This window comes from Juglans regia, chromosome 6 (genome assembly GCF_001411555.2).
Source record: "Juglans regia cultivar Chandler chromosome 6, Walnut 2.0, whole genome shotgun sequence".
In the NCBI taxonomy this organism is placed as follows: domain Eukaryota; kingdom Viridiplantae; phylum Streptophyta; class Magnoliopsida; order Fagales; family Juglandaceae; genus Juglans; species Juglans regia.
In genome coordinates this window covers 4,424,627-4,476,673 of record NC_049906.1, presented here as the reverse complement: position 1 = coordinate 4,476,673, position 52,047 = coordinate 4,424,627, and the positions used below count along the sequence as shown (strand labels likewise).

Genomic DNA, 52,047 nt, shown 5'->3' with positions numbered 1-52,047 from the left:
GGAGTTGGAAGATCTAAGGGGAGAAGAGGTAGTATAAGGGAATGTGATGGGGACAGAAACGAGAGTTAATGAATACATAGTTGGATCCGAATCCATGACCTAGTCCTAGTATATGCCAAATCGCTTGGGAGTAAATAAAAAACATTGAGCCAACACCAAAGGTGGTGTCAGATGGCATTTGTTATTCTCTCATTAAAAATGCACAGGAACTGAGTGCCCGCACTACCTGCATCGTCAAGTTATACCATTCACCTACATAAATTCTCTTTTGTTTGACAAATTGTAATCCATTCACCAGCAGATTTGAACAAGTACATGATATCATGATGATTCCAACTCTTCAAAATTACCCCTATAATTCGCAACCTTCCTCACTTGTGTTGAAGCACAAAGAAATAGCTAGACCACTGAGTTCCCTTTATTTGCCAAATCAGGATTTGTATTTTCACTTTTGACAATGAAAGACAGGTTTTGACCTCTCATCAAATAAACATTCACCATTCAGTCTAATGTCGAAAATTATAGGTGTACCACATGTCCATTTTACGTGTCAAATCAATAACATGGTGTCCAAGAAAATAAAAACAGAAAAAATGTATATATATATATATATATATATATATATATGAAAAATTCTCAACAACTATTCATCATCTCACACCCCATATCGGGACATTATATGAAAAACACTCTCACACCTTATGAAAAAGTTATAAGTGTGGAGTGTAAGAGTGAATAGTGGCTGATGCATAATATTCCTCTCTATATATAAATATATTTTGGTGGAGACGTTGGCAATATGTTTTTGTTTGGATAGTTGGAAAAGAACACAGCACACTGATGCAAATAGAAGGAAGAAAATGAAACGCAAAGCCATAATTAGAAATACCAAGTTTAGAAGATACATTATTAACAAGACTAATGGTTGTGTTCATGGCATCTGGACCACTTTATTTCTTTTTCACAATGAAGACCGAGCATAGGTGTTTCCTAGTACTTACTCCCTTTGTGCCAACTCCTTCAGGGTCTGAACAAGATGCTCCTCATTCTGAATACTCTGAACCCAATTTGCATTAATGTGAACTCGCTCAATGCTCTGCTTCAAGGTTCTAGCAATGGATGGCTTAGTACGGGTTGCAAAAAACTCCTCTATTTCCTTGGCCTTCTCAAATGATGCAAACTGGAAAATAGGGCGAACCAAACGAAGAAAAGGAAAAACAATGAGAATTAACAAATGACTAATTAACTGTATTTGAATTCAACTTCTGCACAACTTGTAATTCAGATAAAAATGACAACAATTTGATACTTGTGGAACTAACAACAGAGGAGGGAGGGAGAGACCAACCGGTGAGACAATTGTACTGACAAAACGAGTCAGTAGATATCCGGAACCCCAGACTTCTGAAATATGCTCCCAGTTAACCTGTAAATTCCAAATCATATATATAAAGGGGAAAATCAAGGCATTAACAAAGATCAAAGTGCTATGAGCCCATCCCCAGGTGGTTTCTCCAAATCAAGAATAGACTAAAGGCTGGTTTGGATTCAGAGATGAGATGAGATGATTTTAGATGAAAGTTGAAAGTTGAAAAAAATATTATTAGAATATTGTTATTGTTTTGAGATTTGAAAATGTTAAATTGTTTATTATATTTTGTGTGAGAACTTAAGAAAGTTGTAATAATGAGATAAGATGAAACACTTTCCAAATTAAAACCGGGCCTAAAAGGGGCTCATTGACCCAGTAAATCAAAATATGTCTCCCCTACCTTCATGTTATACCATAAATACATCACCAACATGAAGCTAAAAAAAGAATGGTTATAGACTAGCATCATGGAATAACTAAACAGTTGGGCACCTTGGTCGGTTTCCCTATTAGCTCAATCTGGCCCCAAAAAGAGTTTGACAGATAAAGATCAATCAAAAGCGTACTTATGTTTAGCTAGCAATTCCAATATCTATGTGCCTTCACTTGACTTTTCCGACACAAAATGTGAGATATATTCAAAAATATAAACGTTCTCCAAGATATTCTACTCATTTCACCTCAAGCATGCAAGCCCCATGATTCACTAACTTGTTACTTTCACAGACAACTTCAACTTCCAACTTCAACTTCTCCAGACCAAAGTTATCAGATTTCAATCAACCATACCTGGAGAACACCACAGGCATTCGTAGCAACTCCTCCAACAAACTTGTCTTCTTTGGATTTGGGGATGATTTCTAACATCTACATGTTACCTTTTTACCTATCTGAGGGGGGGGGGGGGTTGGGAGTTTTAAACCATGCAAAACATAGAAGCCCAGTTCCCCACATTTCCATTTCTATACCAAAAATATATAGTTCTTGTGTCTCTCTACTTTTGATTTGATCAGCAACAAATGCATGAGGTGCACCATGAAAGGTGAGTGTTTACTTAAACAGTTGTCTTCCTTAAATCAACATGCAAGATCTTAGACCAGCCTGTTTATTTTTTAATGATAATTTTGCTCAATGTAACACATGCATATAATGCATGTGTTGCATTAGTGAATCGAGTATTACCTTCAGCCAATTCCAAGCTGTTTCGCGTCCTTCTCTACTAACAACAAGTCCAAAGACAACATCTTGGGTACGAACCTAGATTAATGGGAAATAAGATCCAAGCTCCATAAGACCATAATTTATCAAGTTGTTACAAAAAAACCTTGACCTCTAAAATTACATAAATCTCAGATACCTCAGAAGACAGCAAAAAGTTCAGAACTTCAAGAATTATGTTGGGATCTGGACAAGATGCTAATGAACCTACAAGTACAAAAAGAAACACGATTTCAATACACTACAGAGACTCATATGTTCTATGTCATTTTAAATAATAAAATTTGATTACTTAGAATGCGTGTTTTCTCCTGGCTCAGATCTGTCTCTCTGTAAACTCTCAGAAGAGATTCATAACCCAATCTATTTGAGGTGCTGACCTTCTGCATTACAGCCACATAAGCTGCCTGCAATCACAGTCAACAATAAACTCCAATAGTTAAATGGCTAAATACTAGCAATTGACCAATGCTTCTTTCACTAACCTTTCTTATATCAGGAGGGAGGAGTGGTGTATTTCTGTCACCCAAGAATGCAAGAAAACGCCGATTTGCTTCGTTTAGCGTCAGGTCATGTCCAAACACAGCAAGTGCATTCAAAATCTCTCCTCTCAGCATTGCATCTAGATGGCCCTCCCCTTTCTTAGGCTCCCAACCAAGCATCCTGCAAAGGAGATCAGACAGGAAAGAAAATAATAGATAGAAGAGTGAAATCAGAACGACTATTCTTACTCAAAGGAAATTTCTGAGTGCTCATTATTGGGAGTATATTCAAATAAAAGATAGAAACATACACATACAAGTTGCCTGTCCCATACATACAAGAAATATATACTCCTAGATCTTGGGTTAAAATTCTGTAAGCTTATACCCATACAACTTCCACGGGGAATCAAAACAATCCTTTAGTGAATGTAATTTTTTTTATTGGTCTTTTCATTCTTCCTTAGACCTGTCCTTCTTCCACATTAGTAAACAAATAAATAAATTTCGCATTATTGATACCAATATACGCAAGATGCAAAGAAAATGTAACACTATCTGCTATTTATTTGCTATTAGAAGCTCTGAAGAAAGAAAAAAAATGACTTAATTCTGAAAATTTCATATTATTTGTTTATCGATATTAGCATCTTAATCACCTTTTAATATTATAATTATCCATTGTACAAGAGAAATGAAAATCTCATGCTATAAATCAGCATAATTTTATTTTCACACGTTCACACGTTAACATCCAATGGGGCTTTCCCGCTCAACTGGAATATAATTGACTTCAAAGAGACCACCCAATGGGTTAAAACCAAGGAGAACACAGGAAAGTCAATCATTTGTATATAAGATTACTTACTTGGCAGATGACTGGAAAAGGCTAATAAAAAATTGTTTAACATAGTCCAGTAACTCAGGGGCCGCATCAGCAACAATTGTTGCAACTTTATAACTTATCTGTCAATACAGGGACAAGAATTAGGACTAAGAAAATAACCAAACCAAACTTAAATAAGGTTAGGAAGTGAGCCTTACATTAATCAAATTTGACAGCACAGTATATTCAGGTTCCCCCCTGTATGCACCCATCAAGGTAAGCAATGAGCTCAAAGACTGCTGGCGAGCCATACAAAGGGCAAATGAATCATCCAGAATGCCTGTTAAATGAAGAAGTTGTTTGGTGCTCTTTTTAACTGTCAATGTGACAAGCAAGTATGAGTGCAAATATCCAAAGTACCGAATCTGTCTGTTGGAGATAAGTATTTGTTCTCTATAGCATATCTGAGTTTGGCTACAAGGTCCTCATCATATTTCACCCTATAGAAACCAGTCTGATCCACATTTATTTTTATCCAAGCAGATGCTGCATCCCTTTTATCACTCAGGAATTCCTTGATATCGAGAGTTTCACTCTTCTTCTGCAATAGAAAATTCTTTCGCACATCATATGAGCCACAGCAGAATGTTATTGGGACAATCCATTGCCCGTACCCATGGGAACCACTTGACAAAAATTGAGACTGCCATTATTAAATTTATCTGTTAGAACTCAAATTCCACCATAATAATATCGAGTGAAACATTACAAAATGAAAGAGCTGCCTATGCATCTGAGTTAAGATGTATTATTTTGAGACCAAATGCGTGAAAGAGATTAGAAACAAGAAACCTGCTCGAAGACCAGGTTTTGATCTTTGAATTTCACAGAGACAACTGGGTATCCTTTTTGCTTTGTCCATGAATTCATTAACTTGTTCACAGGCTCACCAGATCCCTCCTCAAGGGCAGCCCATAAATCTTGTGTCTTTGCATTCGAGCCAGCATATTTCTTTATATATGCAGCAAGTGACCTCTGATTGCATAAAGAAGAAAAAACAGCCAATTAAAATCAGGAAAAATATACAAACAGAAAATAAGAGAATTAACTGACAGACAACAAACTTAATGTGAATTTGGGCAAGAGATTAAGAGAAAAAAAGAAGGGTTTCTTCAATCACAAGAAATATCTTAACTTGTATAAGAAACATATACAAGTAACAAACCTAATTACCAACCTGAAAGCATTCGGCACCAAGATAGCTTTGCAGCATTCGGATGACAGATGCACCTTTCTTGTAACTTATCGCATCAAAAATCTCAGTGATTTCGCCAGCATGATTGACCTCCACCTGAATAAATTTAACATTAAATTGAGAAATACTTGAACAAGCAATAATACTAACTGTCAAGTTCACATTATGTTGGCATTCTCCATGACCCAAAAAACACAAGGTCTAACTCTAAGTGCAGAAAGTTGTGTTTTGTGTTAGTGAAGACCTATTGCATGTACTTTGATGATGCCATCACAAGCTGCAATCTGAATTATTTCAGGGCAAGTGATTTAAAAACCTAAAAGATTTGCCTCTACGCAGTTAGATTGAACTACATGTAGCATGTAGCCTAGGTAAAAAGATGTCACAAGTTTCACGTCAATAGTTCAAGTTTTAGCTTTAAAATGAAAATTTATTGAATGTCCAAAGTGTACCTTTATGTTCAAATGGTGAACTCCATCTATAAAAAGATTGCCTTGTTCAAATAGAAGGTAAATTGATAATTCAGGGTCCCTTTGACATATAGTTCAATTGAGTAGTTTAGAAAGAACTGTGATTTTTCCATGCAGAAGATGCTGGGAAGCAAGTTTGGAAATGGTGCTCAAAGTGTATCGTGGACTCCACAAGTTAAGAAAGCAAGACTATGAAGGTAACAATTGATGAGAAAGTAGAAATGGTATAGCATGTGTCTCACATGCGTTGAGTTGATCCATAAGTCTAAGTTTCATTAGCCTTATACTCATTTTTTTAGAGTAGTGATATCATTTTGCATCGACTAGATACTGTGGTTTTTTTCTGTTTGGTCTTCTCCAATAAATATTTATAAAACCGTCGTCTACCTTTTTGTGTGAGAATTTTTTATCACCTGCTCTATTATGCCTTTTAACGGTGTTTATTGAAGATATATCATGTGCTTTATGTTGTTGGAATAGATTTGCCGTAAATATCTTCAAAATCTAGTAATTTCATTTATGTACTGATTGTGCACATGAGATAAAATTAACAGCTTGCAATAAGTTGTGGAAAATCACTAGTTCAGTCAATAGCACCTATGCATTCCCACTCCCCATAGCTTACCAGATTGTATTTTTTCAATAATTTCTCAAAGAAGATAACACCCAAGAAGGAAAAAAAATACCCATACAAAATTACCTCAATGGGATGGGACTCTGCAAGCCCATCCAGCTTAAGACCCTCTGTAGGTTCATCAAGAAACTGGGTCCATACTTTCCATTCTGGGAACAAGCTGTCAGATGCTAAATAGCTAACCTGCAAAAGTGCAATAATTGACAAAGAAATCAAAAGCATGTGGTGTGATTAAAGATGATAACATGTAGACACCACAAGGCTACATACCCATGTTGCAAACCCCTCGTTCAGCCACAAATGAGTCCACCATTCCATTGTTACAAGATTGCCAAACCATTGGTGTGCCAGTTCATGGGCTACCACAGTCACAACCTTTATAGTGACCAAAAATGATTTCGTGGGAGTAATTAGAACGACTGCACATTACATTTGCCAAACTAAATTCTAACAAAAAGTGCAACTGCACATTACCCTCTGCTTATTGGCAGCCGCAGAATGCTGATCATCATAGAGCAAAGCAGTTTCACGGTATGTAACCAAACCATAATTCTCCATGGCCCCAAAAGCAAAATCAGGGATTGCAACCATATCCAATTTGGGCAGAGAGTATGGCATGGCAAAGTATCTGTAAAAAAAAACAAGGTTAATCCAAATTCCAGATAATGCAGCATAAGCAACAGAAAATAACTACTCAAGGGATCACTAGCAACAACAACCCAGAATCCAATTAAATGTATGTTTCAGTTAAGAATAGTAATAAACTCACCCTTTGTATAATTCAAGTGTCCTGACAGCAACACTCAATGCAAATTTCCCTTGATTTGCCTTGCCAACCTGACAGTATACTCGAACTCTGACCCCTGTACAGAGACGTATAATTACACCATCAAGAACGAGGGTTGTACTTTAACAAGAAACAGTGGACATAGCGAATGATTTTACCATCTGATGTATGATCTTCCACATAATCAAACAAACCAACAACAACTGCCACCAAATATGTAGACATTATTGGTGATTCTTGATATGAAACCGTCTTCAGGTGCCCATCCACTTTTTCTTCAACAACTGGCATGTTGGAAAGAGCCACCAGCTCAGATGGCAAATCCAATGTGATCTTGAATGTAGCCTGCAACACCCAGTGCCAGTAGAGAAGGGCCAACTAAGCTTTTGTTTCCATTCATTTGAAACATAATCGGTCACATGTATCCACAACCCCAAAATTATTTAGCCATGACAATTAAAAAAATTACTAGCTTCATGAGAGGCAGATTGTTTAACGGCATTTCCTCAGACATGCATTCTTAAGTATGTTAAGTTCTTATTTTTTCTATATTTTTGATGCATCATAAGATATGCTTTCAGCAAAAGATGCAAAAGATCGTAATCAGCTAAACATGAGAGAGAGAGAGACCTTGCAAGCTGGCTCATCCCAACAGGGAAAGCATCGCCTAGCATCAACGGGTTCAAACTGCGTTACTGCCATATTCTTCTTCTCACCATTATGTTCGTACGTACTGGAAAGCAAAACGAAGACTTATTAGGCATACATTGGTGCCTAGTAAAACCGTCTCTTATCAGAAAACAGAAGAAATTTAGCTCCATTTCTTAGAAAAGCATGTAAAAGAAGATGCAAATAGAGACTTCAAAAAATTGCATATTACATCAAGCTAGCCAATGATAATAGGACCAATATTAACTTGAAGTTCTAGGCCTGTAATTTGATAATCTCAATCAACATCACAAAACATGGTTCGACCACTTAGTACCTAAAGGTTTTTCTTTTTTCTTAAAAAGAAAATTCCCGTGAGAAATTCTAGGATTTATGGATGATTTATTGAGTAGGCATGTTCAGGAAGAGAGACTACTTTAGACTTGAGAGCCATATTTAGCAATGACATGTTTTTAGTACTCTACTGGCGGGGTAGTACTGCTTCATCTATACACACCATACTTTTTATTTATTTATTTTTTTTCTATATTTATTTTTTTTTTTCTTATTAGATGAGTAGTATATAAATGATGAATAAAATCATTTAATTAATTTAAAAAAAATTAAAAAATTAAAAATAAATAAAAATAAATATAATCGTGATGTGTGAGGATGGTTGATATCAAAGCTTAAAAAAAAAAAAAAAAAGGTTGCGTTTAGGTCTGTCTTTCTTCCACGTTGTCTTTGTGCCCAGAGTTCTCCAGTAATTGTCTCGCCTGTTCAGACTTGAAACGTCGTTTCTTATTAGGATTATCACCTGGGTTAATTACTTGGACATAAATATGGCTAAAAATAAAAAATAAAACCTCATTGTTTGCATTATTAAGCCTACGCGTTCGATGAGCAAGCCCAATATTCTAAATCTTATATAATTACTATATTTAAAAAAAAAATTATTCTTAAATCGGTGTGGATGGTATATTTTTAATATATGGAATTTAAAATTAATATTATTAAATTTGTAGTTACTCCTTCATGTCAACCTCATTTTTTTTTTAAAAAACAAAAATTGCAACTTTAAGGATAAAGTATATTTTCGGTTTCAAACTCCAATTAACACTGCATTATACTTCTCACTTCAAATTATAAAGTTGATTCTAATTATAAAAAAACTAACTGATCATGATGCATATTTTAATGTTCTGATAATTTGAAAATGCAATATATCTTTTTTGATGATTTAGGGTATAAAATGTACGATAAAGGTCGGAGAATAGATTATTCCCTTTAGTTAGTCTACGCACCAACAAAAAAAAAAAATTAAAGTAGGATTTTTTTTTCTGTTCCCAAATTATCACATTTTCCTTCATAATTTTGTGCCTCAAGTATCGTTGGTTTTAATTCTCACACTAAATCATCGTGATTAACTTTTTATAGTTAAAATTATGTCATCCGTGAATTTATATTAATTTAAAAAATTTAAAAGTAAAAATATTTACAGTTATAAGTATACTAATCTCGTAAACTCTATTTAAAAAAAAGTAAAGTCTACCACTATTTTTTTCTTGGACTCTACTTTTTTTTTTTTTTTTTTACTATATAATGTATATAACATTACTTAAATTGGATAGTGAGTTGAGATGCAATAAAATATTATTTTTTAATATTATTATTATTTTGAGATTTAAAAAAATTATATTTTAATAATATTTTATATAAAATTATAAAAAACTTTAATAACGAGGCGAGACGAGATAAAACACTACTTTTGTATACAAACATTGGCCTTAATTTAATAATTAAAATTCATGTAAAACAAGGTGTAAAGTTTTAGGTATTATTACTACCTTCTATAGAAGCCTTTCATTTTGTCGTTCAAGGTTCCGTCAAACCCGATACTTAGAACTCCGTGCCCAATCGGAAGTGTCTCGGCGAACTCCAAAACCAAAATCTCGTCGTCTTGAACCAAATCAATTTGCAAAGGCTCGAACACCTGCCGGAAAGTCCGTTAATTCATTCAGGATTAGCATTAACGACAGTGCATTTGCTTTGAATTGCCTCTGTAGTCTCGAATTACTATAATCAATGGTTTCGAATTGATATATAGCAACTGTATTTTCTTTGTTCTTTCTTTTTTTTTTTTCCCGAGAAATTTCATGTACAGGTGCAGCATCGAAATCAAGCAGTACTAGTACTAGAGTTAACAAGATACCTCAGAAACGTCTCGGTTGGTGAACATTACGGAGTCGGTATCGACAGAGAGTTCAGCGGCATTGAGGACGATATACTTTGTGTCGTCGACGATGTCGAGATCAATAGCGACGGAGCCGGCGAACTTGCAGGCGTCGAGGTCCGGTTTGAGGCGTATGTCATAGCGTCTCGGGACTGCGAATTTCGGGAGCCGAGGTTGGCCTTTGAACTTCTCCATTATTGTCTGATGAGGCAAAACATAGCATTGAGAATTATATTTATAGACAAATTGTAAAATCGCGAGAAAATAAAAAAGAAAAAAAATTGTAGAAAGCTGGATTTAGCATCTTACAACTTTCGGACAATTATTCACTTAAATAAAATAAATGTGTCTAAAGACACAGTAATAGCATCTTTTAAAGTTTGGCATAAATTTTAGTTAGTATAGATAAAATAAACATAAGAGTAATAAACATAAGAGTAATGTTATGTTTCATTTTAAGGTGTGCAAACTCGACTTTTTTTTTTAAAAAAAAAAATAAGGTTTATTATTAAAAATTAATTTTTTTTATATAGATCTTATATTTATTTATTTTTTTTAAAAAAAATATGTAAAATTGGCACAGCTTAAACTGCAATTATCATTTTTTTAAATATAATATAAGTTTTCAATATGAATAATGATTTGTACATGAGTTAATATATAAGTCTGATATAAATTTTTTGTAAAATACAAATTTTGCTAGATAAAAATGTAAAAAAAATTGCTTCTTTTTAAGATGCTTACATTTTTACAAAATTCCTACTTGAAATTTGTACATTTAAAATTTGTATCTACTATTCCTCATTTTTCATGGAATGAAAAAATAAAAATAAAGGGAAGGTCGATCTCTTAAGTCAAGAGATAGATGAGATTATTTGATTGGGAGTTTTGTTCTTTAATATGAAAGGTCCAATTAAATTTTATTTTTTTATGGGATAAGTCCAACTTGTACGGTTGAACCAAGACCCTCAACTTATCTAAAAGAACTGCTACGCATCATCTGCAAATATATATATATATATATATATATATATATATATTTTTGACCCACCACATCATGTGTATGGTGTAGAATTTATAAACCGGACTCATTTATTTAAGGTTAAAGTTCCAAAGGATCGTAATGGATCCGAACTTCTTTGGTACTGCCGTTTTACTTGATTGATTCCAAATCATGCATTCTTTGAATAATGATATGTGTAAAATATTTTGTATAATTTTTTTATATTCAAATTTTAAAATAAAAGTATTTATGTAAATGGATATTATTTTTATAAGTTATTTAATAAAAACATGGCCAATTTTAAATACAGTTATATAAATATTTCAATTCAATATTATTTTTTTTATGATAAACATTATCATTAAATTAAGGAGGAAATTTATTTATTAATTTATTTATTCTCTATTAATTGTTCTTTATTTTAGTAGTGTGAATGAACAGGGGGCTGTGATACAATGAGGAAATGAATAGATATATCATATATTTAAGAGCTAGCATTAAAATTGCCAATTAATTGATTATATATGAAATTATTATAAATTGCTATCTCATCATGCATGTCTTGATTTTAATACTTAATTTAAACCACACTCATATTTATAATCCTCATAATAATAATTTTTTTGGCCTTCCAAATTTTTTGCATACTCATGTTGATGTGACATGATGAATTAATTTGTAATAAAAATTTACAGATTTGAATCCTGTAAATCGTGCTATATTAATGATATGGATTATGCATTCTCCACACTGTCTTATATATATGGCTGATCAATGGATAACAAAAAAATTAATAGGAGTTTGATATGTAGTATTACGTACGTACCTTGGAATTACGAGGCTTGCGTTGGATATAGCCGTAAAGAGCAAAGGCGATGATAAACACTAAGCCGAAGGTGATGGCAATTATCACAGCGATGTACGTAGAAAAGCATCCTAATTCCGTACAGATTTGAGAGAGAGCCAATCGAAAAGGGTTAAAAAAAGAAGGGTTTTGTGTGATCATCATCATCATGAGTTGCAAAGATATCTTATCTTTAGCTCAAACAGGATCGAATTGGTTTTAATGCAGAAATTAAGGATGGGAGAGCGATGAGAGCATGAACATGAGAAGAAGAATGGGGCCGGGGAGGAAGCATATAAAGGACATGATCATGATCATGATCGTGTTGATTAAGCATAGATGAGTTGCATAATCTGGCTCTTTGCATCAATTAGGTTGCTCTTGGAAGAAGGAACGTCTAATATTTCTTTTGCTTCCCTTTATTACTTTGATCTTTTACCATATTTAAATGTGTACATATATATATATATCGTACTTTTAATTACGGATTTATGACATCATTTCATGTGATAATGATAGGTATAAGGTCAAGATTAAAGTTGCGTTTGGATGTTGAAGTGAGTTGAGTTGAGATAATAAAATATTGTTATAATATTATTTATTATTATTATTATTATTTTGAGATTTGAAAAAGTTGAATTGTTTATTATATTTTGTGTTGAAATTTGAAAAAGTTGTAATTATGAGTTGAGATGAATTGAGAAAAGTTGTGATTCCAAACGAAGCAAGGCTAAAGAGAAAGAGATATGTAAAATAGACTCTGCAATATTCATATTATCTGTGTAGATTTATTGGACAGTATTGAATGCTTGCTTAACCATTACGTGCCTTATAATTTAGAGAGGAAAAAAAAAAAAAAATCTAAGAAATCCGGCCAAATTCACAAGCATGATATCAATATTAATTGACGCACTAAGCTTAAGCAAAAAGTCCGATTTTAAACATAATTCTTGCAGCAGACAAATGAGTAAAAGGTGATCAAGATACAAAATTTCTCTCTCTCTCTCTCTCTCTCTCTCTATATATATATATATATAAAATACGAGGTGCTACTTTTCATGATAAACGACGCCTCTATAGCCCTCGCTCCCGGTCAGTGTAAAATTAGCATTTTTTTATTTTATTTTTTTATATATGTATTTTTTTAATATTATAAAATATTTAAAAAAAATAAAAAAGTTATAATATTATTAAAAAATAATTACTTAATCATTAAGTAAAAAAATATTAAAAAAATATAACGAAATCGAAAGTGGTGGGAGTAGCATTATTCTTTCATAAAAATAAATAACAAAATGACATGTCACGAAGGGAGAATATTTATATTCATATAAGGTTTGGAATTGGATGGCACTCATGGATTTAGGCATCAGCTACTCTGCAATCTTTACAGTGCGTACGGACGAATAGATGCTTTGCCGATGAACGACACTTTTCTCAACTTTTATAAAGAAAAAAGAAGAAAAAAAAATCACCTGTATTTTGATATTATATGATCAATCACCAACAGATTCTTAATGTCTAAGGCAGAAGCACCGTTGGTTGTAAGACACCTTGCTCTTATCCTTTTCTATAATATTCTTGTTCAGGACAACTTTATGAGAAGTTCCTCCTCGTACCATGTTTTTTATGCTATTGGAGTAATTTGAGTTCTAAATTGAGAACCTAACTTTATATTCATGAACACTCAAAGTGGATTTGTAAATGGACTCCATCTAACGGTTTAGAAATGGAATCCAAAAAGATGAAAATGGTGTAACTCTTACAAAAGTTACTATGAGAATAATTCTTTTAATAATTTGACTCTCTCTCTCTCTCTCGTCTAGGATATTAAATGAATCAGTCTATTCGATAGTCCGTTTGATACTTACACAGTTAAACTCGAATCGAATTTAACTCGTGAAAAAAAAAAAACCCGCCTATGAAAGTAGATACCCACTCAATTAGTAAATGACATATATCTAACAAAACTCGACTCGACTTGACTAAGACTCGTTAGCTCGACTCGATAAAAACTCATTCATATATTGATAAATATATACATATACCTATGTATATATACATATATGTATTAACTAATAATATAAGCATAATATTTTTGTACTTAAAAATATAATATGTAACCTGATTACTTATATCTATATATTGAATATATATATATATATATATATATATAATTATGTTTTTTTAATGGGTAATCGGATTGTATCATTGAAAGGTTCCTCTGCATTAATGCCGTGTTTACATCATTAAGCGTGTTGGGCCAATAATATGATGTTTAGTTTCTTTAACCAAGGTAGAGAGAATATAAGGCACGTTGTATAAACAAAGACTAATTATTAGGTAGTAAATTGTCTGGTATATATGTTTGGAGCTCAACAATGTGAAGAAAAATTTATCACTATTCACAACCCTTCACACAGTACCAGCATGCAGCTAAGGACCACAATGCAGTCAGACTGCCATTTCTTTGCAACGCCATCCTCTGCGTGAGCTGCATCATAGAAACTTCTCCAACTGTTAGTATATCATTTTTTGAAATACCGGCCATTGCAGAAACTTCTCCACTCTTCTTTCTTTCTTGATTTTTAAGTGTTGGCTGCTTTTTCTCTCATAGAAAGGCTGGAATGTTTTAGGCTGATTACTTAAGCCTATGTTTTCCACTTGCTACAACTTGACTTATTCTGATTAGTCTCAATTTGGAACAGTGTTATTCAGTCAAAAAGGTTTTAATGGTGTTAGGTATGATTGGTCATATTTTAGTTCTCCATGCCCTTAAAGTCAAACCATTTTGCGTTAAAAATCCTTGAAGGTAAAAATAAAGGATCGTATTTTAATAACCCATATTTTAAAAGCTCCAATTCTTAAAAGGAGAAGTTATATTAATTCTTAAAAGGATAAGTTATATTTCTTTTTCATGACCCATATTTTAAAAATTAAAAGGATTGTCATCAACACGACCCATATTTTATCTCTGGAGCCAACAATATAAAAAATGAACTCATCAAAAGAAGAAAACTGTTATAGGTCAAATTGTTACAACAAATCTATTTGAAGGTAATAAGTATTATCTACAAATATTGTTAAAGCATGTAAGAGAACCTTCATCGTTTGGAGATATGAGGATAGTTAATAATGTCGTGACTCCAACATTTCGTGAGGCAATAAATATGCATGGTTTGTTACAGAGAGACAACAATTTAAAAGATTGTTCACATAAAGCATCTCTATATCATATGCCCTCCAGTTTGAGATGGTTTTTTGCAACTATCTTGGTTTATTGTAATCCAACCAATCCAAGAGAGCTATGAAAACATTTTGAGCAAGATACGTCAGTCGATTTTAGATTAAGTCAAGATTCCATGTTAAATGTAAGAATGTAAGTTTTACACTTAATCTCTTTTACGTATACTTGAATCAATGGAGAAATACATTAATTCGTTCTATCTTTTTAATGAAGATATCTGTTTTGATAAGCCATGGCCGAACTTCCCCATTACTTTATGAACAGATTGTAATTACTTTGTATATTTATTTAATTACTTATGCTTGGATGTTAAAATCTTGGTTATACGTTCTTTGAGTGTGGTGGTAGTATTTATTGTGGTGACAATGATGCTATTTTTATTTATCTATGTTATTCTAATGTATCTTGACTTTAACTTTGAACTAATCTTTTTGTTTTTTAACGTATCCAAATATGTAATTATTATACTTACTGACCTATCATTATCCAAAGATAATTGTTAAAGTTTGCTTTTTTTTTTTTTTTTTTTCTATGCATTAAATTATTCATTAATCAAGTTTTTTTTTTTTTTAAAAAAAAAACAAATTTATTTGTGTAAAAAACCTGTTTAACCCAATTAGGCAAATGTGCTTTGCACGTGCTCCTGGCCTAATATATATATATTACGTTGGGACGAGCCAACTCAGCCAAGTGATTTAAATTTGCTCCTCGTCACATCATCCATAAGGCAAATTAAAGATTAATGCTTCCACCTATTCATATAAGATAAACAATGACTTTCCAACATTTTTCTCGAGAAAAAAAAAAAAAAAGTTACTTCTTGATTCCTTGAGAGAACTTAAATCTAAAGTCTTAGGCTGTGTTTGGGTACCAAAAGTTCCTTAACACTTTCCAAGTATTCTCGTACTTTTGAAAATACTTCACATACCAAACAATTTAAAATACTCTCAATGAGACCCACAAACCCACTTCAATCTCTACTCATAACTATTCACAAACATTCTATAATATTTATCAATATTACATATAAATAAAAAATAAAATTACTATAATATTTATCTCTATTAAATATAAATAAAATAAAATCACTATAATATATAAATAAAAAATAAAATCACTATAATATGTAAATAAAAAATATTTATCACTATTATATATAAATAAAAAATAAAATCGCTATAATATATAAGTAAAAAATAAAATCACTATAATATATAAATAAAAAACAAAATCACTATAATATATAAATAAAAAATAAAATCACTATAATATATAAATAAAAAATAAAATCACTATAATATTTATCACTATTAAATATAAATAAAAAATAAAATCACTATAATAAAATAACTATAATATATAAATAAAAAATATTTATCACTATTATATATAAATAAAAAATAAAATCACTATTATATATAAATAAAAAATAAAATCACTAAAATATATAAATAAAAAATAAAATCACTATAATAAATAAAAAATAAAAAATAAAATTACTATAATATTTATTACTATTAAATATAAATAAAAAATAAAATCATTATAATATATAAATAAAAAATAAAATCACTATAATATGTAAATAAAAAATAAAATCACTATAATAAAATAACTATAATATATAAATAAAAAATATTTATCACTATTATATATAAATAAAAAATAAAATCACTATTATATATAAATAAAAAATAAAATCACTAAAATATATAAATAAAAAATAAAATCAATATAATATATAATAAATAAAAAATAAAATTACTATAATATTTATCACTATTAAATATAAATAAAAAATAAAATCATTATAATATATAAATAAAAAATAAAATCACTATAATATATAAATAAAAAATAAAATCATTATAATATTTATCTCTATTATATATAAATAAAAAATAAAATCACTAAAATATATAAATAAAAATAAAATCACTATTATATATAAATAAAAAATAAAATACTATAATATTTATCACCATTATATATAAATTAAAAATAAAATCGATATAATATATAAATAAAAAATAACATTACTATAATATTTATCACTATTATATATATATATATAAATAAAATCATTATAATATTTATCACTATTATATATAAATTAAAAATAAAATCATTATAATATTTATCATTATTATATATAAATTAAAAATAAAATTATTATAATATTTATCATTATTATATATAAAAGTAAAATAAAATCACTACAATATTTATTAATATTAAAAAATCACTATAATAAAATCATTATAATATTTATTATTAAAAATCAAATCACTATAATATTTATGGGACCCACATATTTTTCAACTACATACTCAAAAGTCAATAACTCAACATACTTCACACATCCAAACAACTCAAAATACTCTCAATGGGACCCACAAACTCACTCCAATCTCTACTCATAACTATTCACAAACATTTTCAACACTTCTCAACACTTTTCAACACCCAAACGTACCCTTAATCTAGTCAAGTTAAATTTGACTGTTTTTTTTTTTTGGAAAATTATATTTTGAATCCTCAAACAACTACATTTGTTTTAAAAAGATTTTGCCTCTTGGTCCATATTTACAAGGTATTCCTCCGCTATATATAATTGAGGGTTATTAAAAAAATTAGAGTACCGTCTTCTACTAAAAAAATATATAAAAAGTTTTGATTGATACATAAAACATGAATTAAGATGTTTTACGTTACACATTACAATACAATTTAATTACTTTTAAGATCTTGGCCTATTTAAATCGATGCTGCAAAATAAAACCTATAATTAGTGCATGTTTCAGAGTTTAATTAACAATTTATACTATTAAAAAATTAGTAGTAATCATATGTCTAAAATGCTTTCAGACATGCTATATTTGTTTGAAAACAACATAAAAAAAAATATTTTTTCGGATAGAAATGAGATAGGTAGCATGATTAGTGTCATGCATGGGATATGATCAAGGCAAAATTGTAATTATTTGAAAGTTGTATACGATTTTCATCCATTGACATTTTTTTTGAAATTGGAACTACATTTGCATTATTGGTAAATACACCTTTGAGGATGGTTTGCCTAAAATGTATCTTTTAGATTTTTTGAGATTAAAAAATACTTTAATACGTAAAAACTAAATAACCTAATTTTATCATTAAATTTTATTTGAAACTATTTAAACACTTTTTACGACTCGTAATGCAACCTCAAGCACGTCCTTAATAATATTGGATGCTCAAACATTTTTTTAATTAAGTATGAAAAGGTGACGGTAATTTAATGGTTTGAAGTAAAATTACAGCATTTTCTTTAAAGTATAAACTGATTTCGAGCTCATTATTGATAAAACTTATCTTATTTATTTTTCAAGCAAAACTATTAAGATAAATATCATTACTGAAGTCAAATACTTTTTAATAAAATCATACTAATGATCGAATTGCTTAGTTCGATTAATTAGAAATGATAATATGTGACACGATTCGTAAATTTAATACGAACATAATATAAAATAAACGAATTTAAATTTGATGCAAATAAATTGAGATGAATAATGGATCAATCCGATGTGGTGTTTCGAGATAGGGCTTTCAATGCGGCGTGGCTTCCTTGACGGTGCTTTTAATGCGGCATGGCTTATAGGGTGTGTTTTGGCGGTGGGTGAGCGACGCGGTCATTTCTGGTCCTGTTCATCAGAGAATGGTGGGCTGTCTATGTCCTCCATTCACGTGCCGGTGTAAGTCCTTTAATGCTAGGTGTCACAGAAGATATCAGAGTCGACGTATCTCATCTGTCCCCCTTCATCTAGCTTCCCATGTTGTGCACCCTTCTTCATTTGATATATCTTACAGGATTGGGTCCTTTGGGCGACTCTGAGGCTGTGGGAGGGTAAGGCCTAGGTTGAGACAAGCTTCACTGTCCTGCCCAAGCCCAACCATCATAGATTGGGTGGGGAACAACCCTCCCACCACGGATAAGCCTACACACAACATATCTCAAAGAAGGGGCACAATTTTTCAAGCATCGTCCTTCTCAGCTGCCGATTTCAATCCATCCTCAACAATGTCCTTATTATCAATCCTCTCGTACACTTCCTGAACTTCTTGTAGCTTTCTCACCAATACTTCAGCAGCCACTTCATTTACTTTACCATCCATCTATGCCAAGTCCTTAAAAACACCAATATGAAACTCAACTCGGGCAAGCCACTATTTGATGAAGGTGCCACTAGTGCACGATCTTTACTGTCTGCCAAATCTGCATCTATTTGTTTGAACCTTTTGGGTTCTTCTTCATTCTCAAAAGCTGCAAATCGCTATATTTGTGAACATCACTATATTTGTTATGAGTAGAGTAGATAAAGAGGTTTTTACCACTTTCTTCTTAATAGCTTGGGCTTTGTGGTGTAGGAGAAATAAAATGATAGCAGAGCTGGAGCAGCTCAATTTGGAACCAAAACAGGCAATTGATCAGAGCTTGGGCTTCTTAATAAAAACATGTTTTGGTATATAGTTTTTTCAAAGATATCTGAATATAAAGATAATTTGCCCCCTTAAAATATTTTCAAAAATCTCATTTAGTACTTAGTTGTCTGGGTTTCTTTTAATTTTTTTAATAATTTTTTTATAATTATACCTATTTTTTGTCATTAATAAAATCTCACTTTTTTTTTACATCTCATAAGAGGCAATAAAATATCTTTGTTTTTTTTTTATAAGCTATTTGGTAAATTTACAACCTCATTTTTCCTATTTATTTATACTTTTTATTTTAAGTCTTTCACCATCCTGCTTGTTTGGATTAGTTTTGTTAGCAAGTACATATATACTACCATCAATTTAACAATTAGAAGTGAATGCAACAAATCTCTTACAGATATTTCTATTTATATTATAGAGACTTTACAATATTCAATATTAGATTTAACAAAAAATTTATCTTTGTTTACTTAATTTTTATTATTTGCTTCAAAAAATCTTACACGTCTATTTCTATCTCAATTTTTATCTTTCATTTGAGTTCGATGGAGCTCAAATGAGAGGTTTAGATTAGTGGCTTTAATAATTTAGTTTATCCCTAGATAACAACTTTATATGATTAATGTTAAATATCGGTGACACACTTTGCTATTTTAAATGTCGGTTTCGTTCACCCCTACATACGATACACTTTGCTAATTGCCCCCCACGAACCAAATCTTAGTTCCGCCCCTGCAATTGATCATTCCCTTTCCTTACAGCAGGTTCATCAGGATTTGACTGTAGTACCAAATTCAAGAATGGAGAACATATGCTGTTGGAGACCCCCACCCTCTGGTTTTCTCAAACTCAATGTAGATGGTGCGATGTTCTTTGATCTACACTTGCAATCTTAAGAGATGAGCGTGGAAATGCAGTGATGGCTGTCAGTAAAATTGAAAATGAAGTTTTTGATCCTGAAACCATTGAGCTTCTTGCAATGTTTAGAGGTCTGCAGCGGTGTGCCCACTTGGGATTTTCAAATCAAATTCTTGAAAGTGATAACTTGTTGATGGTATGGGCTTTAGAAGAGAAAGATATCTCTTTTGCAAGCCTTGGGAATCTAAAGACAAAAGTGCAAAGCATGCTGCATCTTTTTGCTGAATACAAGATTCAACATGTACAAAAGATGGGAAATGAGGCTGCATGTTGCGTAGCACGATATGCCTGGAGAATTGAAGATATTGAGATGTGGTGGGATGTTGTCCCACAGTGTGTTGCTCCAGCTATATGGCTAGACAAAGCTTATATGTAATGGTTGTTACTACTGACTATGTTGTTAGTGATATTATTTCATCAGAAAAAAGCAATCACTAAAGCCTCAAATTGGAGGGTCACCGGTGTGGGCAACAATGATGGCTAGCTTCGAAGAGAGGGTCATGGCAGTCACGGCAGAGAGAGAGGGTGTCGAGGGTGCGCATGGGTCTAGGAGATTGATTTGTGTTTCTCACTAATAAGGGTGCCATGGTTTTGGGAGAGAGGAGAGAAGCTCTGTTTAAAATGTATGGATTATGTATTGTGTGGTTAATTTTTAAACCCATGGAAGGACGACGTGGCAATCCCTAATTAGAGGATGTTTTTGGGGCTTCAACACCACATCCGACTAGAAGATATTCTCAAAACAACAACGAAAAAGCTAGTTTGCCCATTATGTGACTGTTCAACTTGATCACTCGAAAAAAAAAATATATATATTTTATTTATTTTTATTTAATAATTAAGAAATTGATTTTAAGTATATTGGTATATTTTTTTTATTTTTTAAAAATATTAAAAAATATAAATAAAAAAATTATAAAATACAATTATTGATCAAGTAGAGCAAATTACTCTAGACGACAAAGTAGACCGACTCAAATAACAAATATATTCATTATCCCACGTGGTATTAAATGATTACTTCACAATTAAAATATAAATAATTTTTAATTATCTAATATTATATCATGTGATGATAAAATAATGATAAAAATTGAGATGACAGTAAAACTACTCTTAATTTTGAGATACTTCTTTAAATATGAAAGTGTAACACCCAGGCGGGCCAGGCCTCAGGCCCACGAAGAAGTGAAAGAACCAGAAGAGTAAAACGGCGCCGTTTGGTAAGTGCCCTTCTTCCCTCTCTTTCTCCCCCACTCCGACGGATTCCTCCTTCCCCGAAATTTTCTGCCCTCATTTTCTCTCCTCCCCGATCGATGCTATCTCATCCACTCACTACACTCGGATTCTCACAACCGCTTCCCACCTCACTCGAATTTTTCAACTGTTCTTCAGCACCTCCTTCGTGCCACACTCCCCGCAGACTCTCTCTCGTCGTCCTCTGTTTCAGATCGGAGCCCTCGCCGAATTTTGCTGAGCAACTTCCGTCACCGTCGCTGCCGAAGACCTCTTCGGTGCCAGCGCCATAGCACGTCCCTTCTCCACGCCACTTTTGGTGATTTGCGACGCCGGTTAGTTCCTCCTCCCATCTCTCTCTCTCTGCTCTCTGCTCTCTTTTTCTCTGTATCACCGTGGCCCACCCCCTCACGAATTTTCTCTCTCTCAGAGCATCCCCACCTCTGCCCCGTCGTGCATGACCGCTGGTCGAGCCGTCGACGATCACCCCTTTCTGTATGCTATTTTAAACCAAATTGGAAACCTAAAATTATTACATACTCGCTGCTCCTTACCTCTTTCTGCTTCTTTCCTACTCGTGCATGACTATGGTAGTACCTTACTTCATGAGATGCAACCAAGAAGGGCCTAAACAGCAAGAAGCTCCAAACGCTCCTTTTAAGTTAGGTTTGAGCATAGTTTAGACTTTAGTATGACTGGGTAATTCCTAGTCGCTTAATACTAATAGTCTAAGATGAATCAACATTCGAATTCAAACTCAAGACTTAGTATATGCGAAGCCGCTTGCGAGTAACCCAATGACCATTAATTTACCACTCTTGGTGATTCCTCCTCCTTCATTTCTTCTTCTTATGTTCTTTTTTCAAATTTTCTATTTTCCATTCTTCTTCTGTATTTCTTCTCCATTCTTTTTTCTAATACCAAAAAAATATTCTACAATTTATCATTGCACGTAAATTTTTTAAAATGATTTTTATAATTATCTTTATAATACCATTTTTCCACTTTAAACCGAACAACTCGGACACCTGAAATATGTTTGGATCTGTTTGGGATGGTTTTGTCGAATGCTGATCAAACGGAAGGAAAGCACTGAAACATCGAGAGTCGGTCAGACATACTCAAATGGGGATAACTAGGGAGAAAAATCGCTCTCATTCGTCAACATCGCCTTGTTCGCATCTCAGAGCTGCCTACCACAATTGCTTCAACAGGTTCGAACTTTTCAATTGAGATTTTGGGTTTCTGGGTCTCTATGGACAAAAGGGCCGTGCCCAATTCCTCCTTAGACCCTTCTTAAACCTCTTCCTGTTCTCTATTTAAGCAAGGATTTTGCTGAACAAAATCTTGGCTATAGGTGGTATTCAGAGAAGTTCGTCAAGGGGCACTGGGAGAAAGAGGAATGCATTTCTGAGTGGCAAAAGTACAGAGCTTGCCTTTCTGTACGTTCCTTGATTCTACTTTGTCTATAAATTATCCATTGAATTCAAATATTATATACTTTGTGTTACCGCCTCTCGAACAATTGTGAAGATGTAAACTCATATCATTCTATATTTCATCTCGATATGCTGCTTTATTTTTTTGTCAGGAACATTTGGATGACAAGCATCTGAGTCGATTTTTGGAAGCAGAGACCGTTGTCGATGCGGCCATTAAAGATGATTCCGGAAACCCAGTTGATGGTGCAGCTACTCGTGTAGCACAGTGATCCAAGCTCTTACTTTTATTACTCCCAGGATAAAAAAAAAAACAGGTGAAGGTAATCATTGAGAGGCTGATTTACCTATTCAACCGAATAAAAAAGAGATCCGTGATCAATTGGGACTGCAAAAGCTATTTCTTTTTCAGTAGGAAAGTTGTGTTTCAGTGGCACATACTCTGATTACCTGGTATTGAAGAAGAGGGATCAGGAAAATGTGATAATAAAGGTGGACGGTAAACAGACTATAGAGAGTAGAAGTATAGATGAGAATATTAGAGTCTCGTGAGGCGCTGTTATTAACTGGAAATATGGTTTTATGTCATGTGTGCTACAAAAACATGCACTAATATTTTCATTTTTATGCAAAATTTATATAAAAATTCTTGAGTTGCTACATGCACTCTTGTTTTGTTGGTCAGCCTTTTCTGTATTTTGCATTTTTGTTTTACTTTCTATGATTTATTTCTGACTGTAGTGGATTGTAGCAGTTCAGAGGAAGCTTTCCTAAGGTGCCCAGGGCCAAAGTAGATTGTAGATTATAGGTACTATCAGCAAGATGCTTTGTTTTTTGTTGTAAATAACTCATTTTTTATAATCATGTCCTCTGCGGCCTCATGGTAGTTATAAACCTCCCCCTGTGATGCCCATGCTTGTTGTGTCATACAATGTATAGATAATGTTTAGGGACGTGCTTCTTAAGAAATCAATTAAATGGGTCCACCCCCCCCCCCCCTTTAAGAAATCAATTAAATAGGTATTTTAGTCAATGGAATGTGAGCCTCTGTGACAGAGGTAGATATTACTCTCTTCAGAGTGAAGATAGTACTCTCAAGTACCCCTATGTTTGGCTTCACGAAATTTTAATTCCAATCCCTCGATAAGGCTTTGTATATTCTAACGCTGTCTCTGAGTATTAGTAATAGATTTAACAAAATTTGACTAAATTTTAATTAGAGAATTTATTTTTATAAATTTAGTTAATTATTTTTTAAAAATATTAAATAACAGACTCAATAAATATATTACCATTCTATTAGAATATTAATTTTTATCTTTTTATTTATTTTAATTTTAATTGTAATTTAAATATTTATTCGTTATTAGAAAAGTATACATTAATTTTCTAACATTCATATTATTCTTAACGAATATAATTTTTTAAAAGTCTTTTTTTACAACAATCATATTATTTAAATTGATATATTTTTTCAAAGTTCTTATTTTTATAACTATCATGCTTTTAATAAGATTGAAGAGGAAAGTTCCAAGCAAAAGCATCACCAGCAACGTCTTGTTTCGCTGGACTTTTTCGTGGCTTGACTGGTTGCGATAATCTCTCTCTATTGTTTCTCCTATTTTTCTTTACGTACATATGGTTTTTGGGGAAAAGAGGATTATTTTATTATCAAAATAATATTTTTTAGCTCCTTGGACTAGTCAAATTTGACCAGTAAAAATATTGAAAATTAAAATTATTGTAATTTTATTGAGTCTTTTACAGTCTCCTTTTGTGTAATTTAATTAAAATTTAGTTAAATTTAAATTTTATTTTATTAGTAAGTTGTAAATGAATGGTAGAGAAATTGTTACCATATCACTGCTGTTTTTAAAAAGCTATGTCGGCCTGATTATATAGGACGAAAATAGATTTATTTAATTTTATATAAAAAGACTGGCCAGTTTTCTTGCAGTATTCGTACACACCTACGTACGCTACTAGTGTATGCTCGGGCTTGGAATAATAACGTAACAAACTGATCATCCAGTGCTCCAACATGCTCCGTTCAACTTAGGCGAGCTTCTCTCTCCCTTCCTCTCTCTAATTGACCAGTTGTGTGGCTTGAACTTTTTTTACAACATCAACTACTACTTTGGTAGTAAATGAAATTGGCAAATCAAGCCGCACACGTCGAATCACTACTTTGGTAGAAGATTCCGATATTTTTAATGCGGCCGGGTTGATTTGGGTGGTTAGATTCGTGACATTCTGGAATCTGGATTCGTGACATCATATGTACTTGTCTTTTTGGAAAAGTTGTTTGATGCCGGTTGATTTGTGTGGACTTTGGATAGCGTATGGAATTGTATTCATATTCTTTGACGAGGCTGGCTATTAGGATGAGTTTGATCTCAAACTTATATCAATTTATTATTATAATTGTTTTAAATTTTAAAATAAAAATAATATTAAAAAATAATATTTTATTATCTCAACTCAACTTAACTCAATTTAATTTAACATTCGAACACATCTTTAGAGGTAGGTATCGAAAATCACTCAACTTCTTGCCTTTTTGCCTTCCATGCATAATTTACGGTTAATCTTTTTTTTTCTTTTATTATTATTGTTATTATTGTCGTTGTTGTTTTCCTTCAACTTTTTTGTCTGTTTTTACAGCTTCCCAACTATACATTATATATACAGATCAGCAATAGACACTATATATATATATATGTATATATCCATATTGTTCTGAAAATTAAAACCATTAATTATAATGTGCATGCACAATACATCAATGATCTCCACCCATATATAAATCCAACCCTTAACCTCATGATCAGCTTATATATTCCGCGTCCATCATTCCTGATGATCACTACTTGTACTTCGTCCCAAATACTCTTACATTAGAGAGAGAAAAAAGTTAATATAAATTTTTCCAAGAAATCTGATCCTAGTAAGTACATTCATAAGCAAGTACTATTGTTATGTCTTTCTTAAATAATACTATATAGTCACTATTACATAATTATCAAGTTTTCAATCATTCGAAATACACAAAAAAAAGCTTGTATTTAATCGAATCACTGATCCCTTATAGATAGAAGCTTACAAACCATCAAGTTTAATTTCAAAAATCTCTTTCTAAAGATAAGCTAAGATGATCATTAAATTTTCAACCCACTTATCTCTAAACAATATAATCAAGTTAATCAACAAAAGCCTATCTAGCTCACATGAGATCATCGAAAAGCTGGCTTGCTCCATATATATAATTTATTGCTGTTGTGCCTTGATAAAAAACTAGGGCGGTCAAACATAGCGGCAAAGAAAGCTTTACTCTAGCTTTTGAGTTCGTGATTTGAAAGCCGTACGTTATAGTTTTACGTACCTTTTCTTTGCTTTCTATACCTCTTCTTTTCTTTACCATAGCCACATGAGCTAGATGCTGTCTCTAGTGTTGATCTTTTTAATTAATAGTATTGGGTCTAATTATTATGATCCCTTCATAAAGCCAAAGTATTTCTAGGCTGACTCATGTTAGGTTGGCTCGCAGCTGGCTTGGAAAAAGCATGCATATATTCCTCACTGGAACGTATGCATGACATATATAAAATCAGTAGATTAGGTCCGTGGCGTCGAGTGGGCTTTAAATTCAGAGAATTTCGTTATTTTTGTAAGCTAGAACTTGCATTTATCTGCAGGGAACACAGCCATGGGAACTCAAGCTCCCGGTCATGATCAGAACTCATGCGATAGCGGTGAAGTTAGACTCTCTCTCTCTCTCTCTCTCTCTAGTTTATGCCCATGAACACACACACACAATGACACACACAATGGAAACTCTGGAATTCCCAAAATCGCTGGAGTTCTGAGCTCTTCCTAATCACTTTCATTTCATATAGATTTTTACATATGATGCCTAAAAATGCGTCATAGATGTTTATATAAACTCATTCTTGTTTATGTTCATGATGCATTTTTAATACCATATATGCAGTCCAAGATAGAGATGCATCAGATTCAGAACACTGACACAAATCACCAGCTTTCCGACGAAGATCTGCTCTCACGAGGCTGCGGCGACTCTGAGTCCGTCGACGACGATGGCCGCCGCCCAAAGCGAGCAGGTAATTAAGGCAGGCCGGTGTTCAAAATAATAGTTTCTGTCATGGGTTGGTTTGTGGTTCAAACTAGTCCATGCCGTGCTGAATCATGTGTTCGCTCTTCCTAATTATATTATATACATGTTAACTCTCGACTGTGCAGGGACGGTTTGGACTGCAAGTGTTTTCATAACAATGGCTAGTGTGGCTAGCCCTTCCTTTCAGTCGTTGCCAGGGAACGTTGCACAACTTGGATGGGCTGCTGGTCCGGCCGTGACCATTTGGTTCTCCCTCGTGACTTACTGCACCTCCGCTTTGCTCAGCGCTTGCTATCGTTCACCTACTAAGAGAAACCATAGTTACATGGATGCCATTCGATCCAACTTGGGTAATTTTTTTTTTTTTCCAATCAAATTAACAAAGTTCATCATTTTTTATCTTTTTTATTTTTGGCTTTTCATGGATTATAATTTACTTTCTAGATGGGGCTAAGGTCAAAATATGCTGGGTGATTCAGTACGTGAACCTTCTTGGAGCAGCCAGCGAGTACACTGTATTTGCAGCCCTAATGATGACTCCCGTAGCTAGGTTTGAAATCATGCGTACAGTATCTTAATTATCATTTTGGTTAATCCTTTAATTTAGTCCCTAATTAATTTTGGTTGTTTTATTCAATCAAACAGGGATATCAACTGGCTCTCTAATTGTCGCAACGCAGCTGATCATGCATGTTATGTTAATCACATGCCATACTTAATGGCTTTCGCCGTTGCTCAAATAATTCTCGTTCAAATTCCCAAGTTTCCAATCCCTCAGCTGCGCAGATTCTCCATTCTGTGTCTTATGATGTTCCTACTTTATTCAGGAATTGGTGTTGGCCTTGCTATCGCTAAAGTTGCAGGTACTGGCGTACTGCGTATACGTACAAGCTGTAACTTATGTTTTTCTACTTTTAATCTTAATTTCTGATGAATAATTTGCAGGTACGTGCGTGCGTGCGTGCGTGCAAGTTTTCATTACATGATGACCTCAAAGTTTTCTTATTTACCGCTTTAGAAAAAAAATCTATAATTTATTCTTGAGCAATATATATACACAATATATTATATATTATATTACACAATAATATTATAAAATGAGAGTTTTTTTTATAAAATAATATTATTTTTATAAAATATTTTATATCTCTTATTTAAAATATAATTGTATAAAATATTATACCAAATATCATATCACGTGTAAATCATTTTTCAATTACTAATGTGTTGAAGGATCATGAGCCTTGTCTCTCTTTTCTTGCCTTTTGGGGCCCCGTAGTCTACTAATTACGTTTTATTACGTTTTATAGTTCTACTAATTAATTGTTAATAATAATTATATTATAATTAAATTAATAAGAAAAAAAATCAAAATTTTAAAAGTTATTTAATATTAATAACAAAAAAATATTTAATTAAATTCATCTACAATTATATATAAATTTCTTAATTACAAATCAACTAATATTTTTACTTGAAGTGAGAAACTAATATTTTAATATTTATTTGAAGTAAAAAATTAATATTTTAATGTTTAATCAATCAATTGTAATTTTTCATCTTTAATCAATTACTGTAATAAAAATCTAAAAAATTTATCCAATTTAATATAAGATATTTTTTACATTAATTATATAAATTTTAACCTACCTTCTCTTTTGGCAAGCCAATTCTTTTGTATAGGAAAAACCTACTCTTTTTGCTGAGAGCTACCACTGGTGAAAAACCTATTGATCTTTCCGCTGGGAGTAGGTTTCCAGCCTTATCCCTTTTTACGAAAATTATGTGTACTGGAGTCTTGTTTTTTTTTTCACATCATATTTTTAACACTTTTTAATATTTTTAAAAATGTAAAAAAATTTATAATATTATTAAACAACATTTTCTTAATCACTAAAAAAAAAAAAAACTGAGCCGAAAAGCTTCGATCCCTTCTCATCTTTGCACTTTCACGCTACCTATCGGGTTTCTGCAATTATCTGCAGCGAACACAACCATGTTTTTATTTTATTTAATATTTAAAGAAGTTTTTTTTTTTTTAATAAGTTTGTGAATTTTTTTAAAATGTCTAAAGAATTTAAAAAAATGTTTGAAAAAGAAATTTGAACATACGGTAAGAATTTCGGTGGCTTCCGTATGCATCACGGCCATCATAATAATTAAACAACTCATCACGATAAAATAAACGCGCAAGATCTGTTATGATCCGGCCGCCCGGATGAACAGTGCTACTTAAAAGTCAAATTACTCGACCTACTTATATATATGTACATAGGTTTATTTGTGGAGAGAAACAAGTTCACGTGCTTAATCTTCATAATTTGCTGGCCATGGTTCTGTTAATCCTTTTAAATGGGGCCATGCACATTATGCAATATGCAATATATATGGATGCTGCCAATATTTAACCATGCGCGCCATGAGTAGTAGTACTATTACTGCAAGCTGCTAGCTAGCTACGTAATATTGTGTCTGGCCAGTTTACATCGTCCACATATATTTACCATGCTACGTACATCAATACCATATATATATAATTAAACACATTCATGATTAATGACATGACATAACTAAAGTACTTACGGCCAATTAAAACCATCATGTTTACCGAGATTTACTTTATTCTTAGGAAAAAACCACTTTAGTATATATGACCATGAAATCTATCATTAACCAACCTTGATGATATATATGAATCCAAGAGCTACAAAATGTGTATTCCTTAGATATCCATATGATATCAAAGGTTATAAGGTTTTGGATCTTAATAGCAATAAATTTTAATTTCACTAAATGTTAAATTTTATGAAAATATTTTCCTATTCAAATCCGTCCTCACAAATTCTCATACTTATTCCTTTTTATTTCCTGTCTCAGAAGATTCATATAGTACATACTACTATTCTAAAATTCCAATTGTTATTCCTAATCAGAGTAATTTAACTCTGTCTATCAATGAATCTATACCAAACAATAGTCCAAATATCTCCACAACTCATGATCAATCTAATAATAGTCCAAACAGAAGAAAATCTTCTCGAGTTAGACAGAAACCCAGTTTTTTGCAGGACTATTATTGCAGCAATGTTTCTTCAAATGCAACACGTCTCACTTCTTCTAAAGATGGTTCTAAAGGTAATCCATATCCTATCTCATCTTTCTTATCTGCCAGTAGACTATCTAATTCACATAGAGCGTTTCTTGCTTCAATTTCAAAATGTCCAGAACCTAAATCCTATAAACAAGCTGCACAATTTCCTGAATGGCAAAAAGCTATGAAAAATGAAATTGATGCTTTGGAGTTAAATAACTTGGAACCTTGTTACTCTACCTAAAAATAAACAGACTATTGGTTGTAAATGAGTATTCAAAGTAAAATATAAAGCTGATGGAAGCATAGAAAGGCACAAGGCTATATTAGTGGCAAATGGCTATAATCAACAAGAGGATTTGGATTTCTTTGATACCTTTTCTCCTGTGGCAAATGTGAATTCTATTAGACTATTACTTGTTTTAGTTGCAATTAAGAACTGACATCTTCATCAATTGGATGTAAACAAAGCATTCTTACATGGTGATTTACAAGAAGAAGTTTACATGGAGCTTGGAATGCCTAATCCAGAAAATAAGGTTTGTTATCTTTTGAAAAGCCTTTATGGCCTCAAGCAAGCATCTAGAAAATTGTTTGAAAAACAGTCCACTGCCCTCATTAGCTATGGTTTCACTCAAGGAACCTTTGATTGCTCTCTTTTTATAAAGAAACCCACAACATCCTTCATGGCATTGCTGGTATATGTTGATGATGTGTTGCTAGCTAGTGATAGCTTACAGAAAATTCAACTCCTAAAAGAGTTTCTGCATGATCAATTCACTATAAAGGATTTGGGGCCACTAAAATATTTTGTTGGCTTGGAAATAGCAAGATCAAAAGTAGGCATTTCTCTTTGCCAAAAGAAATATGCGTTGGATATTCTTCAAGACACAGGAACAATTGGTACAAAGCCTGCTGCCTTTCCAATGGAGACCAATTTAAAACTCAAAGCTACTGATTCTAATTTGTATGAAGATCCATCAGCTCAGAAGACTCATTGGGAGGCTCTTATACTTAACACTTACAAGACCAAACCTTGCATATTCAGTTCAAGTCCTAAACCAATTCCTTACTAAGCCTGTTGTGAGTCATTATCTAGTAGCAGTTAGAGTGTTTAGGTACTTGAAAGCCACTCCAGGTTAAGGATTGTTTTTCTCAGCATCCTCAAAATTGCAACAAGGTTTGCAGTGTTTGGGCAGGGTGCATTGATACAAGGAGAAGTGTAACAAGGTTTGCAGTGTTTTTGGGAGACTGATTGATCTCATGAAAGTCCAAAAAGCAAGTAACTATAAGTCGATCCTCTGCTGAAGTAGAATATCGAGCCCTTGAAGCCACAACATGTGAAGTCCAATGGTTGGTTTATGCATTGTAGGATTTACAAATCACCCATTCTCAGCTAACTTTCATGTATGTTGATAGCAAGTCTGCAATGTCCATAGCCTCAAATCCTGTTTAGCATGAAAGAACCAAACATATTCAAATTGACTGCCATTTAGTTTGTGAAAAGCTGCAGCAAAACCTCATCAAATTATTTTACATTCCATCTCGACTACATTTGGCAAGCATCCTTACAAAGCCACTTGGTTCTTTACCTTTTCATCATACTCTTCACAAGATGAACATCCTTAATATTCATGTTCATCTTGAAGAGGTGTTGGAGTATAGCCTCAAAAATAGAAGATATGGAATTAAAGTCAAAATATGAAAATAGCAAAATAGAGAATGAGCCTTGACAGTTATTTTTTGTTATTTTGTTAAGTACATGTAAAGCACTTCTATTTCTGTATAAGTACATGTAAAGCACTTCTATCAATTTAATTCAATCTATTCAATGCAATATATGATAATTTTTCATTCTCTTCTCTCTGCTTTCTAGTTTTTAGTTTTTCTATCTTTCATTTGTCAAGTTCTCAATAGCTTGGAGCGTGATCGACGTGTTTGGTCAGTTTATGATTGAGTACAGTTTAATCATTTTCACCATTTCCATTAATTGTCTTCTGGTGTTGCCAAACGACGGAAATAAAATAGTCATGATCATGACTAGGAGCTTGTGTTCCCATGGCTGTGTTATTGACAAAGGGTTAGTAAGGTCTCGTTTGTTTTCAAAAAACTTCTCAACTCATCACATCTCATCTCATCTCATCATTACAATTTTTTTAAATTATTTTTATAGAAAATAAATAAACAATTCAACTTTTTTAAATTTCAAAATAAAAATAATATTAGAAAATATATTCTAATAATATTTTATTCAACTTTTAACTTTAATCTCAACCTATCTTATATGTAAAAACAAACAAGACCTAAAATGCACGACCAAGACATGCATTTACATAGCACTAGCTATCGCGATTTCTTGTGGCTGGCTAGCTCTCGATCCCTGCGTAATTATGCCTCGAAGATATATATACAGTCCTAGGAGAGAGCATTCAACTCACCTCCATACCATATGCATGGGGGAACCTTCGTGGAAACTTCGCGCGAGGGTCCATACAAAAACCAGACGGTTATTCCTATATATATAATATGTTCTCCATTAATGTTCATCGAAGAAACTCCAAAAGGACAAAATTGCTGGCATTATTGTTTAGGAGCTAGGAAATCAATGATCATACAGCATTGGGTGTCTATAAATATAATTGCCACTCCAAATTTCCCTATGGATGTGACTTTGGCAACATAAGTCTTTTGAGCTTTCCACGCTCACGAATTAAGGTATTGGTGCTTACGCCTTACGGGTATGCAGGTAACTGCTTATATTTTATGATCATTTTAAGGTTATATAAATATATATATATATATATATATATATATTTTAAATAATTATGAATGATTTAGTACCATCTCCCTTCTCTATGTACATGCAATCATATATATAACAGGTATATGCTTGTCACCATGCATTAATGCATCAATCATGGGCATGCAACGCCATAGCTAGGTAGTTCTTTTTCATTTACTTGGCCTTTTAAAAGTTGAAATACCGATGTTTAATTCGCCTAATCAAAGGTCTGATTGACATCTAGCCATGACCATATTTCAACCTCCAAATTTTTGCCGCCCCCACATGCATATATCATGTGTACGTACGCATGCAGCTTCCGCGAAGCTTCGTATTTTCGGCAATTTCCGGACGATTCTGTACGGATGATTGACGTATACGTATCGTAACTTCTATATATATAATTGACATTAAGCAAACAATAATTTCTAGTACACTTGATTTCAGGATGCATCAGATTAATCTTGTTACCAATTGTTGGAAGTGCAGCAGAGCATGCGCGCAGGAGCAATCATATTTGCTTTTAAGAACAAGTTGGTGAGTACTAGCAATTATATATATGGTTCTAGTTCTTTTCTGTCTTGACAATTAATTTATTTTGTAATAAGAAGATTATAAGGGAAAATTCTGCATGGGCACATTAATGTTTGCAGGATTAATTAACTCTCTTTTTTTTTTTTTATGGGTATATTATATATAACATTGCAGGATATAAATTTAGGTGTTGCTTTAGGGCCGGTCTGCAACGATAACTCAAATTGCAATGTTTGTGGTGAGAATTTGAAAAAGCTTTCTTAATTTGCCAAGTTTTGAAAATAAACTACTTTATACTAAAAGTACATTAATGGCCTAATTAATATTTCAGGTTCCTGCATTATGCGTGGTCGTAGAATATTGGATTATGGGAATTAAGATGGATCTTGATTTCAATATTCTTGAGACATGCTCTCTTGCTCTATCAATAATTGCTACGGCGGCCTTCACTTTACATGTAAGAATATTGAAATAACTATTATAATATCTATTGACGTAAGTTGTATCTAAAATTGATATAACTATTATAATATTTATTGATGTAAGTTATATCGAAATATGGTGATAATTCAGAAGAAATCTCATCAGAACTGTATGCTCTGGCACATGGTCCATCCAGGCGGGCCATCCAATACTTGAAATGTTTTGTGCGTTGATATAGATTTCATATAACTGACAGAAAATGATATAAAAAAACTCAAAATTATGGAGTCGTTGTCAAAGAAAATCATGGAGATGATAACATTAACTTCTACGGAAAATTTTCAACTTAATTTGAATTTTATAATTCTATGCATGCACCCGCATAGTGATGCAAATAATTAATTGATAATTAATGTTATAAGGAAGTTTTACACCACACACCACCACCTAATCAATATGTGATTTGTCATTTTTGTCATTCTATTTAGAGTTTTGCTACTCATCATCTCCATACACTACATTTTTTTTTTTTGAATTTTTTAAAAATTATTTCTGATTTTATTCTTCTTAAACTTATTGAATTTTTCTACTCATCATCCATATATTACACATTTGATAAAATAAAATAAAAAAAAGAGTGGTGTGTGGGATGATGAGTAAAATTTTTCTTCTATTTAAACATACATATTTAAGCATTAAAATCAATACAAAAAGACAAAAATGAAAAATTATACGTGTTAATTAAGTGGAATTGTGCTATATATGTAAAACTTATATATATAAGAAAATTCTATACATTATACTACCATCTCACTTTCATCCTATTAAGTATGATGTGACACATTTATCACCATTAAATGATCATTTATTGCATGTTTCTTTATCATCTAATGGTAATTAATGTGCCACATACTACTTAGTATAATCAAAATAGGATGAGAGTGTGGTGTATAGTAACACCACCTTCCCACTTTCTCTAATTAATTAATTTAGGCAGCGACGAAGAGTTTTTTTTTCCCCCAAAATGCATGCGCAGTCAAATACTTTAAATGCCAAAATAGTCGAGGGTTTACAACTTGGAAGTTTAAAAACTTCGGTTTCTGGAAACATTCACATTCCTCCACGAGGCTCCATCTTCGCATTAATGAACACAGAATCTTTGCCTCCATTCGGCATTCCTGGTGCCCACACGTAATCAAAGAAAAATGAGGGAAAAGAGACATGCATGATCATGATGAGAACTTCCAAAAGCGATCTACTTCTGCAAATAGCATATAGACTGTATAATGATGCAAACTTTTCCTCTGAAACATGTGGAACCTCGGCAGATCAAATAGGGATTTCGTAATCATTCAACCACTCATCAAAACGCGTTATTGAAGTGATTTTGGAACATAACATGATTACACATCAACATTAGAGAGTGGAACCCCAACTAACGTTTAAATCTAGTTAGTCAATCTCTGGGTTTGTGAACGTGATGAGTGTGCAGAATTGGAAAAATTATGCCAGCTTGCAATCAATAATGGGAAAGGCCATCAAAAATGAAAAAGATGGTTCATGATCAAAAGAGTTCCTCATAACAAACCTCGACATTATACAACATAGTGTTTTTTGATACATTTGGGGATGGGGAGTTTCGAACCAAGACCTCTATTTTAGAGGCTGAGAGTTTATGTCAATCAGGCCACATATTTTGTCTTATAAAACATAATATTGAATGAAAGATCACTTCATTGACTTTTATGGAAAACTCGATAGTAGAAACCAAAGCCAACCCACACCCTTCAAAAGAACCAAGGTTTCATCTCTACAATATCCATAAGCTTGTTCATTTGCCTGGACAAAAAAGGCATCATTTTGATTACTAATTGACTATCATTGTATTGTGAATTTATGCTGAATTCTTGAATTATAATCCCAAAAAAATTGCTCAAGTATGATAATGCTTCTAGAAATAAGAATGGCAACAAGGTGTTAATCATACTTCATTTAAAGGGGGCAAGGCAATTCATCATGATCATGGCCCAATGACTTTTTATGCACAAACTTTGCAAGACAACTTTAGGGCTTGTCACAATGGAATGCTGACAGAGAGCTCCAATCAGGCCATAGAAGATTACAAATGATAAAATTCACCGGATGTGACACGAGAAATGCAGCTCTAACTGCCAACTACGTACATATATGGTCAGTCATGCACTTGTACTGGTGGAAGATCAGACAAGGACTTCAAGTTTGTAAAAGACCTTGTGGTGGGAAAGACACAGCATTACTAGCAACGACTAACACAATTAACAGTTGCAATTTCCTGGACAAGACTACAATCTAACCAAACCTGTATAATGATTGACGAGTTCACGACGCAACAAGCAAGTGGTTCGATCAAAATTTATCCTGCAAAGTACAATACATAGCAGGTGCCCAGCCTTCTAGCATATGGTTGTTACATATTACAATACTTTATCTCAAATAAATCAAAAAAGTCCTTTTGATTTTGATACTTTTCCTCAAATTTCATTTTTCAAATAATGCATAATGTAGTTCTAATTTTAAAAACAGTATCAATGGGCGAAAATATCCATATAACTTGAAGATAATTACAACTTTCAAACTTTCAAGGATATGATTATATTCTTTAAAAAATCAAATGATCTTTTTATGTCATTTCTACCTCAGAAATCACTTTTTTAAAATTGTTTCCAAACAAATATAACAAGTTTGAAAGTATTTTAAACATATAATTATCAAATAGTAAATACATTTTTAAGAGTAGAACATATTACTTAAACTATAAGCTATAAACTTTAAAATTATAAACTATATTTCCGACCGCAATCCAAACATGCACTAGTCTCTTTATTTTCGCGTAAAGCAAGTCATACATAATCAGAACAATTGCGAGAAAAGTGGTTTTTTATTTTTTATTTTTTATTTGTGGCGTCAGTTGCCAAGTTTGAGCACTAGGCAAACAGTGATTAGGAGAAGTAAATCAACTGGAAGGACTAGGAGCTTTGGCTTCTGGTTTTTTATTTCTTTTTGAATAAGTAAAGTGCAACCATCCATTCTTCTCCATTATTGTACCCAAAGAGTTCTGCGACAGCAATGAAGAATGTTCTCCAGTAGACAGTCCACTTGACAGCAGAATCCTTGCCGTATGTTGATTCCATTATCGGCTTTATGGAAGTTGAGTTCTTGTCCATTCTTTTAAGCCACTCTTCACTGCAAAGGGAAAAGAAAAAAAAGAGAGTTCTTAATTTGTTTTTCTACTTATGGTCTGGGATAGAAAATATATAGACCATAAACAGAAACACCCTTACCTTGTTTGTGCATAGTGCTTCCCATTCACAAGCCAATGATCAACAACAGACACATCGTCCTGCATGTAAACCATTGCCAAGAAGCCATTGATAAGTGAAACCAACTCTAAATTACCTCCTTGGTTTGAATATGATCACATAACAGAAATCTTGACTTTTTTTTCTTTATAAGTAGTTGTATTGATAAAGATAGACATAGCCCAAATACACTGGAGTTATACATATGAGTACACCAAATTAAGAACTAGAAACTGTTACAAAAAAGTTATGGAAGCTGAGACCATTTAACTCTAAAGCAATGGCCCACATAAATAAAGTCTTCCAAAAAAATCACCTAAAATCCTCCGAGGAACGTTCATGATCTTCAAAAAGTCTATCATTTCGTTCTCTCCAAATACACCAGAAAATACAAAGCTACAATCTGTAGTGTCCCAGTGATCCCCTCCAGCTAGCTATTAGTTCCACCACCCCTTCCTGACATTACCCAAGCTAGTCCCATACTGTTGAAGAAATAATTCCATATGTTTCTTGCAAAATTACAATGTAGTAGTAAATGGTCTACCGATTCCCCACTATTTCTGCACAAACAAAGAAAGCAGCCTTGGGAGGTGCTTTACTCCTCCATATGTTCTTCCACGGGAAATTAGGCCTAGTTTGAGCTGAAAGTAAATCATAAAAAGTGCGAACCAAGAATTTCATTTTCTTAGAAAGTCTCCATTCCATCGTGTCTTCAACTGGAACCCCAACAATGATGTTGTATAGCGAGTTAAAGAACTCCTCCAGCACACTCACTTCCCAATCTTGTACCTCCATAGTGAGGTTGATATTCCACACCTGTGAATCTTGACTACTTGCCCTCACATCAGCCACCATAACTTCCTTATCTCGAGCAATAACCAAATCTCGCACCCACACATCCTCCCAAAAGCTAATTTTGTTGCCATCCCCCAAACACAGCCGAGTGTTACTCAAGTAATCCCCCCACCCTTGCCTTATATACTTCCACAACTGTAACACCCCATTCCCGTAGGTTATGAGTGTCACGTATTTTTCATAAAACAAACCCGACAAGAAATCTCATATTTAATAAATGAATTTAGGATTTATTTTGTAGAAAAACTATCTAAATAAAATGTTTTCTAAAAAAATTAATTGAATAAACTAAATAAATTCATGTCATAAAAGCATGTTTTATTTTTAGAAAGTCTGAAACTAAAATTAACTGCTCCTTCTATTCCTGGCTTGCCTGCTCGTAATCATCATCCTCACCTAGGTGGTTAAAAACATGAAAATAAATTAAAATGAGTAAAAAACTCAGTAAGAAATCCATCACAACGTAAACGTAATAAACATAAGATTTTCATAAAAACTTTCATGCTGAGCTTAAAATTCATGACTGTTTATACTGATACTTATGCTATGTATGACTGACTTATCTGAATTAACTGACTTAACTAACTGATCTGACTGATTTAACTGATTTAACTGACTGGCCAATACACTTAACCATGTGTGCGAGGTTGTGCACCGGCCCCACGTCTCGCGGCCGCAAGGGGAGCCGCTGATAGTATTCTGGCATACTATGGTAGACCACGACTGAGTTCGTGGCTTGCACATCCACCATGAACTGAACTGCATTGTACGCATTGGTACAATGCATCTGAATGGCCATCTTATTAACTGATCTGATCTTATCTTACACTTGAATTTAAGATGTCTTACATTTCTTATACATATGAGATGCATGACATATTACATACATAATCATAATTTCTGAATTTAAACATGATGCAGAATGACATGATCGTATACTATGCTGGATAACATGTTTGCATATGACATGAGTGGTTCATAAATAATTGACTGGAAATGAATTGGCTTGAATAATACTTATATATAAGCTGAATTATGATGATCCTAATTTATTATCAAATTACTTACCTCGCTGCGTTTCTTCTTGAATATCACTTCGTAAATCGACACATATACGCAATAATAACTATCACTAAATCTGTTTGGAGACGAATAAGTATTAATATCCTACTTAATTAAATTCACATCGTAGAACATAATCAAACAAATATTCTATTTATCACAAAATTAATGAATACTGATATCTTAAATTATTTACAATACTAATAGCAAAATCTTATTTTAAAAATATAATTTAGTATAATACTTGAGATATAATCAATTCTATTAAAAATAAGTCATAAAAACTTCAATTCTTAAAATATGTTACTTTTCTTATAATTAACATAATTAAACAAGAAACAGAAATAATAATATCATTTAAATATTCTTAACATATATTAAAATTTACAAATTTAATAGCATAAAATATATCAAAATCTATTATAAGATTCATTTCATACAATATATTATAAGTATTTAAAATAAAAGATTAAACACTTACCAATTACTATTGAAATCTAATTAATAATTAATAAAACAGTTTAAAAATTCCATAATTGTTTTTCATTTCTTAACATAATTATTAAATATTATAAGAAACCTAATAAATTCTATTAAATTCTTAACATAATAATTTTATTAAATTCTACTAAATAGACAAAAGAACATTAACAAAATATTAGTCTCAATAATATACTTTGAAATATATTTTAAAATTCTTTAAACACTTTGTTATAAAAATGAGCCTTTAACTAATATATTTATTTAAGGAAAACTTCAACCTTAAAAATATCAATATTTAGCCTAATAAAATTACTAAAACAATTGTTGAAATAATATAAGAACAAGATCAATTTAAAATACAAGTTCATTTAAAGATAACTAAAATCTGTAAAAGTTACAAATGTAATTATACTTGAAACAATCCTTCAAGATACTAGATAAATAAAAGGGCATATATGTAATACTAACAATTAACACCTGAACACTTAAAACACTTGTATCATTAGAGGAGGAACAGAGGCTCGGGAGAGTTGGGAGAGAGGCTTACGGCAGAGCTTACCGAGAGGGAGGAGATGATGCGCGGCAACTCTGGGTGGCTGGAGGTGGTTGGCGACGCGGCCGGTTTCTCTGGGCAGGGAAGTGCAACGCCGAGAGAGAGAAAACGAGATTCTGTTATGCCGAAACAAGAGGAAGAGAGAGAAGGGTGGTGGAAGACGATGGGCTTACCGGAAGGGAGTGGGCTCGATGGGGCAGCGCTGGTCGGCGGTTTCTGGCACTGTGGGTGGTGCTCCGACGTCCTGGGGTGGTTGGCGGTTGATTTCGTGCGTTGGGTGGTGGCTATCCGAGCTTCGGCTTCATGGCTCCCGCGAACTGTCGTGCAAGGGGTCTGTTGATGTAGCGACGTGGTGCTTCGTCTGGTGGTGCGAAGTGAGGGGCTGGCGAGGTACAGTGGCTTTTGGCCCACGGTGGGGATAAATACTCTGTTTTGAGTGTGTAAAAACAGAGGAGGCACTGCGGTTACTCGTTGCTTGGGCGGTTGGCCGGCGGATTTTGCCGGTCGCGGTTGGCTTGGCCGTGCGTGGGTGCTGCACGTTTCTGGACAGGGAGGCGTGGAGGCGTGGTGGTTGTCGTGTGGGTGGCTAGGTTTATGGAAGGAGACCATTGCTGTCGTGCAGATGGTTTGCGTGCAGTGGCTCCGGCAACCCTAGCTCTAGGTTGAAGACATTTACGTCTATCATGTACGAGTTCTATATATAGACCTATGGAAACCTAGTGAAGAAGAAGAAGAGACGTACGTGCATGGGAGTTTTTATCATTAAAAAGAAATAAAAATTTTAATAGTGTTTAGACTCATGAGTTTGGAGAAAAAATAAAAATAAATAATAATAATAATAATAATAGTAATAGTAATAGAATATTTATAGATATATATAAAAAATATATAAAACTTATCTTTTATCATAATCTTAGGGTCGGGTACCCCGTAAGTCCCCCTACACTCGTTGGAACACCAAACCCTCCTAGCACACTCAGAATTCTTGACTTTAAGATCACTTTTATTGGATTAGATAAAAGCTAAATCTAATGAGTATTTAATTATTAAAGAGTAAAATATGCTCACATTAGATTAGTCAAATTCTAAATATTTAGAATTTAGCTACAATGACTTTCAAAAGTTTTTCCAAATTTGAAGGTTACTGTACATACATCAAATACATATTTTATTAATTATTTCTCTCTCCCTTTCTTTTTATCACATATTTTATCACAATTAATATATTAATTTGACTTAGTGATATATTAATTTAATAAGAACATGATTATTAATTAATATATAATAAGTAGAATAATAAAATATGATAAAATTAAAAAAATTAATAATTAAAAAAATGAAATATTTTTGAAATTACTAGTTATTCATTACCATATAATGAATAAATGTATAATCTAATGTGAAGATTTAATGTGAATAACTAAAACCAAATTCATCTTATATTATTTTATTATTATATAATGAAAAAATAGCTATTCCAATGTGGAGATTTATGTGAATGGAATAATCAAAAGTTAAATTTTTCTTACATTCATCAAAATTGTCCTTTAATTTTGGCTAATTTAATGAGAGTGCTCTAATTACATGTAATAGCCTGGATTCATTCATTGTCTCACACACGGAGTACAGTTTATGGCCATTTTTTAAGACATTGCAATAATATCAGAGGAACAATTATAACGAGTTTGAGAGGGCAGTGTAAACGAATCTCACCTGACAATAAAGAAGCAGATTTGCTGAAGGCATTGTTCCTCCAGTAAAGAAGTATCTAGTAATCCAGTCATCTTCATTTACGTCCTACTCAAAAAAGTGGCCAAATAGTATCATTACCACTACATCTTAAGCAAAACCAAAACCAGAAGTGGCAATGTACACCAATGGCTGTCCAAAGTTTTAAACAGAGTAAAATCAATGTACCTCAAAGTGGTAGGCAAATGCTTTGTGGCAAAAATAGTGAACAAAGAGAAGGCTGTCCTGTTTCATCCACTTGGATATCTTCTTCAGAAGATTCTTATAATTCTTCATATGCTGTGTCTCAATCGGTAAAACTAGTTCTTGAATCATTTCTCAACAAAAACATTGTGACAATGGCATTTGCACACGGCTTGAGAAAGAAGTTACCTCAAACATCCCGATGGAAAATATTCGGTCATAGGAAGTTTCCATTTCAAATGTGCTAACATCTGCAACAATGATCTCCAAATTTTGCAGCTGAAGATCCCTACAGAAGACAGCTGGAATGATTTAGAACCTAAGGTAATTGCTTAAGCAAAATAAAGAGAATTAAATAATTAATTAAACCTTATTTAAATCCAAAAGAATCTAAGGTATGCATCTGTGTGTGGTCGTCATAAGGCATATGGGTGGTTAGAGTGGCATACCCACACTGCTTCTCAATAAATGCTTTCTGGGTTGTTGAATTACAAATCCCTGTAACCTTGCAGTTTCTATACTTATATGCGATGTATAAAGAGAGTGAACCCCAGCCACATCCAACGTCAAGAACAGCATGACCATCTTTTAACTGTGACCTCTCACAGTAGAGTTCCAGCATTGCTTCTTCAGCATCTTCCAGAGTTTTTGACTTGTCAGAGAAGTAGCAACAACTGCACAAAACAATATTGAAAACAACATTTATGCTAACCATAACCTTTGATATTCAGATACATACAGGAACCCAACAAGATTGAAAACTTTGGTGCCCAGAAAATTAACCTATATTTAAGATTCTTTCCAAGGACCAACTCGAAGAAGGAGGTTGGTAGTTCATAATGTTGAGCCTTTGGCTCATCAGTCTTGATAGCTATGGGCATCTCTCTTAGAGCTACAAGTAAGCGTATAGAAGTTAGGAACGGCCAAAAGTTAAAAGAGAACAAAAAAAATGATGATTTAGAGGGAGAAAGAGAGAGGGGTTTACAATGCACGAATTGGAGGAGGTGGGAGAGTTGAAGCTCAGAAGATGGCTTGTATTCGGAGCGAAGGCGGCCGGCCAAGAGCAGCCGTGTGAGCCTCCGGATTACAGCGTCCGGTAGCAGATTGCGCTCCAATGAAGCTAGCATCAGCCGCACTGTGGCGTCGTATGGTCCCTGCAGTAGCCCACCCTCCATTACTACTCCGCAAACCTACCCTCTCTCTCTCTCTCTCCCGCTGTGAATATATATACGACAGTGACGATCCCAGTGGTTTTATAACGTCTTATATTTATGGCCAGTCCTGTCGTACCGTTGCCACGAGCCTCACGGTCATGACTTTTAGGCTGGTTTAGATATAGAGATTGATGATATCATTTTTTTCAAAAAAATATTGTTAAATTATTATGGATAGTGCTACAGCCCCCGCTTGGGGCTCCCGCTTGGGACTGTAGTAGAAATTGTATGTGTTTTTTTTTTAAATTGTTTTTTATATAATTTTTTTTAATATTTTTTTAAAAATAAAATAAATTTAAAATATTATTAAAAATACTTTCTTAATAAAGAAGTAAAAAAAAATTATTTAAAAATACTTCCTTAATCACGAAGTAAAATAAAAAATCATAAAAAAATATTTTATATTTTACTTCATGATTAAGCAAGTATTATTTAATAATATTATAAATTTTTTTATTTTTTAAAAATATTTAAAATCATTAAAAACATCTATATAAAAAAAGAATTAAAAAATACACATTATAAAATACACTGGAGCTCCAGCGGGAGCTCCCAGCGGGAGCCCCCAGCGGGAGCTCCAGCATTTTCCAATTATTATTATTATTTTGAGATTTAAAAAAATTAAATTATTTATTATATTTTATGTAAAAATTTAAAAAAATTATAATGATGTGATAAAATAAGATAAAATGAAACACTTTTTGAATCCAAACACTTCTACAAATACAATATAGCAAACTTTTCCTATGAAACATGTGGAAACCTCGGCAGATCAAATAGGGATTTCGAAATCATTCTACCACTCATCAAAATGCATTATTGAAGTGATTTGGGAATATAACATGATAACACATCAACATTAGAAAGTGGAACCCCAACTAACACGGCATCTTTTAACTGTGACCTCTTTATACTTGCATAGTAAGTTATTTTCCTCCTTAGATACAACTTTGGAAATCAAGGAACTAAGATCCGGATGTAAACCTGCTCCCAAACCTGTCAAAAAAGATTTAAAATAATTAACAGCAGCTTCATGCACCTCTTCCGGCGACTTCAAGACCACTCCATCCACCAACTTCATGGATGAAATTATTGTATTCTTGCGCCTTTGATTAGCACACACGTGGAAAAACTTTGTACTTTGATCCCCTTTGAGAAGCCATTTTTTCTTGGCCTGTTGAGCCAACCTGATTTCTTCTCTATTGATCTCTCAGACCTGCAGCTCTGCTTTAGACACCAAAAACTCAGATTCAATATCCACTTGATACTCCTCTAGAAGTTGAGCTTCTAGTGATTCAACCCTCTCTTCCAGACTTTTGATATTTAGGTCCACCCTCCCAAACACCTGAAGGTTCCAGCTGCGAAGTACTATCTTGGTGCGCTTGAGTTTAGCAACCAACTTCACTAATCCTGATCTAGGAACCCCCGCTACAAAAAAAGTATAAATTGCCAGCGTTCAATAAATGCCGGCAACTATACCAAAAAACGCCGCTAATTTTTTTTTTGCCTGTGTAACCATCTGCCGGTAGTGGATGGTTGCTATTTTTACATACCGTCGTTTTTATTCAATTTAGCGGCATTTCTTTAAACGCCGCTAGCTTTCCTAAATTAACGGCATTTATCGAAATGCCGCCATTAGTTCGTTGCCAACCCATTGCAAAAAATAGCGGCGTTACAATAAATGCCGCCGCTAGTACATTACCGGCGCAATATATAAATTGGCGGTATTTATTTAAACGCCACTAATAATACGTTGGCAACACATTAAATGCATTAACGGTATTTATCTAAACGCCGCGACTAATACAGATAACGGCGTTACAATAAACACCACTGCTTGTATGGTGCCGACGTATCATATAAATTGGTGGCATTTATTTAAACGCTACTAATTGTATATTGACGACACATTGAATAAATTAATGGCATTTAGTTAAACGCCACCACTAATTTAAATAGCGGCGTTACCATAAATGCCGCCACTAATATAAATAGCGACGTTATCATAAATGCCGCTGCTAGTATGTTGGGACACAATTATTAAATTAACAACATTAATATAAATGCTGTTACGAATACGTTATCGGCGCATTGCATTAATTAACGCACCAATAATATGATATACCACAATAAAAAAATATATATAATATACAAAAATAATAATAAATATGATATAATGGATCATAATTCATATAATAATAAAAAATTACAAATCAAATCACATGAAAGTGATTTAATAACAACTATATATAAAATCATTAGATGTGAAAAAATACTGAACATTAAAACATTTTGAAACCCTATTACAGATAGTTTAGCCAAACAGAATTTGTACATATCTCTACAATTCATTCTCAAGATGCCTCTCGTAAAAATATACTTCATCTCGTAAAAATCTCCACTTTATGCATTTCTTCGTGTCAACATGTATGGGGTACTGGCAAGAGGGGCTGTGCGACGGAGACTCCATGAAAGCCAATTCTGCTACAGGTAATCCATTTGGGAGGACACCTTGCTCACCCCTGCTCACGTGGCCTTAAAAAATAAAAAAGACAATAGAATTGAAAAAAAGGCTGAAAGCCTAGAAGGGAGAGAACGCACGAAGAAGATTGGTTTCCTGCTCACGAACCAGTGCACTTACGTCTGCGTTGTCCCATCTCTGTTGGTACATCTACTCTCCGAATGCTTTGCACTGCACATCTCTCTCGCAGGAAGTGAACAACGAAGAAGCTTCAGCTGGCCAAAAAAAAAAATTCAGACATATTGATATCACCTTAGACATAGAAAGTCCTTTGACCTTTAGTTCATCAATATCTTTCCTCGCAGTACTGAAGGGTGTATTTCTAAGTGTACCTGAGCAACATTTTATTTTATCGGACAGTGCATGAAAATCTGATGGCAACTCTGTTGGAAACATCTTCGGTTCGATTTAATTGATGGCCACGAAGAGAAGAGATGCGAAGGAGCTTCAGCTTCAGAACAATATGCAATTCTTCAGTACGCACCGTTTCACAAGGTTGAAAGGAAGAACAACTTTTTCGTCTTCAGCAAGGAGCCCATGCACACCGTTTCATTTAACAAGTGGCAGCCATGCACATATCGATTTCGTGCGCAGAGTCGTCCCTGAAATCGACTACACGGCGTGGGAGTTTACTCATAAAACGCCGTGGGAGTTACGGGCACTAGTGGTGCTGAACATCGATCAACTGGGCGGTGGAGGCTTGTTTTCTGACTTCTTCTGTTGCTGCTTGCGGTGGTGTCATGGCCCAACTGCAACAAGTCATGGCCCTCAGTTTGGAGAACAATACTCTATTCTTCTTGCTTAAAACAGAGGTTGCAGGATTGGTATATTTTTATATGCAGGTGGCCATTGCTGGTTCTTGGCGTCTCACATGTGGCTTCCGATGCAGATTTCCAAGTGCGGAAGGTGGTGGCGCCGTTGGTTGGAGGGACTTCCATTGTGCATGAGAGGAATACAATTGATGAGAGGCATGCATTGAATGACGAACTACAGAAGAGGCACTGAGACCAATTTTGTAATTGGTTTCAAGACTATGTACTATTTACACCCCATTCAATATTATATTACATAATTTGTTATGTCTCGCTAGTTTTTGTCATTTACTCAATTCTAATAATCTAACCTTTCAGGTAATGAAAATGGATGACAGTGGAAGAAGTGAATTGAGTCATAAAGTTGTAATGCATTCTAAAGGTCCCATGCAAGTTGCCAAAGAATTTAACCGAATTGTCATCAATGGCACAAAATATCGCACTAGGAATTACGAAAATGGGAAGAAAACTCAGAATTGTGGTGTTAGTGTGTGTACTGAAGATGGCCCTGCTTGGTATGGCCAATTAACACGCATAATTGAGATTATGTATTATGATGGATCTCGATATGTGTTATTCAAATGTGATTGGGCAGACGTTACTAGGGGTAAAGGTTTCAAGGAGGACAAGTTTGGGTTTAGTCTTGTAAATTTTTCTCATCTAGTACACACTGGTAATCGGATAACTGATGATCCGTTTGTTTTATCTTCCCAAGTATCTCAAGTATATTATGTGGCAGATGAAAGATGCCCAAATTGGGTTGTCACCGTTAAGACAAAACCAAGAGACGTATATGACACTAGTGAAGAGGAAGTGATTGACGACGATGAGGATGAATATTTAGTCAACGAATGTTGTAACACTTCCAACAATGAAGCTGTTGAACCTACTACTGACGACGTTGTGTGGACGCGAAATGACATAGATGGAATGACGATCGAAACTCCTTAATAGTGTTGAGTAAGAAATATATATTTAGACTTTTTAACTTGATATCTTCTATAACTTTACTTCTATCTCATATCATGCTCCAAATATTATTATTTCTATTAATTTTCATATATGTAAACTTGTTTTTGTATAGGTACAATGGGTCCAAAAAAGAAGGCAAAGACTATCAGACCACACTTGCGAAGACAATCTACTTCAATATCAGCTGTTCATAGTGAGACACAATCATACCCATCCCTTGATAGGGTAGCCCATTCATTACCCTCTATCAATGGCTGCCCCTTTCCGTTGATAGGATGGTAGAGTCATCACCTTCTAGAAATTGTCCTTTCCAACCATCATTATCTTCACAGAAAGGGACCCAACCTTCTACATCGATACAAATGGGATACCAACTACCCAGACATATAGAGATCAACAGAGAGACCCAGCCATGCACACCTGCACCAATAGAACCATGTTCGGAAGCAGAAAATGTCGACTTGTTTTCAGACATTGGAGATTGTTTTGTTGTTATTGTTGGTATGTTTATGTTTTTCTTACTTCTTATTTATTTCACTATGAATGCACATTTACAAAATAGTAACAATGTCACTAAATCCATTTTTGCAGATAGTAATGGAGGTAGAGTAAAAAGACCATTGCACTCAATTCATGACATTTGGCATCTTCCAAAAGGGGAGCAAATTGATATGGAGCTCAATAATCTTGGTCAACCCATCAAAAAGCAAGACTCAAAGGTGGTAAGGTTTTGTGGCTTGATAGCGAGAACTAATAAGTTGGTTCCAATAATTTACAAGAATTGGAGGTCGGTGCCTAAAACCATAAAGGAGGAAGCGTGGGGTCTTATAATGGTATAGAACTTGTATTAAACCATTATGATTAATTAAGTAGGTATCTTTTGAAAATTTTGCTAGAAATCAAGACATATACTTATGTAAATTTATTTTGACTGTAGGGCAAGTTTAAAGTTCCTGATGACAAATTGGATGCATTCAAAAAATGGATACTGAAGGACCTGGGGAAGAAATGGAAAGACTACAAGCACGAATTGAAGAAAAAGTTACTTCTTGAAAAAGACACATCTACAGCACAAGTTGTGGCAAGGGCAAGTCCTGATATGGTGGACTTATCGCAACTAGCGGAGTTATCCAATCTTTGGTTCGATACAGAATATAAGGTAAAAACGCGCGCATTTCTCTTAGATTTAGAAAGTCAACCAACTGGTTATTTTAATCATAATTCTCATAATTTTTGTCATGTTGTAGTCAAAATTTAATAAAAATAAGGAGTGTTGTAAGAAGCAGGTGGTTGTTCACAACGGAGGATCAAAAAGTTATGCAAGATATGCCCATGATGCGGTATTTATTTAATTAGTATTTATTTATTGTTAAATATTTGTTAGTTCTTTATTTTCGATATGTATTTAATCTAGAATATTGGACGCAGAAAAAATCAACTGAGACATTGCCAAATCGAGCCCAATTGTTTGTTACGACCCATAAGAGAAAGGATGGCACCCACTACAATGATGAGACGAGGAAGAAATATGTATGTTTATTTTCAAATTTATTACTTTTGAATTTTAAAGAATTTATAAGATGAATAATGTGTATTTTTTATTATCTATTACAGGCTGAGATGGAGGAACTTTTAACACAGGACACAAGTCGAATAGAAATGGGGTCTGAAGGAACTATGACTTGGGCATCAGATGATGTTTATTCTAAAGTTATGGGGCCAGAATGGCCTGGACGTGTCTGCGGTTTGGGGTTTGGGCCAACCCCTACAAGGCAAACTTGTCAACATTCACTACCAACTTCTACGCAAGAAGATGGTATATTCAAGGAAGAGTTGGATAAAATGCATAATGAATTAACTGAATTGCGAAACTTAGTAAACACATTCGTGCATGCACAGGTGAGCACCCCACATATGTTTAGTTGATATCAATCAACAATATTTTGAAATTTTTGGACTCTCATTTGAATTTATTTTCAGGCTTCAAGACAAAATCAAATAGAGAATGAAGAGGAAGAGAAAGATGAAGAAGAGGAGAACGATGAAGAGGAAGATGAAGAAGAAGAAGAGGAAGATGAAGAAGAGGAAGAGAATGACGATGATGAGGATTGAAGGGATTATAAGTGAAGAATCTAAAATTATATTAATATTTTAGTTTAATGGTATTTGCAACTTTCCTTAATTGAGATAATATTTATTTATGCCATATATCGACGTTAGCTCCGTTTTGCTAAGTTGGAATTGGAATGGATTCTAAAAGTTTTAAATTCAGGTATTAGGTGAAGTGGTGGATTATGCATTAGTTTTACTACTCTTTTTCTAAGTTGTGAATCTTAGTAAGATGTTATTTACTAGTTTGATTTATGACTCATTTTTTGAATGAAATTAGTGATTTATAAAGAAAAATTATTATCCAAGTCCCTTGATCAATTGTCGACCTTTTTTTAAATGATGCCAAAGCTATATATTATTATCGATATAACAATATAAACGCTGGAACACTACTAATTTACTGGCGTAAAATTGATCAATTGTCGGCATTTTATTAAATGCCAACAAAATGCTGAGAAAGCTATATATTATTTTCGGCGTAACAATATAGACGCCAGAAAACTCAATAATTTACCGGCGTAAAATTGATCAATTGTCGGCGTTTAACAAAACGCCGAGAAGTTATATATTATTTCCGACGTAACAATATAAATGCCGGAAAACTCAATAATTTACCAGCGTAAATTTGATCACTTTTCGACATTTTTTTAACTCCGGCAAAGCTATATATTATTATCAGCGTAATAATATAAACGTCGGGAAACAGCTAATTTACCGGCATAAAATAGATAAATTTTTGGCGTTTTTGTAAACGCCGCCAAAGCTAGATATTATTACCGGCGTAACAATATAAACGCCGGAAAATTCAATTATTTACTGGCGTAAATAATAAGCGCCGGCAATAATATATTTTTACCGGCGCATAAACAACCGCCGATAATATAAACGCCTGCAATTCTTACTTTTTTTTGTAGTGCCCCTCATTCCACACCTTTTCCACAAAAGCTTTAAAAGACTCATGAGTACACCACATATTTTGAAACCGAAAGGGCTTTGAACCATAGCTCTCAAATTTTCTCTATAAAGTGACAACCATAGGACAATGGTCCGAGCTTTTCCTCTTTAAATACTCTAATCCAGCCGACGAGAAATCTCTCAAGAAAACAATGTTTATAACAACTCTATCAAGTCACACACAGCTCCTTGATGCACCTGCATGACCATTGCACCACGACATGCGACCACCAGAGAATCTCAAATCCACTAGACCACAATTATCTAGACATCTATTAAAATCCTCTAGCTTCCAGAGGTCTCGGATTACCAGCAATACTCTCCCCATCCTCTCTAATAATATTAAAATCCCCCACCACTAGCCAGGGATATTCATTTTCCTGTAACACTTCTAACTCCTGCCATAGGAACCTCCTTTCTTGTTGTTGACATTTTGCATAAATAGACACTAACACTTTCAGGCTATCCGAGGAAAACCATCCAATCAAACTCTGATCCGACATAGTTACCATCTCAAACGAGATAGCATCACACCAAATCAGCCATATCTTACCACCCATCGCTTTACTAGCACAATAATTCGACAAACCCGCCAAACTTGCTACATGAGGCAAACGCTCTTCACTTTGAAAAGGTTCTGGATATCACCCCCGGGATTGTCTCACCTGTTGATCCGCTTGTCATTGTTTTAGTTGAGAGCTACGAACCCCCTTATCTGACTCATACCCCTTCTCCTTTTATATATCTCGCAGATCATCTACCTCCTTCCTATCCGCAAAAATGGGACCTTCCTCACCTTCATCGACCTCCTGAGTAATTCCTGTCCATCGACTTTCCAACTCTAGCACTTCCGTGACAATATCAATACAACCCAAATAGTCATACGCCTCCGTGCCACCATCATGTGTCTTGTCCTCCCTTAACTGTGACACATTCCCAACCTCGGCCTGTAAGGAACAACCAGGTTCCAAAGGCAAAATAACCTGCCTAATCTCATTGGGAAATAAAGCACTATCACTGTCCCCATTCATACTAGAAGCACCAACGTGCTCCTTCAAACTAGCCCCAGATAGCACTTCAACTTGTTTTACTCTGGCCACATCCTTGTCCTCCTTTCCCACAGATTCCTCTTGCTCCCCTTCCACTGGATCCTCTTTCGGCCCAAAATTAACCACCATCAAAG

The 52,047-nt window shown here is 33.6% G+C and overlaps 4 protein-coding genes and 1 long non-coding RNA gene across 12 annotated transcripts; 3 read left to right on the top strand and 2 right to left on the bottom strand.

Annotated features, from left to right (window-relative positions):
• Positions 1 to 849: 849 nt before the first annotated feature.
• LOC109003063 (aminopeptidase M1-like) lies at positions 850 to 12,031 on the bottom strand. Its single transcript, XM_018981032.2, has 20 exons — positions 11,755 to 12,031; positions 9,905 to 10,126; positions 9,540 to 9,685; positions 7,675 to 7,777; positions 7,203 to 7,389; positions 7,027 to 7,120; positions 6,732 to 6,885; positions 6,528 to 6,632; positions 6,324 to 6,440; positions 5,136 to 5,249; positions 4,751 to 4,933; positions 4,319 to 4,601; positions 4,117 to 4,238; positions 3,941 to 4,038; positions 3,076 to 3,253; positions 2,883 to 2,997; positions 2,730 to 2,797; positions 2,555 to 2,629; positions 1,349 to 1,426; positions 850 to 1,180 (listed from the first exon to the last, which is right to left on the bottom strand). Exons 1-20 carry the CDS (start codon positions 11,941 to 11,943, stop codon positions 998 to 1,000), a joined length of 2,814 nt encoding a protein of 937 aa, XP_018836577.1. The 5' UTR covers positions 11,944 to 12,031; the 3' UTR covers positions 850 to 997.
• Positions 12,032 to 21,648: 9,617 nt separating this feature from the next.
• LOC109003061 (uncharacterized protein At4g33100) lies at positions 21,649 to 23,775 on the top strand. 7 transcript variants are annotated; one of them, XM_035690525.1, is made up of 5 exons: positions 21,679 to 21,987; positions 22,083 to 22,147; positions 22,738 to 22,866; positions 23,010 to 23,094; positions 23,244 to 23,775. In XM_035690525.1, exons 2-5 carry the CDS (start codon positions 22,110 to 22,112, stop codon positions 23,361 to 23,363), a joined length of 372 nt encoding a protein of 123 aa, XP_035546418.1. In that variant the 5' UTR covers positions 21,679 to 21,987; positions 22,083 to 22,109; the 3' UTR covers positions 23,364 to 23,775. The 7 variants fall into 7 exon arrangements, with proteins under 7 accessions (XP_018836573.1, XP_035546418.1, XP_035546419.1 ...); XM_035690524.1 differs by having other exon boundaries at positions 21,873 to 21,987; positions 22,735 to 22,866; XM_035690522.1 differs by having other exon boundaries at positions 21,873 to 21,987; positions 22,726 to 22,866.
• A 9,122-nt stretch (positions 23,776 to 32,897) lies between these two features.
• LOC109003046 lies at positions 32,898 to 34,212 on the top strand. 2 transcript variants are annotated; one of them, XR_001998090.2, is made up of 4 exons: positions 32,898 to 33,032; positions 33,547 to 33,636; positions 33,808 to 33,871; positions 33,965 to 34,212. It is a non-coding gene; the product is annotated as an uncharacterized LOC109003046 (long non-coding RNA). The 2 variants fall into 2 exon arrangements; XR_001998089.2 differs by having other exon boundaries at positions 32,898 to 33,063.
• Positions 34,213 to 36,862: 2,650 nt separating this feature from the next.
• On the bottom strand, positions 36,863 to 43,502 carry LOC109003045 ((S)-coclaurine N-methyltransferase-like). Its single transcript, XM_018981002.2, has 8 exons — positions 43,265 to 43,502; positions 43,063 to 43,171; positions 42,729 to 42,953; positions 42,469 to 42,568; positions 42,265 to 42,375; positions 42,061 to 42,144; positions 37,377 to 37,435; positions 36,863 to 37,278 (listed from the first exon to the last, which is right to left on the bottom strand). The coding sequence occupies exons 1-8, from the start codon at positions 43,452 to 43,454 to the stop codon at positions 37,086 to 37,088; spliced, it is 1,071 nt and encodes a 356-aa protein (XP_018836547.1). The 5' UTR covers positions 43,455 to 43,502; the 3' UTR covers positions 36,863 to 37,085.
• Positions 43,503 to 48,160: 4,658 nt separating this feature from the next.
• LOC109003042 lies at positions 48,161 to 49,807 on the top strand. The gene is made up of 7 exons (XM_018980999.1): positions 48,161 to 48,299; positions 48,390 to 48,631; positions 48,736 to 48,957; positions 49,046 to 49,138; positions 49,227 to 49,328; positions 49,413 to 49,542; positions 49,779 to 49,807. Exons 1-7 carry the CDS (start codon positions 48,161 to 48,163, stop codon positions 49,805 to 49,807), a joined length of 957 nt encoding a protein of 318 aa, XP_018836544.1.
• The last annotated feature ends 2,240 nt before the right edge of the window (positions 49,808 to 52,047 follow it).

Bases quoted from the DNA above. Each gene is read 5' to 3' on its own strand.
- LOC109003063 (XM_018981032.2), bottom strand. From the start codon at position 11,943: ATGATGATGATGATCACACAAAACCCTTCTTTTTTTAACCCTTTTCGA. The intron at 6,441-6,527 runs GTATGTAGCCTT...GCACTTTTGCAG, and splicing joins ACGAGGGGTTTGCAACATGG to GTTAGCTATTTAGCATCTGA. The intron at 2,630-2,729 runs GTATCTGAGATT...CCATTAATCTAG, and splicing joins ACTTTTTGCTGTCTTCTGAG to GTTCGTACCCAAGATGTTGT.
- LOC109003061 (XM_035690522.1), top strand. From the start codon at position 22,110: ATGACCGCTGGTCGAGCCGTCGACGATCACCCCTTTCT. The intron at 22,148-22,725 runs GTATGCTATTTT...TGTCGAATGCTG, and splicing joins GTCGACGATCACCCCTTTCT to ATCAAACGGAAGGAAAGCAC. The intron at 22,867-23,009 runs GTTCGAACTTTT...TCTTGGCTATAG, and splicing joins TACCACAATTGCTTCAACAG to GTGGTATTCAGAGAAGTTCG.
- LOC109003045 (XM_018981002.2), bottom strand. From the start codon at position 43,454: ATGGAGGGTGGGCTACTGCAGGGACCATACGACGCCACAGTGCGGCTG. The intron at 42,954-43,062 runs GTTAATTTTCTG...TGTTTTGTGCAG, and splicing joins GGAAAGAATCTTAAATATAG to TTGTTGCTACTTCTCTGACA. The intron at 42,145-42,264 runs GTACATTGATTT...TTTTTTGAGTAG, and splicing joins CATTTGCCTACCACTTTGAG to GACGTAAATGAAGATGACTG.
- LOC109003042 (XM_018980999.1), top strand. From the start codon at position 48,161: ATGGGATACCAACTACCCAGACATATAGAGATCAACAGAGAGACCCAG. The intron at 48,300-48,389 runs GTATGTTTATGT...CCATTTTTGCAG, and splicing joins TTGTTTTGTTGTTATTGTTG to ATAGTAATGGAGGTAGAGTA. The intron at 48,958-49,045 runs GTAAAAACGCGC...GTCATGTTGTAG, and splicing joins GGTTCGATACAGAATATAAG to TCAAAATTTAATAAAAATAA.